This window comes from Cinclus cinclus, chromosome Z (genome assembly GCF_963662255.1).
Source record: "Cinclus cinclus chromosome Z, bCinCin1.1, whole genome shotgun sequence".
Taxonomy (NCBI): Eukaryota; Metazoa; Chordata; class Aves; order Passeriformes; family Cinclidae; genus Cinclus; species Cinclus cinclus.
In genome coordinates this window covers 3,809,646-3,874,877 of record NC_085084.1, presented here as the reverse complement: position 1 = coordinate 3,874,877, position 65,232 = coordinate 3,809,646, and the positions used below count along the sequence as shown (strand labels likewise).

The window sequence follows — 65,232 nt, the reverse complement described above, 5'->3', positions numbered from 1 at the left end:
GGCGGGCAGCCGGTCCCGCTGGCCCGGCCTCTGCAGCTTTTTGGGGCCAAAGCCCTCCTGCAGCGGGGGAAGACACGGGATCAGCACCCCTCTGCCCCCTCCCTGACCCCCAGGTCCCGCTGCCCCCTCATCCTCGGGCTCCGTCTGGCGCTGCTGCACTCTGTCCCTGCGCACCTGGAGCTGGGAGATGTCCTTCAGGACCGGTCTGGCTTCCAGCTGACACTTCTGTGGGACAGCCAGGGGGTGAGAGGTGCTGCACAGGTGCGGGATCCCTGCCCCCGCTGCTGGCTCCATCTTCCTCGTCCCTGCTCGTCCGGGGACTCGGCAGGATCCTGCACAGCCTCCAGCACCTACCGGCAAGGAGTGCATCCTCGGGCCAAGGAGCTTCCTGCTGCAAGAGGAGGGAAAGGAAAGGGTGGAATGAAAGCACTGTGTCCCACCCCTCTGCCACTGTCACCTCTGTCCCCTACGTCCTCAGGGTGGGGTAACAGCTCCCCGGGGCAGCCACAGCTCCCCAAAGGAACCTGGGGCTGGTACTGAACGAACACCAATGGCCTGAGTGGGTGGGACCCCAGCAGGGGCACGGGGACAGCCTGGCTCTTGGGTCTGGGACAGGGACAGCCTGAGCACGGGGACAGCCTAGCATTCGTGTCCTGCCGCAAGGACACAGCCCCTCCACTTACTCTTTGAGACGTCTCCCAGAGTTCGGGATCATTTTCTGGAAGCTGTGGGGAGAGCAGAGATGAGCTTTATGGGGGGATGGCATCCGCATCCCTGCCCAAGCAGCCCAGGTTGTCACCTCCCAGACACAGACTGGGGGACACAGCCAGGCTTAGACCGAGCCCTGCTGCTCGGGAGAGGCAGGGCCAGGGCCAGGGCCAGGGCCAGGGCCAGGGCCAGGAGGTGTCCCCGGGGGGACACGGGGATGGGGCCACTCACTTTTCCCTCACGGCTGCGGAGCTCTGCTGTGTGGGGGAGTCCGGTGCCAGTGCTGCGGGAACAAGGGACAGGGATAGCCGCGGTGTGGGGATCGGGGAGCTGGCCGCAGCCCAGGACAGCGGGCAGGATGGGTCCGGGCAGGGAGGCCCCCAGCAGGCGGGTGGCAGCGCCGTCGGGAGCAGCGGTCCCGCATGGAATGCTGCGCGTCACCCCGAGCAGGGTCGCCAGCGGAGCGGCTCCTGGCTGAGCCCCAGGGACCGCAGGCACGGGCTCCTGCCCATCACTCCCCAAAAAGCCTCGAGCCCCTCGGACCCCCCTCCCACACCTTCGGCACGACCCCAGAGCCAGCAGCGGTTGGGGACGGCTGTGGGGCGGAGCAGCCGCAGTCCCTCACCTGGATCCGTGGGCTGCGAGGACACCGAGTCCCCGGGGCAGTCCGAGGCCAGCGGCTCCGGGGACAGCGTGTGCCACAGCCGCGGGAGGGGCAGCGCCCCGCGTCCCCTCTGAGGGGTGTCCTGGTACCTGCGGGCGGACAAGTGTCGGTGACACGGGGCAGTGTCCGTGGCCCGGGTGCCCCTTCTTGCCCCGGCGAGGCGGGGGCAGGAGCTGAAGGAGGGATCCCAAAAAGCGTCCTTTGGCACGAGCCCCGGACAAAGGCACCCCGGCCACCCCCGTCACCTGTCCGGGACCGCGGGGTCAGCCCTATCCAGTGACAGCGGCGTGAGCGCGGCTGTGCCCGGGGAGGGCAGAGGGGAGATGGCCGCCAGCCCGCGGCCACCGCGCAGTGACATGGCCCGGGCAGGGACCGAGAGAGCGAGCTGCGGCAAGTAACCGGGGACGGGGGACAAGAGACGGCAAGAAGTAAGAGGTGCAAAGAGATGGCAGTGAGAGGCGGGAGTTGATAAAAGGCGATAAGAGGCGATAAAAGGTGACAAAAAGTGATAAAAGGTGGCCGGAGGCGACAGGAGGCGAGCAGAGGTGACAGGTGCCACCCGCGCCGCTCCCGCTTAGAGCAGTAACAGGAATAACAACACCAGCGGCAGCCGCAGCCAATGGGAGGCCGCGGCGCGCACGAGGCGACTCCCCCAGCCAATGGGAGGTCGCAGTGGGCGCGAGGGCCAAAGAGAGGCGCGCGAGGCGCTTGGGGGCGGAGCCGCAGACGAGGGGGCGGTTTCAGAGGCGAAAGGGGGCGTGTCCAGCAAAAATAGGGCGTGGCCAGCAGAAAAAGGGCGCGGCCAGCGCTGCCCTCACGACGGGCGGGGCCGCGCCCTGTCAGTGCAGGGGACACTCGGTCCCTCCCGTGTCTCCTGCAGCGCGACAAACTTGTGCCCTAATGCCACCCTCACAACCCCGACTGCCACATGCAGCCACAAGAACGCAAGCTTGAAATCTTGGACCTTCTTAATAGCGGACTTTCTTTTTTTAAAGGCGGCTGTGAATGGCCTGCTCTGTGTACCAGCCAGAAAACTCTTACTTCTGTATTAAACGTAACCAAAATCAGTTAATTGTGCTTCAAGCTGCTTGATTCCTTTGCTCTTGCAAGCACGCCCTTGAGTCCCTAGTGTTTATTTCCCCTGTGCTTCCAGCCTGCCTCAGTTTCCTCATGGATGCGCCAGAAGTGTTGGAATTTTAAGAGAGCTAAGTAGAGACCTGGGTGGGGGGGGGGGGCGGAAATCACAGTCTGGAACTAATCTCGCTTTTCTCCCACTTGGAGATCAAACGTGCTGAAGGAGCCCAGCCCCACGGGTGTTTGGAGTCCAAACTTCACGGGTGTTTGGAAGGCGCTGTTCCACTGCTGAGAGCCAGCGGCTCTGACACAGCCCTGCAAAAAGCACCAGTTCCTCCTGCTAACAGCAAATTCTATGTATTTTTACGTGTGTATATATATATATATATATATATATACACACATTTATATATAGAACAGGAATTCTGAGAAAGCTCTGTGCCACTCTAGTGACATTTTATGCTGTTCAAGTCTTGTCAACTGCTGCCTTAAAACATTTGAAGAGCTGAAAGGGGATTTGACACAGAATGAAGTTGCAGATGATTTTAGCAAAGATCCTCAGTTTAGCCATTTTGTGTAGTCATTTCTTCTGCTCTTCTGAGTGGTGATTTGCATTGCTGTTTTCTGCTTTATCTGCTCAGTTTTGGGGCAGGTTAAGTGGCCTTCCTTGTATGCCACAGCCCCTTTATTGCTGACCTCCACAACCTTTTCTTTAATTGAGGGCACACACCTCTTGGCCCATGTGTGTGTGCAGATGCCCCTTCCAACAGCTTGAAAATAGGATTATTGATGGGCAGCTTGGGAGGGAGCAGGACACGGGTGTGGGGACCAGGAGGCACAAACGGGGAGCCAGGAGGATTTGGGGGATATTTTTTGGGTTCTCTCGCGGGGCCAAACCAAAGCAAAGGCAAGGCCCAACACAAATATCCAGGCCGCTGTCACCTGGCTGGGGAAGGGGGCGCATAGAAAAGCCCCTCTAGGGAGCGGATCAGGAATGTGGGAAGGTGGAGGGGAGGATGGAAGGATGACTGAAGCACTTGGCACTGGGTGGCCACTTGCCAGGGTCAGAATGGGGGACCCTTGTGTTAAGGACACCCACCCCTTCCAGACCCCACAGCCATGGGGATCCCACAGAGCTCTGTCCCCCAGAAAATTATTGCCACAGCCCTGGGGGTCCTGCAAAGACCAGAAGCGCCCCCCTCTCATGAGGGTGACATGGCTTTGGGGGTCCCAGGCAGAGGGATGAGGTGTTACTGGCCTGGGGGTCCTGATGAGCACAGCCACACTCACAAGGGGCGTCAATACCTTGGGGATCCCATGGACATGGGGGCTTAATCACTACAGGAGGGTCTCAGAACATGAGGGATTAATGCTCCTGAGTGTCTTGATGAACCCTAACCCCCAAATGGGGGCTGCCACACTTTCTGGGAGTCCTGCTGGGAGGAATGAGTGTCCCAGCTCAGAGGGGAATGCTGCAAAGTTCAGGAGACCTCCTGAGAAAAGAGAGTGTCCTGGCTGCGGGGGTCCCACAGCAGCCCCAAGTTTCCCAGGGGTCCTGCCAAGCCCAGCATGTCCAGGAAAGAGGGTCCCATGCGGGTCCAGGGCCATACTGCTGCCGCCCCACCCTGCAGGAGTAGCAGCCAAGGGGCCAACACTTGCCCCTTCCCCACCCACCTTGTCTGTGGGGAAGCCACCACAGCCCAGGGAAACCCTATCCCTGTCCTCTGCCAGCAGCTGTCCCTGTCCCCAGAGCCCCAGAGTCCTCCATCCCAGCCTGCCCGTCCCCCCACCCCTCCGTTCCTATTGCAGAGCCCTGGTGTGGGCAGGGACAGCTCAGGAGCCAGGTTTGTTCTCCTACAATAGGAGTTTATTAACAGACATTGTAATTAACAAACCATCCTAGCAACAGACAAACACAAAAATATTAATAACAATAAACTATTTACAATAAACAAAAAATATGGAAGACCATAAATAAAAAATACTTATAGCAAAAAACAAAACAAAACCATTTGTAACAATAAACAAACGCAAAACCAATCTTAACTCTAAATACCTTCCCAAACACATCCTAACAAACAAGAGCAAGCCGAGGCGCATCCCTGGCCAAGGGAACTCTTCCTACAGTTGTTCCCCGGTGGGATGCATGGATGGATGGAAGGATGGATGGATGGATGGATGGATGGATGGATGGATGGATGGATGGTCACAGGTCCCGCCCGCGGACCAAGAGCTCCCGCCGGCCGCGCCGGCTCTGCCCACGGAATTTGCGCAGCTCCTCCTTGAACGCCGGGTGCGCCATGGGCCGATAGTCCCGGGGCTCGCAGTGGCTCTGCAACGCACGGCTCCGTCAGCCCCATTGCAGGGAAGGGGCTCAGAGCCAGAACTGCCCCTCCCCACTGCCGTGCGCCCCCCTCAGCTCCTGCCAGCGAGGGGACACCGGGAGGGGACTCACCGGGAACTGGAAGAAGAACTCGCGGTACCCCCCGTTCAAGACGTAGAGCTCAGGGTACTGCAGCTGCGGGTACTCGTGGCAGGACCGATCCCTCTCCCGCAGGAACTTGCACCTGTGACTCAGGGAAAGGCCACGGGATCAGCCCCGTGCGGGCATCCAGGCGTGCCTGGGGGACGGGCAGACCCCAAAGTGCCCTCCCCCCACCGAGGCATCGCTCACATTTTGGGGCCCCTTTCAACAGAGAACTCGCAGTGGAAGATGACGATCACCCTCTTGCTGCTGTCCAGCGCCACACTGGGCTGCTCCAGCAGGAATTCCTCCACATCCCGCTGCAGCGGCAGGTTGACAGCACCCTGGGGACGGACACACGAGGCACCTTTCTCCACTCTGCCTCCCATTTCATTTTCTGCAGGGACCCACGGACGCTGCCCCACAGCCTCCCCCACTGTCATGCTCCTCTTTCCAGCTGGGAATCAACCTTTTAGGGAGTGTCTTGACACTCCCCTTGGGGCTGCTCTGTCCCTCTGGGCAGCTCTGTACCCTTCCTGAGGGGCTGCTCAAGCTCTCTGGAGGCTCAGAGTACCTCTGGTGAGGCTGCTTTACTCCTCTCTGGGAGCTCTATATCTTTGCTTCATCTCTCAGAGGGTACTCAACAAATCCCGGGCGATCCTGAACCCCTTGCTGGCGTTATGCTCAACCCCTCGTGGCGGTTCCTCCCGTTCCTCCCAGTCCCAGGAGCACAGAGGGCGGGGGGAGCGTGGAGTTCTGACCGTGATGTGGCCCCCCTCGTATTCGTAGGGGTACCGGCAGTCCACCACGATGCTGCTCTCGAGGAAGCTGCTGAAGTGCCCCGTCAGCACTGCCACCAGCTGCGGGGGGAACAAGTCACCAAGGGGGGACACACGGGGGCAGGTGGGGGGTGGAATAGGCAGGCAGCCCCTTGGGGGGCCTGGCAAAGGGTGACTGTCCCCTTACCGTGCCAGGGGAGATGTACTTCAGGCTTGGGTCCTTCCCTTCCACCGTCGGCAGGAGGTGAGGCTGGAGGAGAGAGGATGCGGGGTCATCCCTGTCCTAGGGACACGTCCTGGGGGTGGCACCTGTCCCCCCAGCCCAGGAGCTCCCAGTGGTCAGTTCTGCACCCACAGGAGGGGAAAGGGCAGATACATGTGGCCGTGGCATTGGCATGGACCCAGAGGAGCAGTGATGGGGCTCTTTATCCAGTGCAGGGACTGCATGCTGGGCAGTCACAGCCCTGTGTCCCCAGCCAAGGGCCACCAGCTGGCTTTGGGCTCTTGCAGGGCTCCAGTGATGGTCCCTGTTCCCAATAATGCAGCCCTGCCCCATCCTCGTGGCTCTACCATGGAGAAGTCCCCAATGAGCTCCTGCTCATCGCTGGCCAGCACTTTCTCCATCTCCTCAAGCTGGGCGGATCTGGAAGGCTCCAGCCCCACTCCCTGTGGAGACACACACAGCCCCAGATGACATCAGAGGCTCTGGAACAGCAGGGACGTGGCCCAGTGCTGCTGGACAGGCTGGTCCCACTCCTCCCCTTCCCCATCACCCACCAACTGCACCGACGCCTCCTGGTCAGGACTGCCAGACACCCTCTTCTGCTTCTTAGCCTTGACAGGGGTGCCCCTGTGCGAGGGCTGTCCCCGCTTCAGGACGGGCCTGGGGACACTGCCGGGCAGCCAGGACGAGCGGAAGAGCTGCCGGCACTGGCTGCGCTTCCCCGCACGCTGTGGGGAGAGCCCGTGCTGCTGCCTGGGGTGTTGGGAGCCCCCAGCAGCAGGGCTGGTGCTGCTCACCAACCAGCCCCCACCTCAGGGACCTTGGGCCCCTTTGGAGACCCCGAGAGGGGACTGTGGGGCTCCATCCTATGCCAAAGGCTGCCACATACCAGCTTTGCCTCCTCCTTCTTCATCACTGGCGTGGTCAGCCCGTTCTCCATCCCCTGGCACATGGTGGCATCGCTCTGCCAGAGCACCAGCTGGGGGGACTTGGGGGAGAAGCAGAGGAGATGGTGAAGGGGACAAGTCCTGTCAGCTGCTTTCCACCTCCAGGCAGGGATGGATCCCGTACCCAAGCTCCATCCACCTCCCAGTGCATTCCAGGCTTGCAGTCAGGGTGTCCCAATGACCTCCCAGCCCGCCCATCTCCCACATCCACGGGGCCCCACCCATGGGGAGGTTGTGGCAGCAGCTCCAACGCGTCCAGCCGCAGGATCAGCCATTCTTGGTGCCCTCCCGAACCCTCCAGTCTCTCACCAGCACTTCTGGTGTGCGGGAAGGGCTCTGGGCAAGAAGGTTCCTCCTGGCAGCCCCATGGCCGGCGGGCAGCCGGTCCCGCTGGCCCGGCCTCTGCAGCTTTTTGGGGCCAAAGCCCTCCTGCAGCGGGGGAAGACACGGGATCAGCACCCCTCTGCCCCCTCCCTGACCCCCAGGTCCCGCTGCCCCCTCATCCTCGGGCTCCGTCTGGCGCTGCTGCACTCTGTCCCTGCGCACCTGGAGCTGGGAGATGTCCTTCAGGACCGGTCTGGCTTCCAGCTGACACTTCTGTGGGACAGCCAGGGGGTGAGAGGTGCTGCACAGGTGCGGGATCCCTGCCCCCGCTGCTGGCTCCATCTTCCTCGTCCCTGCTCGTCCGGGGACTCGGCAGGATCCTGCACAGCCTCCAGCACCTACCGGCAAGGAGTGCATCCTCTGGCCAAGGAGCTTCCTACTGCAAGAGGAGGGAAAGGAAAGGGTGGAATGAAAGCGCTGTGTCCCAGCCCTCTGCCACTGTCACCTCTGTCCCCTACGTCCTCATGGTGGGGTAACAGCTCCCCGGGGCAGCCACAGCTCCCCAAAGGAACCTGGGGCAGGTACTGAACGAACACCAATGGCCTGAGTGGGTGGGACCCCAGGAGGGGCACGGGGACAGCCTGGCTCTTGGGTCTGGGACAGGGACAGCCTGAGCACGGGGACAGCCTAGCATTCGTGTCCTGCCGCAAGGACACAGCCCCTCCACTTACTCTTTGAGACGTCTCCCAGAGTTCGGCATCATTTTCTGGAAGCTGTGGGGAGAGCAGAGATGAGCTTTATGGGGGGATGGCATCCGCATCCCTGCCCAAGCAGCCCAGGTTGTCACCTCCCAGACACAGACTGGGGGACACAGCCGGGCTTAGACCGAGCCCTGCTGCTCGGGAGAGGCAGGGCCAGGGCCAGGGCCAGGGCCAGGGCCAGGGCCAGGAGGTGTCGCCGGGGGGACACGGGGATGGGGCCACTCACTTTTCCCTCACGGCTGCGGAGCTCTGCTGTGTGGGGGAGTCCGGTGCCAGTGCTGCGGGAACAAGGGACAGGGATAGCCGCGGTGTGGGGATCGGGGAGCTGGCCGCAGCCCAGGACAGCGGGCAGGATGGGTCAGGGCAGAGAGGCCCCCAGCAGGCGGGTGGCAGCGCCGTCGGGAGCAGCAGTCCCTCACCTGTATCCGTGGGCTGCGAGGACACCGAGTCCCCGGGGCAGTCCGAGGCCTGCGGCTCCGGGGACAGCGTGTGCCACAGCCGCGGGAGGGGCAGCGCCCCGCGTCCCCTCTGAGGGGTGTCCTGGTACCTGCGGGCGGACAAGTGTCGGTGACACGGGGCAGTGTCCGTGGCCCGGGTGCCCCTTCTTGCCCCGGCGAGGCGGGGGCAGGAGCTGAAGGAGGGATCCCAAAAAGCGTCCTTTGGCACGAGCCCCGGACAAAGGCACCCCGGCCACCCCCGTCACCTGTCCGGGACCGCCGGGTCAGCCCTATCCAGTGACAGCGGCGTGAGCGCGGCTGTGCCCGGGGAGGGCAGAGGGGAGATGGCCGCCAGCCCGCGGCCACCGCGCAGTGACATGGCCCGGGCAGGGACCGAGAGAGCGAGCTCCGGCAAGTAACCGGGGACGGGGGACAAGAGACGGCAAGAAGTAAGAGGTGCAAAGAGATGGCAGTGAGAGGCGGGAGTTGATAAAAGGCGATAAGAGGCGATAAAAGGTGACAAAAAGTGATAAAAGGTGGCCGGAGGCGACAGGAGGCGAGCAGAGGTGACAGGTGCCACCCGCGCCGCTCCCGCTTAGAGCAGTAACAGGAATAACAACACCAGCGGCAGCCGCAGCCAATGGGAGGCCGCGGCGCGCACGAGGCGACTCCCCCAGCCAATGGGAGGTCGCAGTGGGCGCGAGGGCCAAAGAGAGGCGCGCGAGGCGCTTGGGGGCGGAGCCGCAGACGAGGGGGCGGTTTCAGAGGCGGAAGGGGGCGTGTCCAGCAGAAAAAGGGCGTGTTCAGCAGAAAAAGGGCGTGTCCAGCGCTGCCCTCACGACGGGCGGGGCCGCGCCCTGTCAGTGCAGGGGACACTCGGTCCCTCCCGTGTCTCCTGCAGCGCGACAAACTTGTGCCCTAATGCCACCCTCACAACCCCGACTGCCACATGCAGCCACAAGAACGCAAGCTTGAAATCTTGGACCTTCTTAATAGCGGACTTTCTTTTTTTAAAGGCGGCTGTGAATGGCCTGCTCTGTGTACCAGCCAGAAAACTCTTACTTCTGTATTAAACGTAACCAAAATCAGTTAATTGTGCTTAAAGCTGCTTGATTCCTTTGCTCTTGCAAGCACGCCCTTGAGTCCCTAGTGTTTATTTCCCCTGTGCTTCCAGCCTGCCTCAGTTTCCTCATGGATGCGCCAGAAGTGTTGGAATTTTAAGAGAGCTAAGTAGAGACCTGGGTGGGGGGGGGGGGGCGGAAATCACAGTCTGGAACTAATCTCGCTTTTCTCCCACTTGGAGATCAAACGTGCTGAAGGAGCCCAGCCCCACGGGTGTTTGGAGTCCAAACTTCACGGGTGTTTGGAAGGCGCTGTTCCACTGCTGAGAGCCAGCGGCTCTGACACAGCCCTGCAAAAAGCACCAGTTCCTCCTGCTAACAGCAAATTCTATGTATTTTTACGTGTGTATATATATATATATATATATATATACACACATTTATATATAGAACAGGAATTCTGAGAAAGCTCTGTGCCACTCTAGTGACATTTTATGCTGTTCAAGTCTTGTCAACTGCTGCCTTAAAACATTTGAAGAGCTGAAAGGGGATTTGACACAGAATGAAGTTGCAGATGATTTTAGCAAAGATCCTCAGTTTAGCCATTTTGTGTAGTCATTTCTTCTGCTCTTCTGAGTGGTGATTTGCATTGCTGTTTTCTGCTTTATCTGCTCAGTTTTGGGGCAGGTTAAGTGGCCTTCCTTGTATGCCACAGCCCCTTTATTGCTGACCTCCACAACCTTTTCTTTAATTGAGGGCACACACCTCTTGGCCCATGTGTGTGTGCAGATGCCCCTTCCAACAGCTTGAAAATAGGATTATTGATGGGCAGCTTGGGAGGGAGCAGGACACGGGTGTGGGGACCAGGAGGCACAAACGGGGAGCCAGGAGGATTTGGGGGATATTTTTTGGGTTCTCTCGCGGGGCCAAACCAAAGCAAAGGCAAGGCCCAACACAAATATCCAGGCCGCTGTCACCTGGCTGGGGAAGGGGGCGCATAGAAAAGCCCCTCTAGGGAGCGGATCAGGAATGTGGGAAGGTGGAGGGGAGGATGGAAGGATGACTGAAGCACTTGGCACTGGGTGGCCACTTGCCAGGGTCAGAATGGGGGACCCTTGTGTTAAGGACACCCACCCCTTCCAGACCCCACAGCCATGGGGATCCCACAGAGCTCTGTCCCCCAGAAAATTATTGCCACAGCCCTGGGGGTCCTGCAAAGACCAGAAGCGCCCCCCTCTCATGAGGGTGACATGGCTTTGGGGGTCCCAGGCAGAGGGATGAGGTGTTACTGGCCTGGGGGTCCTGATGAGCACAGCCACACTCACAAGGGGCGTCAATACCTTGGGGATCCCATGGACATGGGGGCTTAATCACTACAGGAGGGTCTCAGAACATGAGGGATTAATGCTCCTGAGTGTCTTGATGAACCCTAACCCCCAAATGGGGGCTGCCACACTTTCTGGGAGTCCTGCTGGGAGGAATGAGTGTCCCAGCTCAGAGGGGAATGCTGCAAAGTTCAGGAGACCTCCTGAGAAAAGAGAGTGTCCTGGCTGCGGGGGTCCCACAGCAGCCCCAAGTTTCCCAGGGGTCCTGCCAAGCCCAGCATGTCCAGGAAAGAGGGTCCCATGCGGGTCCAGGGCCATACTGCTGCCGCCCCACCCTGCAGGAGTAGCAGCCAAGGGGCCAACACTTGCCCCTTCCCCACCCACCTTGTCTGTGGGGAAGCCACCACAGCCCAGGGAAACCCTATCCCTGTCCTCTGCCAGCAGCTGTCCCTGTCCCCAGAGCCCCAGAGTCCTCCATCCCAGCCTGCCCGTCCCCCCACCCCTCCGTTCCTATTGCAGAGCCCTGGTGTGGGCAGGGACAGCTCAGGAGCCAGGTTTGTTCTCCTACAATAGGAGTTTATTAACAGACATTGTAATTAACAAACCATCCTAGCAACAGACAAACACAAAAATATTAATAACAATAAACTATTTACAATAAACAAAAAATATGGAAGACCATAAATAAAAAATACTTATAGCAAAAAACAAAACAAAACCATTTGTAACAATAAACAAACGCAAAACCAATCTTAACTCTAAATACCTTCCCAAACACATCCTAACAAACAAGAGCAAGCCGAGGCGCATCCCTGGCCAAGGGAACTCTTCCTACAGTTGTTCCCCGGTGGGATGCATGGATGGATGGAAGGATGGATGGATGGATGGATGGATGGATGGATGGATGGATGGATGGATGGTCACAGGTCCCGCCCGCGGACCAAGAGCTCCCGCCGGCCGCGCCGGCTCTGCCCACGGAATTTGCGCAGCTCCTCCTTGAACGCCGGGTGCGCCATGGGCCGATAGTCCCGGGGCTCGCAGTGGCTCTGCAACGCACGGCTCCGTCAGCCCCATTGCAGGGAAGGGGCTCAGAGCCAGAACTGCCCCTCCCCACTGCCGTGCGCCCCCCTCAGCTCCTGCCAGCGAGGGGACACCGGGAGGGGACTCACCGGGAACTGGAAGAAGAACTCGCGGTACCCCCCGTTCAAGACGTAGAGCTCAGGGTACTGCAGCTGCGGGTACTCGTGGCAGGACCGATCCCTCTCGCGCAGGAACTTGCACCTGTGACTCAGGGAAAGGCCACGGGATCAGCCCCGTGCGGGGATCCAGGCGTGCCTGGGGGACGGGCAGACCCCAAAGTGCCCTCCCCCCACCGAGGCATCGCTCACATTTTGGGGCCCCTTTCAACAGAGAACTCGCAGTGGAAGATGACGATCACCCTCTTGCTGCTGTCCAGCGCCACACTGGGCTGCTCCAGCAGGAATTCCTCCACATCCCGCTGCAGCGGCAGGTTGACAGCACCCTGGGGACGGACACACGAGGCACCTTTCTCCACTCTGCCTCCCATTTCATTTTCTGCAGGGACCCACGGACGCTGCCCCACAGCCTCCCCCACTGTCATACTCCTCTTTCCAGCTGGGAATCAACCTTTTAGGGAGTGTCTTGACACTCCCCTTGGGGCTGCTCTGTCCCTCTGGGCAGCTCTGTACCCTTCCTGAGGGGCTGCTCAAGCTCTCTGGAGGCTCAGAGTACCTCTGGTGAGGCTGCTTTACTCCTCTCTGGGAGCTCTATATCTTTGCTTCATCTCTCAGAGGGTACTCAACAAATCCCAGGCGATCCTGAACCCCTTGCTGGCGTTATGCTCAACCCCTCGTGGCGGTTCCTCCCGTTCCTCCCAGTCCCAGGAGCACAGAGGGCGGGGGGAGCGTGGAGTTCTGACCGTGATGTGGCCCCCCTCGTATTCGTAGGGGTACCGGCAGTCCACCACGATGCTGCTCTCGAGGAAGCTGCTGAAGTGCCCCGTCAGCACTGCCACCAGCTGCGGGGGGAACAAGTCACCAAGGGGGGACACACGGGGGCAGGTGGGGGGTGGAATAGGCAGGCAGCCCCTTGGGGGGCCTGGCAAAGGGTCACTGTCCCCTTACCGTGCCAGGGGAGATGTACTTCAGGCTTGGGTCCTTCCCTTCCACCGTCGGCAGGAGGTGAGGCTGGAGGAGAGAGGATGCGGGGTCATCCCTGTCCTAGGGACACGTCCTGGGGGTGGCACCTGTCCCCCCAGCCCAGGAGCTCCCAGTGGTCAGTTCTGCACCCGCAGGAGGGGAAAGGGCAGATACATGTGGCCGTGGCATTGGCATGGACCCAGAGGAGCAGTGATGGGGCTCTTTATCCAGTGCAGGGACTGCATGCTGGGAAGTCACAGCCCTGTGTCCCCAGCCAAGGGCCACCAGCTGGCTTTGGGCTCTTGCAGGGCTCCAGTGATGGTCCCTGTTCCCAATAATGCAGCCCTGCCCCATCCTCGTGGCTCTACCATGGAGAAGTCCCCAATGAGCTCCTGCTCATCGCTGGCCAGCACTTTCTCCATCTCCTCAAGCTGGGCGGATCTGGAAGGCTCCAGCCCCACTCCCTGTGGAGACACACACAGCCCCAGATGACATCAGAGGCTCTGGAACAGCAGGGACGTGGCCCAGTGCTGCTGGACAGGCTGGTCCCACTCCTCCCCTTCCCCATCACCCACCAACTGCACCGACGCCTCCTGGTCAGGACTGCCAGACACCCTCTTCTGCTTCTTAGCCTTGACAGGGGTGCCCCTGTGCGAGGGCTGTCCCCGCTTCAGGACGGGCCTGGGGACACTGCCGGGCAGCCAGGACGAGCGGAAGAGCTGCCGGCACTGGCTGCGCTTCCCCGCACGCTGTGGGGAGAGCCCGTGCTGCTGCCTGGGCTGTTGGGAGCCCCCAGCAGCAGGGCTGGTGCTGCTCACCAACCAGCCCCCACCTCAGGGACCTTGGGCCCCTTTGGAGACCCCGAGAGGGGACTGTGGGGCTCCATCCTATGCCAAAGGCTGCCACATACCAGCTTTGCCTCCTCCTTCTTCATCACTGGCGTGGTCAGCCCGTTCTCCATCCCCTGGCACATGGTGGCATCGCTCTGCCAGAGCACCAGCTGGGGGGACTTGGGGGAGAAGCAGAGGAGATGGTGAAGGGGACAAGTCCTGTCAGCTGCTTTCCACCCCCAGGCAGGGATGGATCCCGTACCCAAGCTCCATCCACCTCCCAGTGCATTCCAGGCTTGCAGTCAGGGTGTCCCAATGACCTCCCAGCCCGCCCATCTCCCACATCCGCAGGCCCCCACCCATGGGGAGGTTGTGGAGGCAGCTCCAACGCGTCCAGCCGCAGGATCAGCCATTCTTGGTGCCCTCCCGAGCCCTCCAGTCTCTCACCAGCAGTTCTGGTGTGCGGGAAGGGCTCTTGGCAAGAAGGTTCCTCCTGGCAGCCCCATGGCCGGCGGGCAGCCGGTCCCGCTGGCCCGGCCTCTGCAGCTTTTTGGGGCCAAAGCCCTCCTGCAGTGGGGGAAGACACAGGATCAGCACCCCTCTGCCCCCTCCCTGACCCCCAGGTCCCGCTGCCCCCTCATCCTCGGGCTCCGTCTGGCGCTGCTGCACTCTGTCCCTGCGCACCTGGAGCTGGGAGATGTCCTTCAGGACCGGTCTGGCTTCCAGCTGACACTTCTGTGGGACAGCCAGGGGGTGAGAGGTGCTGCACAGGTGGGGGATCCCTGCCCCCGCTGCTGGCTCCATCTTCCTCGTCCCTGCTCGTCCCGGGACTCGGCAGGATCCTGCACAGCCTCCAGCACCTACCGGCAAGGAGTGCATCCTCTGGCCAAGGAGCTTCCTGCTGCAAGAGGAGGGAAAGGAAAGGGTGGAATGAAAGCGCTGTGTCCCAGCCCTCTGCCACTGTCACCTCTGTCCTCTACGTCCTCAGGGTGGGGTAACAGCTCCCCGGGGCAGCCACAGCTCCCCAAAGGAACCTGGGGCAGGTACTGAACGAACACCAATGGCCTGAGTGGGTGGGACCCCAGCAGGGGCACGGGGACAGCCTGGCTCTTGGGTCTGGGACAGGGACAGCCTGAGCACGGGGACAGCCTAGCATTCGTGTCCTGCCGCAAGGACACAGCCCCTCCACTTACTCTTTGAGACGTCTCCCAGAGTTCGGCATCATTTTCTGGAAGCTGTGGGGAGAGCAGAGATGAGCTTTATGGGGGGATGGCATCCGCATCCCTGCCCAAGCAGCCCAGGTTGTCACCTCCCAGACACAGACTGGGGGACACAGCCGGGCTTAGACCGAGCCCTGCTGCTCAGGAGAGGCAGGGCCAGGGCCAGGGCCAGGGCCAGGAGGTGTCCCCGGGGGACACGGGGATGGGGCCACTCACTTTTCCCTCACGGCTGCGGAGCTCTGCTGTGTGGGGGAGTCCGGTGCCAGTGCTGCGGGAACAAGGGACAGGGATAGCCGCGGTGTGGGGATCGGGGAGCTGGCCGCAGCCCAGGACACCGGGCAGGATGGGTCCGTGCAGGGAGGCCCCCAGCAGGCGGGTGGCAGCGCCGTCGGGAGCAGCGGTCCCGCATGGAATGCTGCGCGTCACCCCGAGCAGGGTCCCCAGCGGAGCGGCTCCTGGCCGAGCCCCAGGGACCGCAGGCACGGGCTCCTGCCCATCACTCCCCAAAAAGCCTCGAGCCCCTCGGACCCCCCTCCCACACCTTCGGCACGACCCCAGAGCCAGCAGCGGTTGGGGACGGCTGTGGGGCGGAGCAGCCGCAGTCCCTCACCTGGATCCGTGGGCTGCGAGGACACCGAGTCCCCGGGGCAGTCCGAGGCCAGCGGCTCCGGGGACAGCGTGTGCCACAGCCGTGGGAGGGGCAGCGCCCCGCGTCCCCTCTGAGGGGTGTCCTGGTACCTGCGGGCGGACAAGTGTCGGTGACACGGGGCAGTGTCCGTGGCCCGGGTGCCCCTTCTTGGCCCGGCGAGGCGGGGGCAGGAGCTGAAGAAGGGATCCCAAAAATCGTCCTTTGGCACGAGCCCCGGACAAAGGCACCCCGGCCACCCCCGTCACCTGTCCGGGACCGCCGGGTCAGCCCTATCCAGTGACAGCGGCGTGAGCGCGGCTGTGCCCGGGGAGGGCAGAGGGGAGATGGCCGCCAGCCCGCGGCCACCGCGCAGTGACATGGCCCGGGCAGGGACCGAGAGAGCGAGCTCCGGCAAGTAACCGGGGACGGGGGACAAGAGACGGCAAGAAGTAAGAGGTGCAAAGAGATGGCAGTGAGAGGCGGGAGTTGATAAAAGGCGATAAGAGGTGATAAAAGGTGACAAAAAGTGATAAAAGGTGGCCGGAGGCGACAGGAGGCGAGCAGAGGTGACAGGTGCCACCCGCGCCGCTCCCGCTTAGAGCAGTAACAGGAATAACAACACCAGCGGCAGCCGCAGCCAATGGGAGGCCGCGGCGCGCACGAGGCGACTCCCCCAGCCAATGGGAGGTCGCAGTGGGCGCGAGGGCCAAAGAGAGGCGCGCGAGGCGCTTGGGGGCGGAGCCGCAGACGAGGGGGCGGTTTCAGAGGCGGAAGGGGGCGTGTCCAGCAGAAATAGGGCGTGGCCAGCGCTGCCCTCACGACGGGCGGGGCCGCGCCCTGTCAGTGCAGGGGACACTCGGTCCCTCCCGTGTCTCCTGCAGCGCGACAAACTTGTGCCCTAATGCCACCCTCACAACCCCGACTGCCACATGCAGCCACAAGAACGCAAGCTTGAAATCTTGGACCTTCTTAATAGCGGACTTTCTTTTTTTAAAGGCGGCTGTGAATGGCCTGCTCTGTGTACCAGCCAGAAAACTCTTATTTCTGTATTAAACGTAACCAAAATCAGTTAATTGTGCTTAAAGCTGCTTGATTCCTTTGCTCTTGCAAGCACGCCCTTGAGTCCCTAGTGTTTATTTCCCCTGTGCTTCCAGCCTGCCTCAGTTTCCTCATGGATGCGCCAGAAGTGTTGGAATTTTAAGAGAGCTAAGTAGAGACCTGGGGGGGGGGGGCGGGGGGGGCGGAAATCACAGTCTGGAACTAATCTCGCTTTTCTCCCACTTGGAGATCAAACGTGCCGAAGGAGCCCAGCCCCACGGGTGTTTGGAGTCCAAACTTCACGGGTGTTTGGAAGGCGCTGTTCCACTGCTGAGAGCCAGCAGCTCTGACACAGCCCTGCAAAAAGCACCAGTTCCTCCTGCTAACAGCAAATTCTATGTATTTTTATCTGTGTGTGTATATATATATATATATATATATATATATATATATACACACATTTATATATAGAACAGGAATTCTGAGAAAGCTCTGTGCCACTCTAGTGACATTTTATGCTGTTCAAGTATTGTCAACTGCTGCCTTAAAGCATTTGAAGAGCTGAAAGGGGATTTGACACAGAATGAAGTTGCAGATGATTTTAGCAAAGATCCTCAGTTTAGCCATTTTGTGGAGTCATTTCTTCTGCTCTTCTGAGTGGTGATTTGCATTGCTGTTTTCTGCTTTATCTGCTCAGTTTTGGGGCAGGTTAAGTGGCCTTCCTTGTATGCCACAGCCCCTTTATTGCTGACCTCCACAACCTTTTCTTTAATTGAGGGCACACACCTCTTGGCCCATGTGTGTGTGCAGATGCCCCTTCCAACAGCTTGAAAATAGGATTATTGATGGGCAGCTTGGGAGGGAGCAGGACACGGGTGTGGGGACCAGGAGGCACAAATGGGGAGCCAGGAGGATTTGGGGGATATTTTTTGGGTTCTCTCGCGGGGCCAAACCAAAGCAAAGGCAAGGCCCAACACAAATATCCAGGCCACTGTCACCTGCCTGGGGAAGGGGGCGCATAGAAAAGCCCCTCTAGGGAGCGGATCAGGAATGTGGGAAGGTGGAGGGGAGGATGGAAGGATGACTGAAGCACTTGGCACTGGGTGGCCACTTGCCAGGGTCAGAATGGGGGACCCTTGTGTTAAGGACACCCACCCCTTCCAGACCCCACAGCCATGGGGATCCCACAGAGCTCTGTCCCCCAGAAAATTATTGCCACAGCCCTGGGGGTCCTGCAAAGACCAGAAGCGCCCCCCTCTCATGAGGGTGACATGGCTTTGGGGGTCCCAGGCAGAGGGATGAGGTGTTACTGGCCTGGGGGTCCTGATGAGCACAGCCACACTCACAAGGGGCGTCAATACCTTGGGGATCCCATGGACAGGGGGCTTAATCACTACAGGAGGGTCTCAGAACATGAGGGATTAATGCTCCTGAGTGTCTTGATGAACCCTAACCCCCAAATGGGGGCTGCCACACTTTCTGGGAGTCCTGCTGGGAGGAATGAGTGTCCCAGCTCAGAGGGGAATGCTGCAAAGTTCAGGGGACCTCCTGAGAAAAGAGAGTGTCCTGGTTGCGGGGGTCCCACAGCAGCCCCAAGTTTCCCAGGGGTCCTGCCAAGCCCAGCATGTCCAGGAAAGAAGGTCCCATGCGGGTCCAGGGCCATACTGCTGCCGCCCCACCCTGCAGGAGCAGCAGCCAAGGGGCCAACACTTGCCTCTTCCCCACCCACCTTGTCTGCGGGGAAGCCACCACAGCCCAGGGAAACCCTATCCCTGTCCTCTGCCAGCAGCTGTCCCTGTCCCCAGAGCCCCAGAGTCCTCCATCCCAGCCTGCCCGTCCCCCCACCCCTCCGTTCCTATTGCAGAGCCCTGGTGTGGGCAGGGACAGCTCAGGAGCCAGGTTTGTTCTCCTACAATAGGAGTTTATTAACAGACATTGTAATTAACAAACGATCCTAGCAACAGACAAACACAAAAATATTAATAACAATAAAGTATTTACAATAAACAAAAGATATGGAAGACCATAAATAAAAAATACTTATAGCAAAAAACAAAACAAAACCATTTGTAACAATAAACAAACGCAAAACCAATCTTAACTCTAAATACCTTCCCAAACACATCCTAACAAACGAGCAAGCCGAGGCGCATCCCTGGCCAAGGGAACTCTTCCTACAGTTGTTCCCCGGTGGGATGCATGGATGGATGGAAGGATGGATGGATGGATGGATGGATGGATGGATGGATGGATGGATGGTCACAGGTCCCGCCCGCGGACCAAGAGCTCCCGCCGGCCGCGCCGGCTCTGCCCGCGGAATTTGCGCAGCTCCTCCTTGAACGCCGGGTGCGCCATGGGCCGATAGTCCCGGGGCTCGCAGTGGCTCTGCAACGCACGGCTCCGTCAGCCCCATTGCAGGGAAGGGGCTCAGAGCCAGAACTGCCCCTCCCCACTGCCGTGCGCCCCCCTCAGCTCCTGCCAGCGAGGGGACACCGGGAGGGGACTCACCGGGAACTGGAAGAAGAACTCGCGGTACCCCCCGTTCAAGACGTAGAGCTCAGGGTACTGCAGCTGCGGGTACTCGTGGCAGGACCGATCCCTCTCCCGCAGGAACTTGCACCTGTGACTCAGGGAAAGGCCACGGGATCAGCCCCGTGCGGGCATCCAGGCGTGCCTGGGGGACGGGCAGACCCCAAAGTGCCCTCCCCCCACCGAGGCATCGCTCACATTTTGGGGCCCCTTTCAACAGAGAACTCGCAGTGGAAGATGACGATCACCCTCTTGCTGCTGTCCAGCGCCACACTGGGCTGCTCCAGCAGGAATTCCTCCACATCCCGCTGCAGCGGCAGGTTGACAGCACCCTGGGGACGGACACACGAGGCACCTTTCTCCACTCTGCCTCCCATTTCATTTTCTGCAGGGACCCACGGACGCTGCCCCACAGCCTCCCCCACTGTCATACTCCTCTTTCCAGCTGGGAATCAACCTTTTAGGGAGTGTCTTGACACTCCCCTTGGGGCTGCTCTGTCCCTCTGGGCAGCTCTGTACCCTTCCTGAGGGGCTGCTCAAGCTCTCTGGAGGCTCAGAGTACCTCTGGTGAGGCTGCTTTACTCCTCTCTGGGAGCTCTATATCTTTGCTTCATCTCTCAGAGGGTACTCAACAAATCCCGGGCGATCCTGAACCCCTTGCTGGCGTTATGCTCAACCCCTCGTGGCGGTTCCTCCCGTTCCTCCCAGTCCCAGGAGCACAGAGGGCGGGGGGAGCGTGGAGTTCTGACCGTGATGTGGCCCCCCTCGTATTCGTAGGGGTACCGGCAGTCCACCACGATGCTGCTCTCGAGGAAGCTGCTGAAGTGCCCCGTCAGCCCTGCCACCAGCTGCGGGGGGAACAAGTCACCAAGGGGGGACACACGGGGGCAGGTGGGGGGTGGAATAGGCAGGCAGCCCCTTGGGGGGCCTGGCAAAGGGTCACTGTCCCCTTACCGTGCCAGGGGAGATGTACTTCAGGCTTGGGTCCTTCCCTTCCACCGTCGGCAGGAGGTGAGGCTGGAGGAGAGAGGATGCGGGGTCATCCCTGTCCTAGGGACACGTCCTGGGGGTGGCACCTGTCCCCCCAGCCCAGGAGCTCCCAGTGGTCAGTTCTGCACCCGCAGGAGGGGAAAGGGCAGATACATGTGGCCGTGGCATTGGCATGGACCCAGAGGAGCAGTGATGGGGCTCTTTATCCAGTGCAGGGACTGCATGCTGGGAAGTCACAGCCCTGTGTCCCCAGCCAAGGGCCACCAGCTGGCTTTGGGCTCTTGCAGGGCTCCAGTGATGGTCCCTGTTCCCAATAATGCAGCCCTGCCCCATCCTCGTGGCTCTACCATGGAGAAGTCCCCAATGAGCTCCTGCTCATCGCTGGCCAGCACTTTCTCCATCTCCTCAAGCTGGGCGGATCTGGAAGGCTCCAGCCCCACTCCCTGTGGAGACACACACAGCCCCAGATGACATCAGAGGCTCTGGAACAGCAGGGACGTGGCCCAGTGCTGCTGGACAGGCTGGTCCCACTCCTCCCCTTCCCCATCACCCACCAACTGCACCGACGCCTCCTGGTCAGGACTGCCAGACACCCTCTTCTGCTTCTTAGCCTTGACAGGGGTGCCCCTGTGCGAGGGCTGTCCCCGCTTCAGGACGGGCCTGGGGACACTGCCGGGCAGCCAGGACGAGCGGAAGAGCTGCCGGCACTGGCTGCGCTTCCCCGCACGCTGTGGGGAGAGCCCGTGCTGCTGCCTGGGGTGTTGGGAGCCCCCAGCAGCAGGGCTGGTGCTGCTCACCAACCAGCCCCCACCTCAGGGACCTTGGGCCCCTTTGGAGACCCCGAGAGGGGACTGTGGGGCTCCATCCTATGCCAAAGGCTGCCACATACCAGCTTTGCCTCCTCCTTCTTCATCACTGGCGTGGTCAGCCCGTTCTCCATCCCCTGGCACATGGTGGCATCGCTCTGCCAGAGCACCAGCTGGGGGGACTTGGGGGAGAAGCAGAGGAGATGGTGAAGGGGACAAGTCCTGTCAGCTGCTTTCCACCCCCAGGCAGGGATGGATCCCGTACCCAAGCTCCATCCACCTCCCAGTGCATTCCAGGCTTGCAGTCAGGGTGTCCCAATGACCTCCCAGCCCGCCCATCTCCCACATCCGCAGGCCCCCACCCATGGGGAGGTTGTGGAGGCAGCTCCAACGCGTCCAGCCGCAGGATCAGCCATTCTTGGTGCCCTCCCGAGCCCTCCAGTCTCTCACCAGCAGTTCTGGTGTGCGGGAAGGGCTCTTGGCAAGAAGGTTCCTCCTGGCAGCCCCATGGCCGGCGGGCAGCCGGTCCCGCTGGCCCGGCCTCTGCAGCTTTTTGGGGCCAAAGCCCTCCTGCAGCGGGGGAAGACACGGGATCAGCACCCCTCTGCCCCCTCCCTGACCCCCAGGTCCCGCTGCCCCCTCATCCTCGGGCTCCGTCTGGCGCTGCTGCACTCTGTCCCTGCGCACCTGGAGCTGGGAGATGTCCTTCAGGACCGGTCTGGCTTCCAGCTGACACTTCTGTGGGACAGCCAGGGGGTGAGAGGTGCTGCACAGGTGGGGGATCCCTGCCCCCGCTGCTGGCTCCATCTTCCTCGTCCCTGCTCGTCCCGGGACTCGGCAGGATCCTGCACAGCCTCCAGCACCTACCGGCAAGGAGTGCATCCTCGGGCCAAGGAGCTTCCTGCTGCAAGAGGAGGGAAAGGAAAGGGTGGAATGAAAGCGCTGTGTCCCAGCCCTCTGCCACTGTCACCTCTGTCCTCTACGTCCTCAGGGTGGGGTAACAGCTCCCCGGGGCAGCCACAGCTCCCCAAAGGAACCTGGGGCAGGTACTGAACGAACACCAATGGCCTGAGTGGGTGGGACCCCAGCAGGGGCACGGGGACAGCCTGGCTCTTGGGTCTGGGACAGGGACAGCCTGAGCACGGGGACAGCCTAGCATTCGTGTCCTGCCGCAAGGACACAGCCCCTCCACTTACTCTTTGAGACGTCTCCCAGAGTTCGGCATCATTTTCTGGAAGCTGTGGGGAGAGCAGAGATGAGCTTTATGGGGGGATGGCATCCGCATCCCTGCCCAAGCAGCCCAGGTTGTCACCTCCCAGACACAGACTGGGGGACACAGCCGGGCTTAGACCGAGCCCTGCTGCTCAGGAGAGGCAGGGCCAGGGCCAGGGCCAGGGCCAGGAGGTGTCCCCGGGGGACACGGGGATGGGGCCACTCACTTTTCCCTCACGGCTGCGGAGCTCTGCTGTGTGGGGGAGTCCGGTGCCAGTGCTGCGGGAACAAGGGACAGGGATAGCCGCGGTGTGGGGATCGGGGAGCTGGCCGCAGCCCAGGACACCGGGCAGGATGGGTCCGTGCAGGGAGGCCCCCAGCAGGCGGGTGGCAGCGCCGTCGGGAGCAGCGGTCCCGCATGGAATGCTGCGCGTCACCCCGAGCAGGGTCCCCAGCGGAGCGGCTCCTGGCCGAGCCCCAGGGACCGCAGGCACGGGCTCCTGCCCATCACTCCCCAAAAAGCCTCGAGCCCCTCGGACCCCCCTCCCACACCTTCGGCACGACCCCAGAGCCAGCAGCGGTTGGGGACGGCTGTGGGGCGGAGCAGCCGCAGTCCCTCACCTGGATCCGTGGGCTGCGAGGACACCGAGTCCCCGGGGCAGTCCGAGGCCAGCGGCTCCGGGGACAGCGTGTGCCACAGCCGTGGGAGGGGCAGCGCCCCGCGTCCCCTCTGAGGGGTGTCCTGGTACCTGCGGGCGGACAAGTGTCGGTGACACGGGGCAGTGTCCGTGGCCCGGGTGCCCCTTCTTGGCCCGGCGAGGCGGGGGCAGGAGCTGAAGAAGGGATCCCAAAAATCGTCCTTTGGCACGAGCCCCGGACAAAGGCACCCCGGCCACCCCCGTCACCTGTCCGGGACCGCCGGGTCAGCCCTATCCAGTGACAGCGGCGTGAGCGCGGCTGTGCCCGGGGAGGGCAGAGGGGAGATGGCCGCCAGCCCGCGGCCACCGCGCAGTGACATGGCCCGGGCAGGGACCGAGAGAGCGAGCTCCGGCAAGTAACCGGGGACGGGGGACAAGAGACGGCAAGAAGTAAGAGGTGCAAAGAGATGGCAGTGAGAGGCGGGAGTTGATAAAAGGCGATAAGAGGCGATAAAAGGTGACAAAAAGTGATAAAAGGTGGCCGGAGGCGACAGGAGGCGAGCAGAGGTGACAGGTGCCACCCGCGCCGCTCCCGCTTAGAGCAGTAACAGGAATAACAACACCAGCGGCAGCCGCAGCCAATGGGAGGCCGCGGCGCGCACGAGGCGACTCCCCCAGCCAATGGGAGGTCGCAGTGGGCGCGAGGGCCAAAGAGAGGCGCGCGAGGCGCTTGGGGGCGGAGCCGCAGACGAGGGGGCGGTTTCAGAGGCGGAAGGGGGCGTGTCCAGCAGAAATAGGGCGTGGCCAGCGCTGCCCTCACGACGGGCGGGGCCGCGCCCTGTCAGTGCAGGGGACACTCGGTCCCTCCCGTGTCTCCTGCAGCGCGACAAACTTGTGCCCTAATGCCACCCTCACAACCCCGACTGCCACATGCAGCCACAAGAACGCAAGCTTGAAATCTTGGACCTTCTTAATAGCGGACTTTCTTTTTTTAAAGGCGGCTGTGAATGGCCTGCTCTGTGTACCAGCCAGAAAACTCTTATTTCTGTATTAAACGTAACCAAAATCAGTTAATTGTGCTTAAAGCTGCTTGATTCCTTTGCTCTTGCAAGCACGCCCTTGAGTCCCTAGTGTTTATTTCCCCTGTGCTTCCAGCCTGCCTCAGTTTCCTCATGGATGCGCCAGAAGTGTTGGAATTTTAAGAGAGCTAAGTAGAGACCTGGGTGGGGGGGGGCGGGGGGGGCGGAAATCACAGTCTGGAACTAATCTCGCTTTTCTCCCACTTGGAGATCAAACGTGCCGAAGGAGCCCAGCCCCACGGGTGTTTGGAGTCCAAACTTCACGGGTGTTTGGAAGGCGCTGTTCCACTGCTGAGAGCCAGCAGCTCTGACACAGCCCTGCAAAAAGCACCAGTTCCTCCTGCTAACAGCAAATTCTATGTATTTTTATCTGTGTGTGTATATATATATATATATATATATACATATACACACATTTATATATAGAACAGGAATTCTGAGAAAGCTCTGTGCCACTCTAGTGACATTTTATGCTGTTCAAGTATTGTCAACTGCTGCCTTAAAGCATTTGAAGAGCTGAAAGGGGATTTGACACAGAATGAAGTTGCAGATGATTTTAGCAAAGATCCTCAGTTTAGCCATTTTGTGGAGTCATTTCTTCTGCTCTTCTGAGTGGTGATTTGCATTGCTGTTTTCTGCTTTATCTGCTCAGTTTTGGGGCAGGTTAAGTGGCCTTCCTTGTATGCCACAGCCCCTTTATTGCTGACCTCCACAACCTTTTCTTTAATTGAGGGCACACCTCTTGGCCCATGTGTGTGTGCAGATGCCCCTTCCAACAGCTTGAAAATAGGATTATTGATGGGCAGCTTGGGAGGGAGCAGGACACGGGTGTGGGGACCAGGAGGCACAAACGGGGAGCCAGGAGGATTTGGGGGATATTTTTTGGGTTCTCTCGCGGGGCCAAACCAAAGCAAAGGCAAGGCCCAACACAAATATCCAGGCCACTGTCACCTGCCTGGGGAAGGGGGCGCATAGAAAAGCCCCTCTAGGGAGCGGATCAGGAATGTGGGAAGGTGGAGGGGAGGATGGAAGGATGACTGAAGCACTTGGCACTGGGTGGCCACTTGCCAGGGTCAGAATGGGGGACCCTTGTGTTAAGGACACCCACCCCTTCCAGACCCCACAGCCATGGGGATCCCACAGAGCTCTGTCCCCCAGAAAATTATTGCCACAGCCCTGGGGGTCCTGCAAAGACCAGAAGCGCCCCCCTCTCATGAGGGTGACATGGCTTTGGGGGTCCCAGGCAGAGGGATGAGGTGTTACTGGCCTGGGGGTCCTGATGAGCACAGCCACACTCACAAGGGGCGTCAATACCTTGGGGATCCCATGGACAGGGGGCTTAATCACTACAGGAGGGTCTCAGAACATGAGGGATTAATGCTCCTGAGTGTCTTGATGAACCCTAACCCCCAAATGGGGGCTGCCACACTTTCTGGGAGTCCTGCTGGGAGGAATGAGTGTCCCAGCTCAGAGGGGAATGCTGCAAAGTTCAGGGGACCTCCTGAGAAAAGAGAGTGTCCTGGTTGCGGGGGTCCCACAGCAGCCCCAAGTTTCCCAGGGGTCCTGCCAAGCCCAGCATGTCCAGGAAAGAAGGTCCCATGCGGGTCCAGGGCCATACTGCTGCCGCCCCACCCTGCAGGAGCAGCAGCCAAGGGGCCAACACTTGCCTCTTCCCCACCCACCTTGTCTGCGGGGAAGCCACCACAGCCCAGGGAAACCCTATCCCTGTCCTCTGCCAGCAGCTGTCCCTGTCCCCAGAGCCCCAGAGTCCTCCATCCCAGCCTGCCCGTCCCCCCACCCCTCCGTTCCTATTGCAGAGCCCTGGTGTGGGCAGGGACAGCTCAGGAGCCAGGTTTGTTCTCCTACAATAGGAGTTTATTAACAGACATTGTAATTAACAAACGATCCTAGCAACAGACAAACACAAAAATATTAATAACAATAAAGTATTTACAATAAACAAAAGATATGGAAGACCATAAATAAAAAATACTTATAGCAAAAAACAAAACAAAACCATTTGTAACAATAAACAAACGCAAAACCAATCTTAACTCTAAATACCTTCCCAAACACATCCTAACAAACGAGCAAGCCGAGGCGCATCCCTGGCCAAGGGAACTCTTCCTACAGTTGTTCCCCGGTGGGATGCATGGATGGATGGAAGGATGGATGGATGGATGGATGGATGGATGGATGGATGGATGGATGGATGGATGGTCACAGGTCCCGCCCGCGGACCAAGAGCTCCCGCCGGCCGCGCCGGCTCTGCCCGCGGAATTTGCGCAGCTCCTCCTTGAACGCCGGGTGCGCCATGGGCCGATAGTCCCGGGGCTCGCAGTGGCTCTGCAACGCACGGCTCCATCAGCCCCATTGCAGGGAAGGGGCTCAGAGCCAGAACTGCCCCTCCCCACTGCCGTGCGCCCCCCTCAGCTCCTGCCAGCGAGGGGACACCGGGAGGGGACTCACCGGGAACTGGAAGAAGAACTCGCGGTACCCCCCGTTCAAGACGTAGAGCTCAGGGTACTGCAGCTGCGGGTACTCGTGGCAGGACCGATCCCTCTCCCGCAGGAACTTGCACCTGTGACTCAGGGAAAGGCCACGGGATCAGCCCCGTGCGGGGATCCAGGCGTGCCTGGGGGACGGGCAGACCCCAAAGTGCCCTCCCCCCACCGAGGCATCGCTCACATTTTGGGGCCCCTTTCAACAGAGAACTCGCAGTGGAAGATGACGATCACCCTCTTGCTGCTGTCCAGCGCCACACTGGGCTGCTCCAGCAGGAATTCCTCCACATCCCGCTGCAGCGGCAGGTTGACAGCACCCTGGGGACGGACACACGAGGCACCTTTCTCCACTCTGCCTCCCATTTCATTTTCTGCAGGGACCCACGGACGCTGCCCCACAGCCTCCCCCACTGTCATACTCCTCTTTCCAGCTGGGAATCAACCTTTTAGGGAGTGTCTTGACACTCCCCTTGGGGCTGCTCTGTCCCTCTGGGCAGCTCTGTACCCTTCCTGAGGGGCTGCTCAAGCTCTCTGGAGGCTCAGAGTACCTCTGGTGAGGCTGCTTTACTCCTCTCTGGGAGCTCTATATCTTTGCTTCATCTCTCAGAGGGTACTCAACAAATCCCGGGCGATCCTGAACCCCTTGCTGGCGTTATGCTCAACCCCTCGTGGCGGTTCCTCCCGTTCCTCCCAGTCCCAGGAGCACAGAGGGCGGGGGGAGCGTGGAGTTCTGACCGTGATGTGGCCCCCCTCGTATTCGTAGGGGTACCGGCAGTCCACCACGATGCTGCTCTCGAGGAAGCTGCTGAAGTGCCCCGTCAGCACTGCCACCAGCTGCGGGGGGAACAAGTCACCAAGGGGGGACACACGGGGGCAGGTGGGGGGTGGAATAGGCAGGCAGCCCCTTGGGGGGCCTGGCAAAGGGTCACTGTCCCCTTACCGTGCCAGGGGAGATGTACTTCAGGCTTGGGTCCTTCCCTTCCACCGTCGGCAGGAGGTGAGGCTGGAGGAGAGAGGATGCGGGGTCATCCCTGTCCTAGGGACACGTCCTGGGGGTGGCACCTGTCCCCCCAGCCCAGGAGCTCCCAGTGGTCAGTTCTGCACCCGCAGGAGGGGAAAGGGCAGATACATGTGGCCGTGGCATTGGCATGGACCCAGAGGAGCAGTGATGGGGCTCTTTATCCAGTGCAGGGACTGCATGCTGGGAAGTCACAGCCCTGTGTCCCCAGCCAAGGGCCACCAGCTGGCTTTGGGCTCTTGCAGGGCTCCAGTGATGGTCCCTGTTCCCAATAATGCAGCCCTGCCCCATCCTCGTGGCTCTACCATGGAGAAGTCCCCAATGAGCTCCTGCTCATCGCTGGCCAGCACTTTCTCCATCTCCTCAAGCTCGGCGGATCTGGAAGGCTCCAGCCCCACTCCCTGTGGAGACACACACAGCCCCAGATGACATCAGAGGCTCTGGAACAGCAGGGACGTGGCCCAGTGCTGCTGGACAGGCTGGTCCCACTCCTCCCCTTCCCCATCACCCACCAACTGCACCGACGCCTCCTGGTCAGGACTGCCAGACACCCTCTTCTGCTTCTTAGCCTTGACAGGGGTGCCCCTGTGCGAGGGCTGTCCCCGCTTCAGGACGGGCCTGGGGACACTGCCGGGCAGCCAGGACGAGCGGAAGAGCTGCCGGCACTGGCTGCGCTTCCCCGCACGCTGTGGGGAGAGCCCGTGCTGCTGCCTGGGGTGTTGGGAGCCCCCAGCAGCAGGGCTGGTGCTGCTCACCAACCAGCCCCCACCTCAGGGACCTTGGGCCCCTTTGGAGACCCCGAGAGGGGACTGTGGGGCTCCATCCTATGCCAAAGGCTGCCACATACCAGCTTTGCCTCCTCCTTCTTCATCACTGGCGTGGTCAGCCCGTTCTCCATCCCCTGGCACATGGTGGCATCGCTCTGCCAGAGCACCAGCTGGGGGGACTTGGGGGAGAAGCAGAGGAGATGGTGAAGGGGACAAGTCCTGTCAGCTGCTTTCCACCCCCAGGCAGGGATGGATCCCGTACCCAAGCTCCATCCACCTCCCAGTGCATTCCAGGCTTGCAGTCAGGGTGTCCCAATGACCTCCCAGCCCGCCCATCTCCCACATCCGCAGGCCCCCACCCATGGGGAGGTTGTGGCAGCAGCTCCAACGCGTCCAGCCGCAGGATCAGCCATTCTTGGTGCCCTCCCGAACCCTCCAGTCTCTCACCAGCAGTTCTGGTGTGCGGGAAGGGCTCTGGGCAAGAAGGTTCCTCCTGGCAGCCCCATGGCCGGCGGGCAGCCGGTCCCGCTGGCCCGGCCTCTGCAGCTTTTTGGGGCCAAAGCCCTCCTGCAGCGGGGGAAGACACGGGATCAGCACCCCTCTGCCCCCTCCCTGACCCCCAGGTCCCGCTGCCCCCTCATCCTCGGGCTCCGTCTGGCGCTGCTGCACTCTGTCCCTGCGCACCTGGAGCTGGGAGATGTCCTTCAGGACCGGTCTGGCTTCCAGCTGACACTTCTGTGGGACAGCCAGGGGGTGAGAGGTGCTGCACAGGTGCGGGATCCCTGCCCCCGCTGCTGGCTCCATCTTCCTCGTCCCTGCTCGTCCGGGGACTCGGCAGGATCCTGCACAGCCTCCAGCACCTACCGGCAAGGAGTGCATCCTCTGGCCAAGGAGCTTCCAGCTGCAAGAGGAGGGAAAGGAAAGGATGGAATGAAAGCGCTGTGTCCCACCCCTCAGCCACTGTCACCTCTGTCCCCTACGTCCTCAGGGTGGGGGAACAGCTCCCCGGGGCAGCCACAGCTCCCCAAAGGAACCTGGGGCAGGTACTGAACGAACACCAATGGCCTGAGTGGGACCCCAGCAGGGGCACGGGGACAGCCTGGCTGTTGGGTCTGGGACAGGGACAGCCTGAGCACGGGGACAGCCTAGCATTCGTGTCCTGCCGCAAGGACACAGCCCCTCCACTTACTCTTTGAGACGTCTCCCAGAGTTCGGCATCATTTTCTGGAAGCTGTGGGGAGAGCAGAGATGAGCTTTATGGGGGGATGGCATCCGCATCCCTGCCCAAGCAGCCCAGGTTGTCACCTCCCAGACACAGACTGGGGGACACAGCCGGGCTTAGACCGAGCCCTGCTGCTCGGGAGAGGCAGGGCCAGGGCCAGGGCCAGGGCCAGGAGGTATCCCCGGGGGGACACGGGGATGGGGCCACTCACTTTTCCCTCACGGCTGCGGAGCTCTGCTGTGTGGGGGAGTCCGGTGCCAGTGCTGCGGGAACAAGGGACAGGGATAGCCGCGGTGTGGGGATCGGGGAGCTGGCCGCAGCCCAGGACAGCGGGCAGGATGGGTCCGGGCAGGGAGGCCCCCAGCAGGCGGGTGGCAGCGCCGTCGGGAGCAGCGGTCCCGCATGGAATGCTGCGCGTCACCCCGAGCAGGGTCCCCAGCGGAGCGGCTCCTGGCTGAGCCCCAGGGACCGCAGGCACGGGCTCCTGCCCATCACTCCCCAAAAAGCCTCGAGCCCCTCGGACCCCCCTCCCACACCTTCGGCACGACCCCAGAGCCAGCAGCGGTTGGGGACGGCTGTGGGGCGGAGCAGCCGCAGTCCCTCACCTGGATCCGTGGGCTGCGAGGACACCGAGTCCCCGGGGCAGTCCGAGGCCAGCGGCTCCGGGGACAGCGTGTGCCACAGCCGTGGGAGGGGCAGCGCCCCGCGTCCCCTCTGAGGGGTGTCCTGGTACCTGCGGGCGGACAAGTGTCGGTGACACGGGGCAGTGTCCGTGGCCCGGGTGCCCCTTCTTGGCCCGGCGAGGCGGGGGCAGGAGCTGAAGGAGGGATCCCAAAAAGCGTCCTTTGGCACGAGCCCCGGACAAAGGCACCCCGGCCACCCCCGTCACCTGTCCGGGACCGCCGGGTCAGCCCTATCCAGTGACAGCGGCGTGAGCGCGGCTGTGCCCGGGGAGGGCAGAGGGGAGATGGCCGCCAGCCCGCGGCCACCGCGCAGTGACATGGCCCGGGCAGGGACCGAGAGAGCGAGCTCCGGCAAGTAACCGGGGACGGGGAACAAGAGACGGCAAGAAGTAAGAGGTGCAAAGAGATGGCAGTGAGAGGCGGGAGTTGATAAAAGGCGATAAGAGGCGATAAAACGTGACAAAAAGTGATAAAAGGTGGCCGGAGGCGACAGGAGGCGAGCAGAGGTGACAGGTGCCACCCGCGCCGCTCCCGCTTAGAGCAGTAACAGGAATAACAACACCAGCGGCAGCCGCAGCCAATGGGAGGCCGCGGCGCGCACGAGGCGACTCCCCCAGCCAATGGGAGGTCGCAGTGGGCGCGAGGGCCAAAGAGAGGCGCGCGAGGCGCTTGGGGGCGGAGCCGCAGACGAGGGGGCGGTTTCAGAGGCGAAAGGGGGCGTGTCCAGCAGGAAAAGGGCGTGTTCAGCAGAAAAAGGGCGTGGCCAGCGCTGCCCTCACGACGGGCGGGGCCGCGCCCTGTCAGTGCAGGGGACACTCGGTCCCTCCCGTGTCTCCTGCAGCGCGACAAACTTGTGCCCTAATGCCACCCTCACAACCCCGACTGCCACATGCAGCCACAAGAACGCAAGCTTGAAATCTTGGACCTTCTTAATAGCGGACTTTCTTTTTTTAAAGGCGGCTGTGAATGGCCTGCTCTGTGTACCAGCCAGAAAACTCTTACTTCTGTATTAAACGTAACCAAAATCAGTTAATTGTGCTTCAAGCTGCTTGATTCCTTTGCTCTTGCAAGCACGCCCTTGAGTCCCTAGTGTTTATTTCCCCTGTGCTTCCAGCCTGCCTCAGTTTCCTCATGGATGCGCCAGAAGTGTTGGAATTTTAAGAGAGCTAAGTAGAGACCTGGGTGGGGGAGGGGGGCGGAAATCACAGTCTGGAACGAATCTCGCTTTTCTCCCACTTGGAGATCAAACGTGCTGAAGGAGCCCAGCCCCACGGGTGTTTGGAGTCCAAACTTCACGGGTGTTTGGAAGGCGCTGTTCCACTGCTGAGAGCCAGCAGCTCTGACACAGCCCTGCAAAAAGCACCAGTTCCTCCTGCTAACAGCAAATTCTATGTATTTTTACGTGTGTGTATATATATATATACACACATTTATATATAGAACAGGAATTCTGAGAAATCTCTGTGCCACTCTAGTGACATTTTATGCTGTTCAAGTCTTGTCAACTGCTGCCTTAAAACATTTGAAGAGCTGAAAGGGGATTTGACACAGAATGAAGTTGCAGATGATTTTAGCAAAGATCCTCAGTTTAGCCATTTTGTGGAGTCATTTCTTCTGCTCTTCTGAGTGGCGATTTGCATTGCTGTTTTCTGCTTTATCTGCTCAGTTTTGGGGCAGGTTAAGTGGCCTTCCTTGTACGCCACAGCCCCTTTATTGCTGACCTCCACAACCTTTTCTTTAATTGAGGGCACACACCTCTTGGCCCATGTGTGTGTGCAGATGCCCCTTCCAAGAGCTTGAAAATAGGATTATTGATGGGCAGCTTGGGAGGGAGCAGGACACGGGTGTGGGAACCAGGAGGCACAAATGGGGAGCCAGGAGGATTTGGGGGATATTTTTTGGGTTCTCTCGCAGGGCCAAACCAAAGCAAAGGCAAGGCCCAACACAAATATCCAGGCCGCTGTCACCTGGCTGGGGAAGGGGGCGCATAGAAAAGCCCCTCTAGGGAGCGGATCAGGAATGTGGGAAAGTGGAGGGGAGGATGAAAGGATGACTGAAGCACTTGGCACTGGGTGGCCACTTGCCAGGGTCAGAATGGGGGACCCTTGTGTTAAGGACACCCACCCCTTCCAGACCCCACAGCCATGGGGATCCCACAGAGCTCTGTCCCCCAGAAAATTATTGCCACAGCCCTGGGGGTCCTGCAAAGACCAGAAGCGCCCCCCTCTCATGAGGGTGACATGGCTTTGGGGGTCCCAGGCAGAGGGATGAGGTGTTACTGGCCTGGGGGTCCTGATGAGCACAGCCACACTCACAAGGGGCGTCAATACCTTGGGGATCCCATGGACATGGGGGCTTAATCACTACAGGAGGGTCTCAGAACATGAGGGATTAATGCTCCTGAGTGTCTTGATGAACCCTAACCCCCAAATGGGGGCTGCCACACTTTCTGGGAGTCCTGCTGGGAGGAATGAGTGTCCCAGCTCAGAGGGGAATGCTGCAAAGTTCAGGAGACCTCCTGAGAAAAGAGAGTGTCCTGGCTGCGGGGGTCCCACAGCAGCCCCAAGTTTCCCAGGGGTCCTGCCAAGCCCAGCATGTCCAGGAAAGAGGGTCCCATGCGGGTCCAGGGCCATACTGCTGCCGCCCCACCCTGCAGGAGCAGCAGCCAAGGGGCCAACACTTGCCCCTTCCCCACCCACCTTGTCTGTGGGGAAGCCACCACAGCCCAGGGAAACCCTATCCCTGTCCTCTGCCAGCAGCTGTCCCTGTCCCCAGAGCCCCAGAGTCCTCCATCCCAGCCTGCCCGTCCCCCCACCCCTCCGTTCCTACTGCAGAGCCCTGGAGTGGGCAGGGACAGCTCAGGAGCCAGGTTTGTTCTCCTACAATAGGAGTTTATTAACAGACATTGTAATTAAAAAAACATCCTAGCAACAGACAAACACAAAAATATTAATAACAATAAAGTATTTACAATAAACAAAAAATACGGAAGACCATAAATAAAAAATACTTATAGCAAAAAACAAAACAAAACCATTTGTAACAATAAACAAACGCAAAACCAATCTTAACTCTAAATACCTTCCCAAACACATCCTAACAAACAAGAGCAAGCCGAGGCACATCCCTGGCCAAGGGAACTCTTCCTACAGTTGTTCCCCGGTGGGATGCATGGATGGATGGAAGGATGGATGGATGGATGGATGGATGGATGGATGGATGGATGGATGGATGGATGGATGGTCACAGGTCCCGCCCGCGGACCAAGAGCTCCCGCCGGCCGCGCCGGCTCTGCCCGCGGAATTTGCGCAGCTCCTCCTTGAACGCCGGGTGCGCCATGGGCCGATAGTCCCGGGGCTCGCAGTGGCTCTGCAACGCACGGCTCCGTCAGCCCCATTGCAGGGAAGGGGCTCAGAGCCAGAACTGCCCCTCCCCACTGCCGTGCGCCCCCCTCAGCTCCTGCCAGCGAGGGGACACCGGGAGGGGACTCACCGGGAACTGGAAGAAGAACTCGCGGTACCCCCCGTTCAAGACGTAGAGCTCAGGGTACTGCAGCTGCGGGTACTCGTGGCAGGACCGATCCCTCTCCCGCAGGAACTTGCACCTGTGACTCAGGGAAAGGCCACGGGATCAGCCCCGTGCGGGGATCCAGGCGTGCCTGGGGGACGGGCAGACCCCAAAGTGCCCTCCCCCCACCGAGGCATCGCTCACATTTTGGGGCCCCTTTCAACAGAGAACTCGCAGTGGAAGATGACGATCACCCTCTTGCTGCTGTCCAGCGCCACACTGGGCTGCTCCAGCAGGAATTCCTCCACATCCCGCTGCAGCGGCAGGTTGACAGCACCCTGGGGACGGACACACGAGGCACCTTTCTCCACTCTGCCTCCCATTTCATTTTCTGCAGGGACCCACGGACGCTGCCCCACAGCCTCCCCCACTGTCATGCTCCTCTTTCCAGCTGGGAATCAACCTTTTAGGGAGTGTCTTGACACTCCCCTTGGGGCTGCTCTGTCCCTCTGGGCAGCTCTGTACCCTTCCTGAGGGGCTGCTCAAGCTCTCTGGAGGCTCAGAGTACCTCTGGTGAGGCTGCTTTACTCCTCTCTGGGAGCTCTATATCTTTGCTTCATCTCTCAGAGGGTACTCAACAAATCCCGGGCGATCCTGAACCCCTTGCTGGCGTTATGCTCAACCCCTCGTGGCGGTTCCTCCCGTTCCTCCCAGTCCCAGGAGCACAGAGGGCGGGGGGAGCGTGGAGTTCTGACCGTGATGTGGCCCCCCTCGTATTCGTAGGGGTACCGGCAGTCCACCACGATGCTGCTCTCGAGGAAGCTGCTGAAGTGCCCCGTCAGCACTGCCACCAGCTGCGGGGGGAACAAGTCACCAAGGGGGGACACACGGGGGCAGGTGGGGGGTGGAGTAGGCAGGCAGCCCCTTGGGGGGCCTGGCAAAGGGTCACTGTCCCCTTACCGTGCCAGGGGAGATGTACTTCAGGCTTGGGTCCTTCCCTTCCACCGTCGGCAGGAGGTGAGGCTGGAGGAGAGAGGATGCGGGGTCATCCCTGTCCTAGGGACACGTCCTGGGGGTGGCACCTGTCCCCCCAGCCCAGGAGCTCCCAGTGGTCAGTTCTGCACCCGCAGGAGGGGAAAGGGCAGATACATGTGGCCGTGGCATTGGCATGGACCCAGAGGAGCAGTGATGGGGCTCTTTATCCAGTGCAGGGACTGCATGCTGGGCAGTCACAGCCCTGTGTCCCCAGCCAAGGGCCACCAGCTGGCTTTGGGCTCTTGCAGGGCTCCAGTGATGGTCCCTGTTCCCAATAATGCAGCCCTGAACCATCCTCGTGGCTCTACCATGGAGAAGTCCCCAATGAGCTCCTGCTCATCGCTGGCCAGCACTTTCTCCATCTCCTCAAGCTGGGCGGATCTGGAAGGCTCCAGCCCCACTCCCTGTGGAGATACACACAGCCCCAGATGACATCAGAGGCTCTGGAACAGCAGGGACGTGGCCCAGTGCTGCTGGACAGGCTGGTCCCACTCCTCCCCTTCCCCATCACCCACCAACTGCACCGACGCCTCCTGGTCAGGACTGCCAGACACCCTCTTCTGCTTCTTAGCCTTGACAGGGGTGCCCCTGTGCGAGGGCTGTCCCCGCTTCAGGACGGGCCTGGGGACACTGCCGGGCAGCCAGGACGAGCGGAAGAGCTGCCGGCACTGGCTGCGCTTCCCCGCACGCTGTGGGGAGAGCCCGTGCTGCTGCCTGGGGTGTTGGGAGCCCCCAGCAGCAGGGCTGGTGCTGCTCACCAACCAGCCCCCACCTCAGGGACCTTGGGCCCCTTTGGAGACCCCGAGAGGGGACTGTGGGGCTCCATCCTATGCCAAAGGCTGCCACATACCAGCTTTGCCTCCTCCTTCTTCATCACTGGCGTGGTCAGCCCATTCTCCATCCCCTGGCACATGGTGGCATCGCTCTGCCAGAGCACCAGCTGGGGGGACTTGGGGGAGAAGCAGAGGAGATGGTGAAGGGGACAAGTCCTGTCAGCTGCTTTCCACCCCCACGCAGGGATGGATCCCGTACCCAAGCTCCATCCACCTCCCAGTGCATTCCAGGCTTGCAGTCAGGGTGTCCCAATGACCTCCCAGCCCGCCCATCTCCCACATCCGCAGGCCCCCACCCATGGGGAGGTTGTGGCAGCAGCTCCAACGCGTCCAGCCGCAGGATCAGCCATTCTTGGTGCCCTCCCGAACCCTCCAGTCTCTCACCAGCAGTTCTGGTGTGCGGGAAGGGCTCTGGGCAAGAAGGTTCCTCCTGGCAGCCCCATGGCCGGCGGGCAGCCGGTCCCGCCGGCCCGGCCTCTGCAGCTTTTTGGGGCCAAAGCCCTCCTGCAGCGGGGGAAGACACGGGATCAGCACCCCTCTGCCCCCTCCCTGACCCCCAGGTCCCGCTGCCCCCTCATCCTCGGGCTCCGTCTGGCGCTGCTGCACTCTGTCCCTGCGCACCTGGAGCTGGGAGATGTCCTTCAGGACCGGTCTGGCTTCCAGCTGACACTTCTGTGGGACAGCCAGGGGGTGAGAGGTGCTGCACAGGTGCGGGATCCCTGCCCCCGCTGCTGGCTCCATCTTCCTCGTCCCTGCTCGTCCGGGGACTCGGCAGGATCCTGCACAGCCTCCAGCACCTACCGGCAAGGAGTGCATCCTCTGGCCAAGGAGCTTCCTGCTGCAAGAGGAGGGAAAGGAAAGGGTGGAATGAAAGCGCTGTGTCCCACCCCTCTGCCACTGTCACCTCTGTCCCCTACGTCCTCAGGGTGGGGTAACAGCTCCCCGGGGCAGCCACAGCTCCCCAGAGGAACCTGGGGCAGGTACTGAACGAACACCAATGGCCTGAGTGGGACCCCAGCAGGGGCACGGGGACAGCCTGGCTCTTGGGTCTGGGACAGGGACAGCCTGAGCACGGGGACAGCCTAGCATTCGTGTCCTGCCGCAAGGACACAGCCCCTCCACTTACTCTTTGAGACGTCTCCCAGAGTTCGGCATCATTTTCTGGAAGCTGTGGGGAGAGCAGAGATGAGCTTTATGGGGGGATGGCATCCGCATCCCTGCCCAAGCAGCCCAGGTTGTCACCTCCCAGACACAGACTGGGGGACACAGCCGGGCTTAGACCGAGCCCTGCTGCTCGGGAGAGGCAGGGCCAGGGCCAGGGCCAGGGCCAGGGCCAGGGCCAGGAGGTGTCCCCGGGGGGACACGGGGATGGGGCCACTCACTTTTCCCTCACGGCTGCGGAGCTCTGCTGTGTGGGGGAGTCCGGTGCCAGTGCTGCGGGAACAAGGGACAGGGATAGCCGCGGTGTGGGGATCGGGGAGCTGGCCGCAGCCCAGGACAGCGGGCAGGATGGGTCCGGGCAGGGAGGCCCCCAGCAGGCGGGTGGCAGCGCCGTCGGGAGCAGCGGTCCCGCATGGAATGCTGCGCGTCACCCCGAGCAGGGTCCCCAGCGGAGCGGCTCCTGGCTGAGCCCCAGGGACCGCAGGCACGGGCTCCTGCCCATCACTCCCCAAAAAGCCTCGAGCCCCTCGGACCCCCCTCCCACACCTTCGGCACGACCCCAGAGCCAGCAGCGGTTGGGGACGGCTGTGGGGCGGAGCAGCCGCAGTCCCTCACCTGGATCCGTGGGCTGCGAGGACACCGAGTCCCCGGGGCAGTCCGAGGCCAGCGGCTCCGGGGACAGCGTGTGCCACAGCCGCGGGAGGGGCAGCGCCCCGCGTCCCCTCTGAGGGGTGTCCTGGTACCTGCGGGCGGACAAGTGTCGGTGACACGGGGCAGTGTCCGTGGCCCGGGTGCCCCTTCTTGCCCCGGCGAGGCGGGGGCAGGAGCTGAAGGAGGGATCCCAAAAAGCGTCCTTTGGCACGAGCCCCGGACAAAGGCACCCCGGCCACCCCCGTCACCTGTCCGGGACCGCCGGGTCAGCCCTATCCAGTGACAGCGGCGTGAGCGCGGCTGTGCCCGGGGAGGGCAGAGGGGAGATGGCCGCCAGCCCGCGGCCACCGCGCAGTGACATGGCCCGGGCAGGGACCCAGAGAGCGAGCTCCGGCAAGTAACCGGGGACGGGGGACAAGAGACGGCAAGAAGTAAGAGGTGCAAAGAGATGGCAGTGAGAGGCGGGAGTTGATAAAAGGCGATAAGAGGCGATAAAAGGTGACAAAAAGTGATAAAAGGTGGCCGGAGGCGACAGGAGGCGAGCAGAGGTGACAGGTGCCACCCGCGCCGCTCCCGCTTAGAGCAGTAACAGGAATAACAACACCAGCGGCAGCCGCAGCCAATGGGAGGCCGCGGCGCGCACGAGGCGACTCCCCCAGCCAATGGGAGGTCGCAGTGGGCGCGAGGGCCAAAGAGAGGCGCGCGAGGCGCTTGGGGGCGGAGCCGCAGACGAGGGGGCGGTTTCAGAGGCGAAAGGGGGCGTGTCCAGCAGGAAAAGGGCGTGTCCAGCAGAAAAAGGGCGTGGCCAGCGCTGCCCTCACGACGGGCGGGGCCGCGCCCTGTCAGTGCAGGGGACACTCGGTCCCTCCCGTGTCTCCTGCAGCGCGACAAACTTGTGCCCTAATGCCACCCTCACAACCCCGACTGCCACATGCAGCCACAAGAACGCAAGCTTGAAATCTTGGACCTTCTTAATAGCGGACTTTCTTTTTTTAAAGGCGGCTGTGAATGGCCTGCTCTGTGTACCAGCCAGAAAACTCTTACTTCTGTATTAAACGTAACCAAAATCAGTTAATTGTGCTTCAAGCTGCTTGATTCCTTTGCTCTTGCAAGCACGCCCTTGAGTCCCTAGTGTTTATTTCCCCTGTGCTTCCAGCCTGCCTCAGTTTCCTCATGGATGCGCCAGAAGTGTTGGAATTTTAAGAGAGCTAAGTAGAGACCTGGGTGGGGGAGGGGGGCGGAAATCACAGTCTGGAACGAATCTCGCTTTTCTCCCACTTGGAGATCAAACGTGCTGAAGGAGCCCAGCCCCACGGGTGTTTGGAGTCCAAACTTCACGGGTGTTTGGAAGGCGCTGTTCCACTGCTGAGAGCCAGCAGCTCTGACACAGCCCTGCAAAAAGCACCAGTTCCTCCTGCTAACAGCAAATTCTATGTATTTTTACGTGTGTGTATATATATATATACACACATTTATATATAGAACAGGAATTCTGAGAAATCTCTGTGCCACTCTAGTGACATTTTATGCTGTTCAAGTCTTGTCAACTGCTGCCTTAAAACATTTGAAGAGCTGAAAGGGGATTTGACACAGAATGAAGTTGCAGATGATTTTAGCAAAGATCCTCAGTTTAGCCATTTTGTGGAGTCATTTCTTCTGCTCTTCTGAGTGGCGATTTGCATTGCTGTTTTCTGCTTTATCTGCTCAGTTTTGGGGCAGGTTAAGTGGCCTTCCTTGTACGCCACAGCCCCTTTATTGCTGACCTCCACAACCTTTTCTTTAATTGAGGGCACACACCTCTTGGCCCATGTGTGTGTGCAGATGCCCCTTCCAAGAGCTTGAAAATAGGATTATTGATGGGCAGCTTGGGAGGGAGCAGGACACGGGTGTGGGAACCAGGAGGCACAAATGGGGAGCCAGGAGGATTTGGGGGATATTTTTTGGGTTCTCTCGCAGGGCCAAACCAAAGCAAAGGCAAGGCCCAACACAAATATCCAGGCCGCTGTCACCTGGCTGGGGAAGGGGGCGCATAGAAAAGCCCCTCTAGGGAGCGGATCAGGAATGTGGGAAAGTGGAGGGGAGGATGAAAGGATGACTGAAGCACTTGGCACTGGGTGGCCACTTGCCAGGGTCAGAATGGGGGACCCTTGTGTTAAGGACACCCACCCCTTCCAGACCCCACAGCCATGGGGATCCCACAGAGCTCTGTCCCCCAGAAAATTATTGCCACAGCCCTGGGGGTCCTGCAAAGACCAGAAGTGCCCCCCTCTCATGAGGGTGACATGGCTTTGGGGGTCCCAGGCAGAGGGATGAGGTGTTACTGGCCTGGGGGTCCTGATGAGCACAGCCACACTCACAAGGGGCGTCAATACCTTGGGGATCCCATGGACATGGGGGCTTAATCACTACAGGAGGGTCTCAGAACATGAGGGATTAATGCTCCTGAGTGTCTTGATGAACCCTAACCCCCAAATGGGGGCTGCCACACTTTCTGGGAGTCCTGCTGGGAGGAATGAGTGTCCCAGCTCAGAGGGGAATGCTGCAAAGTTCAGGAGACCTCCTGAGAAAAGAGAGTGTCCTGGCTGCGGGGGTCCCACAGCAGCCCCAAGTTTCCCAGGGGTCCTGCCAAGCCCAGCATGTCCAGGAAAGAGGGTCCCATGCGGGTCCAGGGCCATACTGCTGCCGCCCCACCCTGCAGGAGCAGCAGCCAAGGGGCCAACACTTGCCCCTTCCCCACCCACCTTGTCTGTGGGGAAGCCACCACAGCCCAGGGAAACCCTATCCCTGTCCTCTGCCAGCAGCTGTCCCTGTCCCCAGAGCCCCAGAGTCCTCCATCCCAGCCTGCCCGTCCCCCCACCCCTCCGTTCCTACTGCAGAGCCCTGGAGTGGGCAGGGACAGCTCAGGAGCCAGGTTTGTTCTCCTACAATAGGAGTTTATTAACAGACATTGTAATTAAAAAAACATCCTAGCAACAGACAAACACAAAAATATTAATAACAATAAAGTATTTACAATAAACAAAAAATACGGAAGACCATAAATAAAAAATACTTATAGCAAAAAACAAAACAAAACCATTTGTAACAATAAACAAACGCAAAACCAATCTTAACTCTAAATACCTTCCCAAACACATCCTAACAAACAAGAGCAAGCCGAGGCACATCCCTGGCCAAGGGAACTCTTCCTACAGTTGTTCCCCGGTGGGATGCATGGATGGATGGAAGGATGGATGGATGGATGGATGGATGGATGGATGGTCACAGGTCCCGCCCGCGGACCAAGAGCTCCCGCCGGCCGCGCCGGCTCTGCCCGCGGAATTTGCGCAGCTCCTCCTTGAACGCCGGGTGCGCCATGGGCCGATAGTCCCGGGGCTCGCAGTGGCTCTGCAACGCACGGCTCCGTCAGCCCCATTGCAGGGAAGGGGCTCAGAGCCAGAACTGCCCCTCCCCACTGCCGTGCGCCCCCCTCAGCTCCTGCCAGCGAGGGGACACCGGGAGGGGACTCACCGGGAACTGGAAGAAGAACTCGCGGTACCCCCCGTTCAAGACGTAGAGCTCAGGGTACTGCAGCTGCGGGTACTCGTGGCAGGACCGATCCCTCTCCCGCAGGAACTTGCACCTGTGACTCAGGGAAAGGCCACGGGATCAGCCCCGTGCGGGGATCCAGGCGTGCCTGGGGGACGGGCAGACCCCAAAGTGCCCTCCCCCCACCGAGGCATCGCTCACATTTTGGGGCCCCTTTCAACAGAGAACTCGCAGTGGAAGATGACGATCACCCTCTTGCTGCTGTCCAGCGCCACACTGGGCTGCTCCAGCAGGAATTCCTCCACATCCCGCTGCAGCGGCAGGTTGACAGCACCCTGGGGACGGACACACGAGGCACCTTTCTCCACTCTGCCTCCCATTTCATTTTCTGCAGGGACCCACGGACGCTGCCCCACAGCCTCCCCCACTGTCATGCTCCTCTTTCCAGCTGGGAATCAACCTTTTAGGGAGTGTCTTGACACTCCCCTTGGGGCTGCTCTGTCCCTCTGGGCAGCTCTGTACCCTTCCTGAGGGGCTGCTCAAGCTCTCTGGAGGCTCAGAGTACCTCTGGTGAGGCTGCTTTACTCCTCTCTGGGAGCTCTATATCTTTGCTTCATCTCTCAGAGGGTACTCAACAAATCCCGGGCGATCCTGAACCCCTTGCTGGCGTTATGCTCAACCCCTCGTGGCGGTTCCTCCCGTTCCTCCCAGTCCCAGGAGCACAGAGGGCGGGGGGAGCGTGGAGTTCTGACCGTGATGTGGCCCCCCTCGTATTCGTAGGGGTACCGGCAGTCCACCACGATGCTGCTCTCGAGGAAGCTGCTGAAGTGCCCCGTCAGCACTGCCACCAGCTGCGGGGGGAACAAGTCACCAAGGGGGGACACACGGGGGCAGGTGGGGGGTGGAGTAGGCAGGCAGCCCCTTGGGGGGCCTGGCAAAGGGTCACTGTCCCCTTACCGTGCCAGGGGAGATGTACTTCAGGCTTGGGTCCTTCCCTTCCACCGTCGGCAGGAGGTGAGGCTGGAGGAGAGAGGATGCGGGGTCATCCCTGTCCTAGGGACACGTCCTGGGGGTGGCACCTGTCCCCCCAGCCCAGGAGCTCCCAGTGGTCAGTTCTGCACCCGCAGGAGGGGAAAGGGCAGATACATGTGGCCGTGGCATTGGCATGGACCCAGAGGAGCAGTGATGGGGCTCTTTATCCAGTGCAGGGACTGCATGCTGGGCAGTCACAGCCCTGTGTCCCCAGCCAAGGGCCACCAGCTGGCTTTGGGCTCTTGCAGGGCTCCAGTGATGGTCCCTGTTCCCAATAATGCAGCCCTGAACCATCCTCGTGGCTCTACCATGGAGAAGTCCCCAATGAGCTCCTGCTCATCGCTGGCCAGCACTTTCTCCATCTCCTCAAGCTGGGCGGATCTGGAAGGCTCCAGCCCCAATCCCTGTGGAGATACACACAGCCCCAGATGACATCAGAGGCTCTGGAACAGCAGGGACGTGGCCCAGTGCTGCTGGACAGGCTGGTCCCACTCCTCCCCTTCCCCATCACCCACCAACTGCACCGACGCCTCCTGGTCAGGACTGCCAGACACCCTCTTCTGCTTCTTAGCCTTGACAGGGGTGCCCCTGTGCGAGGGCTGTCCCCGCTTCAGGACGGGCCTGGGGACACTGCCGGGCAGCCAGGACGAGCGGAAGAGCTGCCGGCACTGGCTGCGCTTCCCCGCACGCTGTGGGGAGAGCCCGTGCTGCTGCCTGGGGTGTTGGGAGCCCCCAGCAGCAGGGCTGGTGCTGCTCACCAACCAGCCCCCACCTCAGGGACCTTGGGCCCCTTTGGAGACCCCGAGAGGGGACTGTGGGGCTCCATCCTATGCCAAAGGCTGCCACATACCAGCTTTGCCTCCTCCTTCTTCATCACTGGCGTGGTCAGCCCATTCTCCATCCCCTGGCACATGGTGGCATCGCTCTGCCAGAGCACCAGCTGGGGGGACTTGGGGGAGAAGCAGAGGAGATGGTGAAGGGGACAAGTCCTGTCAGCTGCTTTCCACCCCCACGCAGGGATGGATCCCGTACCCAAGCTCCATCCACCTCCCAGTGCATTCCAGGCTTGCAGTCAGGGTGTCCCAATGACCTCCCAGCCCGCCCATCTCCCACATCCGCAGGCCCCCACCCATGGGGAGGTTGTGGCAGCAGCTCCAACGCGTCCAGCCGCAGGATCAGCCATTCTTGGTGCCCTCCCGAACCCTCCAGTCTGTCACCAGCAGTTCTGGTGTGCGGGAAGGGCTCTGGGCAAGAAGGTTCCTCCTGGCAGCCCCATGGCCGGCGGGCAGCCGGTCCCGCCGGCCCGGCCTCTGCAGCTTTTTGGGGCCAAAGCCCTCCTGCAGCGGGGGAAGACACGGGATCAGCACCCCTCTGCCCCCTCCCTGACCCCCAGGTCCCGCTGCCCCCTCATCCTCGGGCTCCGTCTGGCGCTGCTGCACTCTGTCCCTGCGCACCTGGAGCTGGGAGATGTCCTTCAGGACCGGTCTGGCTTCCAGCTGACACTTCTGTGGGACAGCCAGGGGGTGAGAGGTGCTGCACAGGTGCGGGATCCCTGCCCCCGCTGCTGGCTCCATCTTCCTCGTCCCTGCTCGTCCGGGGACTCGGCAGGATCCTGCACAGCCTCCAGCACCTACCGGCAAGGAGTGCATCCTCTGGCCAAGGAGCTTCCTGCTGCAAGAGGAGGGAAAGGAAAGGGTGGAATGAAAGCGCTGTGTCCCACCCCTCTGCCACTGTCACCTCTGTCCCCTACGTCCTCAGGGTGGGGTAACAGCTCCCCGGGGCAGCCACAGCTCCCCAGAGGAACCTGGGGCAGGTACTGAACGAACACCAATGGCCTGAGTGGGACCCCAGCAGGGGCACGGGGACAGCCTGGCTCTTGGGTCTGGGACAGGGACAGCCTGAGCACGGGGACAGCCTAGCATTCGTGTCCTGCCGCAAGGACACAGCCCCTCCACTTACTCTTTGAGACGTCTCCCAGAGTTCGGGATCATTTTCTGGAAGCTGTGGGGAGAGCAGAGATGAGCTTTATGGGGGGATGGCATCCGCATCCCTGCCCAAGCAGCCCAGGTTGTCACCTCCCAGACACAGACTGGGGGACACAGCCGGGCTTAGACCGAGCCCTGCTGCTCGGGAGAGGCAGGGCCAGGGCCAGGGCCAGGGCCAGGAGGTGTCCCCGGGGGGACACGGGGATGGGGCCACTCACTTTTCCCTCACGGCTGCGGAGCTCTGCTGTGTGGGGGAGTCCGGTGCCAGTGCTGCGGGAACAAGGGACAGGGATAGCCGCGGTGTGGGGATCGGGGAGCTGGCCGCAGCCCAGGACAGCGGGCAGGATGGGTCCGGGCAGGGAGGCCCCCAGCAGGCGGGTGGCAGCGCCGTCGGGAGCAGCGGTCCCGCATGGAATGCTGCGCGTCACCCCGAGCAGGGTCCCCAGCGGAGCGGCTCCTGGCTGAGCCCCAGGGACCGCAGGCACGGGCTCCTGCCCATCACTCCCCAAAAAGCCTCGAGCCCCTCGGACCCCCCTCCCACACCTTCGGCACGACCCCAGAGCCAGCAGCGGTTGGGGACGGCTGTGGGGCGGAGCAGCCGCAGTCCCTCACCTGGATCCGTGGGCTGCGAGGACACCGAGTCCCCGGGGCAGTCCGAGGCCAGCGGCTCCGGGGACAGCGTGTGCCACAGCCGCGGGAGGGGCAGCGCCCCGCGTCCCCTCTGAGGGGTGTCCTGGTACCTGCGGGCGGACAAGTGTCGGTGACACGGGGCAGTGTCCGTGGCCCGGGTGCCCCTTCTTGCCCCGGCGAGGCGGGGGCAGGAGCTGAAGGAGGGATCCCAAAAAGCGTCCTTTGGCACGAGCCCCGGACAAAGGCACCCCGGCCACCCCCGTCACCTGTCCGGGACCGCCGGGTCAGCCCTATCCAGTGACAGCGGCGTGAGCGCGGCTGTGCCCGGGAAGGGCAGAGGGGAGATGGCCGCCAGCCCGCGGCCACCGCGCAGTGACATGGCCCGGGCAGGGACCGAGAGAGCGAGCTCCGGCAAGTAACCGGGGACGGGGGACAAGAGACGGCAAGAAGTAAGAGGTGCAAAGAGATGGCAGTGAGAGGCGGGAGTTGATAAAAGGCGATAAGAGGCGATAAAGCGTGACAAAAAGTGATAAAAGGTGGCCGGAGGCGACAGGAGGCGAGCAGAGGTGACAGGTGCCACCCGCGCCGCTCCCGCTTAGAGCAGTAACAGGAATAACAACACCAGCGGCAGCCGCAGCCAATGGGAGGCCGCGGCGCGCACGAGGCGACTCCCCCAGCCAATGGGAGGTCGCAGTGGGCGCGAGGGCCAATGAGAGGCGCGCGAGGCGCTTGGGGGCGGAGCCGCAGACGAGGGGGCGGTTTCAGAGGCGAAAGGGGGCGTGTCCAGCAGAAAAAAGGGGGCGTGTTCAGCAGAAAAAGGGCGTGTCCAGCGCTGCCCTCACGACGGGCGGGGCCGCGCCCTGTCAGTGCAGGGGACACTCGGTCCCTCCCGTGTCTCCTGCAGCGCGACAAACTTGTGCCCTAATGCCACCCTCACAACCCCGACTGCCACATGCAGCCACAAGAACGCAAGCTTGAAATCTTGGACCTTCTTAACAGCGGACTTTCTTTTTTTAAAGGCGGCTGTGAATGGCCTGCTCTGTGTACCAGCCAGAAAACTCTTACTTCTGTATTAAACGTAACCAAAATCAGTTAATTGTGCTTCAAGCTGCTTGATTCCTTTGCTCTTGCAAGCACGCCCTTGAGTCCCTAGTGTTTATTTCCCCTGTGCTTCCAGCCTGCCTCAGTTTCCTCATGGATGCGCCAGAAGTGTTGGAATTTTAAGAGAGCTAAGTAGAGATCTGGGTGGGGGTGGGGGGGGGGGGCGAAAATCACAGTCTGGAACTAATCTCGCTTTTCTCCCACTTGGAGATCAAACGTGCCGAAGGAGCCCAGCCCCACGGGTGTTTGGAGTCCAAACTTCACGGGTGTTTGGAAGGCGCTGTTCCACTGCTGAGAGCCAGCAGCTCTGACACAGCCCTGCAAAAAGCACCAGTTCCTCCTGCTAACAGCAAATTCTATGTATTTTTATGTGTTTATATATATATATATATATATATATACACATTTATATATAGAACAGGAATTCTGAGAAAGCTCTGTGCCACTCTAGTGACATTTTATGCTGTTCAAGTCTTGTCAACTGCTGCCTTAAAACATTTGAAGAGCTGAAAGGGGATTTGACACAGAATGAAGTTGCAGATGATTTTAGCAAAGATCCTCAGTTTAGCCATTTTGTGTAGTCATTTCTTCTGCTCTTCTGAGTGGTGATTTGCATTGCTGTTTTCTGCTTTATCTGCTCAGTTTTGGGGCAGGTTAAGTGGCCTTCCTTGTATGCCACAGCCCCTTTATTGCTGACCTCCACAACCTTTTCTTTAATTGAGGGCACACACCTCTTGGCCCATGTGTGTGTGCAGATGCCCCTTCCAACAGCTTGAAAATAGGATTATTGATGGGCAGCTTGGGAGGGAGCAGGACACGGGTGTGGGGACCAGGAGGCACAAATGGGGAGCCAGGAGGATTTGGGGGATATTTTTTGGGTTCTCTCGCGGGGCCAAACCAAAGCAAAGGCAAGGCCCAACACAAATATCCAGGCCGCTGTCACCTGGCTGGGGAAGGGGGCGCATAGAAAAGCCCCTCTAGGGAGCGGATCAGGAATGTGGGAAGGTGGAGGGGAGGATGGAAGGATGACTGAAGCACTTGGCACTGGGTGGCCACTTGCCAGGGTCAGAATGGGGGACCCTTGTGTTAAGGACACCCACCCCTTCCAGACCCCACAGCCATGGGGATCCCACAGAGCTCTGTCCCCCAGAAAATTATTGCCACAGCCCTGGGGGTCCTGCAAAGACCAGAAGCGCCCCCCTCTCATGAGGGTGACATGGCTTTGGGGGTCCCAGGCAGAGGGATGAGGTGTTACTGGCCTGGGGGTCCTGATGAGCACAGCCACACTCACAAGGGGCGTCAATACCTTGGGGATCCCATGGACATGGGGGCTTAATCACTACAGGAGGGTCTCAGAACATGAGGGATTAATGCTCCTGAGTGTCTTGATGAACCCTAACCCCCAAATGGGGGCTGCCACACTTTCTGGGAGTCCTGCTGGGAGGAATGAGTGTCCCAGCTCAGAGGGGAATGCTGCAAAGTTCAGGAGACCTCCTGAGAAAAGAGAGTGTCCTGGCTGCGGGGGTCCCACAGCAGCCCCAAGTTTCCCAGGGGTCCTGCCAAGCCCAGCATGTCCAGGAAAGAGGGTCCCATGCGGGTCCAGGGCCATACTGCTGCCGCCCCACCCTGCAGGAGCAGCAGCCAAGGGGCCAACACTTGCCCCTTCCCCACCCACCTTGTCTGTGGGGAAGCCACCACAGCCCAGGGAAACCCTATCCCTGTCCTCTGCCAGCAGCTGTCCCTGTCCCCAGAGCCCCAGAGTCCTCCATCCCAGCCTGCCCGTCCCCCCACCCCTCCGTTCCTATTGCAGAGCCCTGGTGTGGGCAGGGACAGCTCAGGAGCCAGGTTTGTTCTCCTACAATAGGAGTTTATTAACAGACATTGTAATTAACAAACCATCCTAGCAACAGACAAACACAAAAATATTAATAACAATAAAGTATTTACAATAAACAAAAGATATGGAAGACCATAAATAAAAAATACTTATAGCAAAAAACAAAACAAAACCATTTGTAACAATAAACAAACGCAAAACCAATCTTAACTCTAAATACCTTCCCAAACACATCCTAACAAACAAGAGCAAGCCGAGGCGCATCCCTGGCCAAGGGAACTCTTCCTACAGTTGTTCCCCGGTGGGATGCATGGATGGATGGATGGATGGATGGATGGATGGATGGATGGATGGATGGATGGTCACAGGTCCCGCCCGCGGACCAAGAGCTCCCGCCGGCCGCGCCGGCTCTGCCCGCGGAATTTGCGCAGCTCCTCCTTGAACGCCGGGTGCGCCATGGGCCGATAGTCCCGGGGCTCGCAGTGGCTCTGCAACGCACGGCTCCGTCAGCCCCATTGCAGGGAAGGGGCTCAGAGCCAGAACTGCCCCTCCCCACTGCCGTGCGCCCCCCTCAGCTCCTGCCAGCGAGGGGACACCGGGAGGGGACTCACCGGGAACTGGAAGAAGAACTCGCGGTACCCCCCGTTCAAGACGTAGAGCTCAGGGTACTGCAGCTGCGGGTACTCGTGGCAGGACCGATCCCTCTCCCGCAGGAACTTGCACCTGTGACTCAGGGAAAGGCCACGGGATCAGCCCCGTGCGGGGATCCAGGCGTGCCTGGGGGACGGGCAGACCCCAAAGTGCCCTCCCCCCACCGAGGCATCGCTCACATTTTGGGGCCCCTTTCAACAGAGAACTCGCAGTGGAAGATGACGATCACCCTCTTGCTGCTGTCCAGCGCCACACTGGGCTGCTCCAGCAGGAATTCCTCCACATCCCGCTGCAGCGGCAGGTTGACAGCACCCTGGGGACGGACACACGAGGCACCTTTCTCCACTCTGCCTCCCATTTCATTTTCTGCAGGGACCCACGGACGCTGCCCCACAGCCTCCCCCACTGTCATACTCCTCTTTCCAGCTGGGAATCAACCTTTTAGGGAGTGTCTTGACACTCCCCTTGGGGCTGCTCTGTCCCTCTGGGCAGCTCTGTACCCTTCCTGAGGGGCTGCTCAAGCTCTCTGGAGGCTCAGAGTACCTCTGGTGAGGCTGCTTTACTCCTCTCTGGGAGCTCTATATCTTTGCTTCATCTCTCAGAGGGTACTCAACAAATCCCGGGCGATCCTGAACCCCTTGCTGGCGTTATGCTCAACCCCTCGTGGCGGTTCCTCCCGTTCCTCCCAGTCCCAGGAGCACAGAGGGCGGGGGGAGCGTGGAGTTCTGACCGTGATGTGGCCCCCCTCGTATTCGTAGGGGTACCGGCAGTCCACCACGATGCTGCTCTCGAGGAAGCTGCTGAAGTGCCCCGTCAGCACTGCCACCAGCTGCGGGGGGAACAAGTCACCAAGGGGGGACACACGGGGGCAGGTGGGGGGTGGAATAGGCAGGCAGCCCCTTGGGGGGCCTGGCAAAGGGTCACTGTCCCCTTACCGTGCCAGGGGAGATGTACTTCAGGCTTGGGTCCTTCCCTTCCACCGTCGGCAGGAGGTGAGGCTGGAGGAGAGAGGATGCGGGGTCATCCCTGTCCTAGGGACACGTCCTGGGGGTGGCACCTGTCCCCCCAGCCCAGGAGCTCCCAGTGGTCAGTTCTGCACCCGCAGGAGGGGAAAGGGCAGATACATGTGGCCGTGGCATTGGCATGGACCCAGAGGAGCAGTGATGGGGCTCTTTATCCAGTGCAGGGACTGCATGCTGGGCAGTCACAGCCCTGTGTCCCCAGCCAAGGGCCACCAGCTGGCTTTGGGCTCTTGCAGGGCTCCAGTGATGGTCCCTGTTCCCAATAATGCAGCCCTGCCCCATCCTCGTGGCTCTACCATGGAGAAGTCCCCAAGGAGCTCCTGCTCATCGCTGGCCAGCACTTTCTCCATCTCCTCAAGCTGGGCGGATCTGGAAGGCTCCAGCCCCACTCCCTGTGGAGACACACACAGCCCCAGATGACATCAGAGGCTCTGGAACAGCAGGGACGTGGCCCAGTGCTGCTGGACAGGCTGGTCCCACTCCTCCCCTTCCCCATCACCCACCAACTGCACCGACGCCTCCTGGTCAGGACTGCCAGACACCCTCTTCTGCTTCTTAGCCTTGACAGGGGTGCCCCTGTGCGAGGGCTGTCCCCGCTTCAGGACGGGCCTGGGGACACTGCCGGGCAGCCAGGACGAGCGGAAGAGCTGCCGGCACTGGCTGCGCTTCCCCGCACGCTGTGGGGAGAGCCCGTGCTGCTGCCTGGGCTGTTGGGAGCCCCCAGCAGCAGGGCTGGTGCTGCTCACCAACCAGCCCCCACCTCAGGGACCTTGGGCCCCTTTGGAGACCCCGAGAGGGGACTGTGGGGCTCCATCCTATGCCAAAGGCTGCCACATACCAGCTTTGCCTCCTCCTTCTTCATCACTGGCGTGGTCAGCCCGTTCTCCATCCCCTGGCACATGGTGGCATCGCTCTGCCAGAGCACCAGCTGGGGGGACTTGGGGGAGAAGCAGAGGAGATGGTGAAGGGGACAAGTCCTGTCAGCTGCTTTCCACCCCCACGCAGGGATGGATCCCGTACCCAAGCTCCATCCACCTCCCAGTGCATTCCAGGCTTGCAGTCAGGGTGTCCCAATGACCTCCCAGCCCGCCCATCTCCCACATCCGCAGGCCCCCACCCATGGGGAGGTTGTGGCGGCAGCTCCAACGCGTCCAGCCGCAGGATCAGCCATTCTTGGTGCCCTCCCGAGCCCTCCAGTCTCTCACCAGCAGTTCTGGTGTGCGGGAAGGGCTCTGGGCAAGAAGGTTGCTCCTGGCAGCCCCATGGCCGGCGGGCAGCCGGTCCCGCTGGCCCGGCCTCTGCAGCTTTTTGGGGCCAAAGCCCTCCTGCAGCGGGGGAAGACACGGGATCAGCACCCCTCTGCCCCCTCCCTGACCCCCAGGTCCCGCTGCCCCCTCATCCTCGGGCTCCGTCTGGCGCTGCTGCACTCTGTCCCTGCGCACCTGGAGCTGGGAGATGTCCTTCAGGACCGGTCTGGCTTCCAGCTGACACTTCTGTGGGACAGCCAGGGGGTGAGAGGTGCTGCACAGGTGCGGGATCCCTGCCCCCGCTGCTGGCTCCATCTTCCTCGTCCCTGCTCGTCCGGGGACTCGGCAGGATCCTGCACAGCCTCCAGCACCTACCGGCAAGGAGTGCATCCTCTGGCCAAGGAGCTTCCTGCTGCAAGAGGAGGGAAAGGAAAGGATGGAATGAAAGTGCTGTGTCCCACCCCTCTGCCACTGTCACCTCTGTCCCCTACGTCCTCAGGGTGGGGTAACAGCTCCCCGGGGCAGCCACAGCTCCCCAAAGGAACCTGGGGCAGGTACTGAACGAACACCAATGGCCTGAGTGGGACCCCAGCAGGGGCACGGGGACAGCCTGGCTCTTGGGTCTGGGACAGGGACAGCCTGAGCACGGGGACAGCCTAGCATTCGTGTCCTGCCGCAAGGACACAGCCCCTCCACTTACTCTTTGAGACGTCTCCCAGAGTTCGGCATCATTTTCTGGAAGCTGTGGGGAGAGCAGAGATGAGCTTTATGGGGGGATGGCATCCGCATCCCTGCCCAAGCAGCCCAGGTTGTCACCTCCCAGACACAGACTGGGGGACACAGCCGGGCTTAGACCGAGCCCTGCTGCTCGGGAGAGGCAGGGCCAGGGCCAGGGCCAGGGCCAGGAGGTATCCCCGGGGGGACACGGGGATGGGGCCACTCACTTTTCCCTCACGGCTGCGGAGCTCTGCTGTGTGGGGGAGTCCGGTGCCAGTGCTGCGGGAACAAGGGACAGGGATAGCCGCGGTGTGGGGATCGGGGAGCTGGCCGCAGCCCAGGACAGCGGGCAGGATGGGTCAGGGCAGGGAGGCCCCCAGCAGGCGGGTGGCAGCGCCGTCGGGAGCAGCGGTCCCGCATGGAATGCTGCGCGTCACCCCGAGCAGGGTCCCCAGCGGAGCGGCTCCTGGCTGAGCCCCAGGGACCGCAGGCACGGGCTCCTGCCCATCACTCCCCAAAAAGCCTCGAGCCCCTCGGACCCCCCTCCCACACCTTCGGCACGACCCCAGAGCCAGCAGCGGTTGGGGACGGCTGTGGGGCGGAGCAGCCGCAGTCCCTCACCTGTATCCGTGGGCTGCGAGGACACCGAGTCCCCGGGGCAGTCCGAGGCCAGCGGCTCCGGGGACAGCGTGTGCCACAGCCGCGGGAGGGGCAGCGCCCCGCGTCCCCTCTGAGGGGTGTCCTGGTACCTGCGGGCGGACAAGTGTCGGTGACACGGGGCAGTGTCCGTGGCCCGGGTGCCCCTTCTTGCCCCGGCGAGGCGGGGGCAGGAGCTGAAGGAGGGATCCCAAAAAGCGTCCTTTGGCACGAGCCCCGGACAAAGGCACCCCGGCCACCCCCGTCACCTGTCCGGGACCGCCGGGTCAGCCCTATCCAGTGACAGCGGCGTGAGCGCGGCTGTGCCCGGGGAGGGCAGAGGGGAGATGGCCGCCAGCCCGCGGCCACCGCGCAGTGACATGGCCCGGGCAGGGACCGAGAGAGCGAGCTCCGGCAAGTAACCGGGGACGGGGGACAAGAGACGGCAAGAAGTAAGAGGTGCAAAGAGATGGCAGTGAGAGGCGGGAGTTGATAAAAGGCGATAAGAGGCGATAAAAGGTGACAAAAAGTAATAAAAGGTGGCCGGAGGCGACAGGAGGCGAGCAGAGGTGACAGGTGCCACCCGCGCCGCTCCCGCTTAGAGCAGTAACAGGAATAACAACACCAGCGGCAGCCGCAGCCAATGGGAGGCCGCGGCGCGCACGAGGCGACTCCCCCAGCCAATGGGAGGTCGCAGTGGGCGCGAGGGCCAAAGAGAGGCGCGCGAGGCGCTTGGGGGCGGAGCCGCAGACGAGGGGGCGGTTTCAGAGGCGAAAGGGGGCGTGTCCAGCAGAAAAAGGGGGCGTGTTCAGGAGAAAAAGGGCGTGGCCAGCGCTGCCCTCACGACGGGCGGGGCCGCGCCCTGTCAGTGCAGGGGACACTCGGTCCCTCCCGTGTCTCCTGCAGCGCGACAAACTTGTGCCCTAATGCCACCCTCACAACCCCGACTGCCACATGCAGCCACAAGAACGCAAGCTTGAAATCTTGGACCTTCTTAATAGCGGACTTTCTTTTTTTAAAGGCGGCTGTGAATGGCCTGCTCTGTGTACCAGCCAGAAAACTCTTACTTCTGTATTAAACGTAACCAAAATCAGTTAATTGTGCTTAAAGCTGCTTGATTCCTTTGCTCTTGCAAGCACGCCCTTGAGTCCCTAGTGTTTATTTCCCCTGTGCTTCCAGCCTGCCTCAGTTTCCTCATGGATGCGCCAGAAGTGTTGGAATTTTAAGAGAGCTAAGTAGAGACCTGGGGGGGGGGGGGGTGCGGAAATCACAGTCTGGAACTAATCTCGCTTTTCTCCCACTTGGAGATCAAACGTGCTGAAGGAGCCCAGCCCCACGGGTGTTTGGAGTCCAAACTTCACGGGTGTTTGGAAGGCGCTGTTCCACTGCTGAGAGCCAGCAGCTCTGACACAGCCCTGCAAAAAGCACCAGTTCCTCCTGCTAACAGCAAATTCTATGTATTTTTACGTGTGTGTATATATACATATACACACATTTATATATAGAACAGGAATTCTGAGAAAGCTCTGTGCCACTCTAGTGACATTTTATGCTGTTCAAGTCTTGTCAACTGCTGCCTTAAAACATTTGAAGAGCTGAAAGGGGATTTGACACAGAATGAAGTTGCAGATGATTTTAGCAAAGATCCTCAGTTTAGCCATTTTGTGGAGTCATTTCTTCTGCTCTTCTGAGTGGCGATTTGCATTGCTGTTTTCTGCTTTATCTGCTCAGTTTTGGGGCAGGTTAAGTGGCCTTCCTTGTATGCCACAGCCCCTTTATTGCTGACCTCCACAACCTTTTCTTTAATTGAGGGCACACACCTCTTGGCCCATGTGTGTGTGCAGATGCCCCTTCCAACAGCTTGAAAATAGGATTATTGATGGGCAGCTTGGGAGGGAGCAGGACACGGGTGTGGGGACCAGGAGGCACAAACGGGGAGCCAGGAGGATTTGGGGGATATTTTTTGGGTTCTCTCGCGGGGCCAAACTAAAGCAAAGGCAAGGCCCAACACAAATATCCAGGCCGCTGTCACCTGGCTGGGGAAGGGGGCGCATAGAAAAGCCCCTCTAGGGAGCGGATCAGGAATGTGGGAAGGTGGAGGGGAGGATGGAAGGATGACTGAAGCACTTGGCACTGGGTGGCCACTTGCCAGGGTCAGAATGGGGGACCCTTGTGTTAAGGACACCCACCCCTTCCAGACCCCACAGCCATGGGGATCCCACAGAGCTCTGTCCCCCACAGCCCTGGGGGTCCTGCAAAGACCAGAAGCGCCCCCCTCTCATGAGGGTGACATGGCTTTGGGGGTCCCAGGCAGAGGGATGAGGTGTTACTGGCCTGGGGGTCCTGATGAGCACAGCCACACTCACAAGGGGCGTCAATACCTTGGGGATCCCATGGACATGGGGGCTTAATCACTACAGGAGGGTCTCAGAACATGAGGGATTAATGCTCCTGAGTGTCTTGATGAACCCTAACCCCCAAATGGGGGCTGCCACACTTTCTGGGAGTCCTGCTGGGAGGAATGAGTGTCCCAGCTCAGAGGGGAATGCTGCAAAGTTCAGGAGACCTCCTGAGAAAAGAGAGTGTCCTGGCTGCGGGGGTCCCACAGCAGCCCCAAGTTTCCCAGGGGTCCTGCCAAGCCCAGCATGTCCAGGAAAGAGGGTCCCATGCGGGTCCAGGGCCATACTGCTGCCGCCCCACCCTGCAGGAGCAGCAGCCAAGGGGCCAACACTTGCCCCTTCCCCACCCACCTTGTCTGTGGGGAAGCCACCACAGCCCAGGGAAACCCTATCCCTGTCCTCTGCCAGCAGCTGTCCCTGTCCCCAGAGCCCCAGAGTCCTCCATCCCAGCCTGCCCGTCCCCCCACCCCTCCGTTCCTATTGCAGAGCCCTGGTGTGGGCAGGGACAGCTCAGGAGCCAGGTTTGTTCTCCTACAATAGGAGTTTATTAACAGACATTGTAATTAACAAACCATCCTAGCAACAGACAAACACAAAAATATTAATAACAATAAACTATTTACAATAAACAAAAGATATGGAAGACCATAAATAAAAAATACTTATAGCAAAAAACAAAACAAAACCATTTGTAACAATAAACAAACGCAAAACCAATCTTAACTCTAAATACCTTCCCAAACACATCCTAACAAACAAGAGCAAGCCGAGGCGCATCCCTGGCCAAGGGAACTCTTCCTACAGTTGTTCCCCGGTGGGATGCATGGATGGATGGATGGATGGATGGATGGATGGATGGATGGATGGATGGTCACAGGTCCCGCCCGCGGACCAAGAGCTCCCGCCGGCCGCGCCGGCTCTGCCCGCGGAATTTGCGCAGCTCCTCCTTGAACGCCGGGTGCGCCATGGGCCGATAGTCCCGGGGCTCGCAGTGGCTCTGCAACGCACGGCTCCGTCAGCCCCATTGCAGGGAAGGGGCTCAGAGCCAGAACTGCCCCTCCCCACTGCCGTGCGCCCCCCTCAGCTCCTGCCAGCGAGGGGACACCGGGAGGGGACTCACCGGGAACTGGAAGAAGAACTCGCGGTACCCCCCGTTCAAGACGTAGAGCTCAGGGTACTGCAGCTGCGGGTACTCGTGGCAGGACCGATCCCTCTCCCGCAGGAACTTGCACCTGTGACTCAGGGAAAGGCCACGGGATCAGCCCCGTGCGGGGATCCAGGCGTGCCTGGGGGACGGGCAGACCCCAAAGTGCCCTCCCCCCACCGAGGCATCGCTCACATTTTGGGGCCCCTTTCAACAGAGAACTCGCAGTGGAAGATGACGATCACCCTCTTGCTGCTGTCCAGCGCCACACTGGGCTGCTCCAGCAGGAATTCCTCCACATCCCGCTGCAGCGGCAGGTTGACAGCACCCTGGGGACGGACACACGAGGCACCTTTCTCCACTCTGCCTCCCATTTCATTTTCTGCAGGGACCCACGGACGCTGCCCCACAGCCTCCCCCACTGTCATACTCCTCTTTCCAGCTGGGAATCAACCTTTTAGGGAGTGTCTTGACACACCCCTTGGGGCTGCTCTGTCCCTCTGGGCAGCTCTGTACCCTTCCTGAGGGGCTGCTCAAGCTCTCTGGAGGCTCAGAGTACCTCTGGTGAGGCTGCTTTACTCCTCTCTGGGAGCTCTATATCTTTGCTTCATCTCTCAGAGGGTACTCAACAAATCCCGGGCGATCCTGAACCCCTTGCTGGCGTTATGCTCAACCCCTCGTGGCGGTTCCTCCCGTTCCTCCCAGTCCCAGGAGCACAGAGGGCGGGGGGAGCGTGGAGTTCTGACCGTGATGTGGCCCCCCTCGTATTCGTAGGGGTACCGGCAGTCCACCACGATGCTGCTCTCGAGGAAGCTGCTGAAGTGCCCCGTCAGCACTGCCACCAGCTGCGGGGGGAACAAGTCACCAAGGGGGGACACACGGGGCAGGTGGGGGGTGGAGTAGGCAGGCAGCCCCTTGGGGGGCCTGGCAAAGGGTCACTGTCCCCTTACCGTGCCAGGGGAGATGTACTTCAGGCTTGGGTCCTTCCCTTCCACCGTCGGCAGGAGGTGAGGCTGGAGGAGAGAGGATGCGGGGTCATCCCTGTCCTAGGGACACGTCCTGGGGGTGGCACCTGTCCCCCGAGCCCAGGAGCTCCCAGTGGTCAGTTCTGCACCCGCAGGAGGGGAAAGGGCAGATACATGTGGCCGTGGCATTGGCATGGACCCAGAGGAGCAGTGATGGGGCTCTTTATCCAGTGCAGGGACTGCATGCTGGGCAGTCACAGCCCTGTGTCCCCAGCCAAGGGCCACCAGCTGGCTTTGGGCTCTTGCAGGGCTCCAGTGATGGTCCCTGTTCCCAATAATGCAGCCCTGCCCCATCCTCGTGGCTCTACCATGGAGAAGTCCCCAAGGAGCTCCTGCTCATCGCTGGCCAGCACTTTCTCCATCTCCTCAAGCTGGGCGGATCTGGAAGGCTCCAGCCCCACTCCCTGTGGAGACACACACAGCCCCAGATGACATCAGAGGCTCTGGAACAGCAGGGACGTGGCCCAGTGCTGCTGGACAGGCTGGTCCCACTCCTCCCCTTCCCCATCACCCACCAACTGCACCGACGCCTCCTGGTCAGGACTGCCAGACACCCTCTTCTGCTTCTTAGCCTTGACAGGGGTGCCCCTGTGCGAGGGCTGTCCCCGCTTCAGGACGGGCCTGGGGACACTGCCGGGCAGCCAGGACGAGCGGAAGAGCTGCCGGCACTGGCTGCGCTTCCCCGCACGCTGTGGGGAGAGCCCGTGCTGCTGCCTGGGGTGTTGGGAGCCCCCAGCAGCAGGGCTGGTGCTGCTCACCAACCAGCCCCCACCTCAGGGACCTTGGGCCCCTTTGGAGACCCCGAGAGGGGACTGTGGGGCTCCATCCTATGCCAAAGGCTGCCACATACCAGCTTTGCCTCCTCCTTCTTCATCACCGGCGTGGTCAGCCCGTTCTCCATCCCCTGGCACATGGTGGCATCGCTCTGCCAGAGCACCAGCTGGGGGGACTTGGGGGAGAAGCAGAGGAGATGGTGAAGGGGACAAGTCCTGTCAGCTGCTTTCCACCCCCACGCAGGGATGGATCCCGTACCCAAGCTCCATCCACCTCCCAGTGCATTCCAGGCTTGCAGTCAGGGTGTCCCAATGACCTCCCAGCCCGCCCATCTCCCACATCCGCAGGCCCCCACCCATGGGGAGGTTGTGGCGGCAGCTCCAACGCGTCCAGCCGCAGGATCAGCCATTCTTGGTGCCCTCCCGAGCCCTCCAGTCTCTCACCAGCAGTTCTGGTGTGCGGGAAGGGCTCTTGGCAAGAAGGTTCCTCCTGGCAGCCCCATGGCCGGCGGGCAGCCGGTCCCGCTGGCCCGGCCTCTGCAGCTTTTTGGGGCCAAAGCCCTCCTGCAGCGGGGGAAGACACGGGATCAGCACCCCTCTGCCCCCTCCCTGACCCCCAGGTCCCGCTGCCCCCTCATCCTCGGGCTCCGTCTGGCGCTGCTGCACTCTGTCCCTGCGCACCTGGAGCTGGGAGATGTCCTTCAGGACCGGTCTGGCTTCCAGCTGACACTTCTGTGGGACAGCCAGGGGGTGAGAGGTGCTGCACAGGTGCGGGATCCCTGCCCCCGCTGCTGGCTCCATCTTCCTCCTCCCTGCTCGTCCGGGGACTCGGCAGGATCCTGCACAGCCTCCAGCACCTACCGGCAAGGAGTGCATCCTCTGGCCAAGGAGCTTCCTGCTGCAAGAGGAGGGAAAGGAAAGGGTGGAATGAAAGCGCTGTGTCCCACCCCTCTGCCACTGTCACCTCTGTCCCCTACGTCCTCAGGGTGGGGTAACAGCTCCCCGGGGCAGCCACAGCTCCCCAAAGGAACCTGGGGCAGGTACTGAACGAACACCAATGGCCTGAGTGGGTGGGACCCCAGCAGGGGCACGGGGACAGCCTGGCTCTTGGGTCTGGGACAGGGACAGCCTGAGCACGGGGACAGCCTAGCATTCGTGTCCTGCCGCAAGGACACAGCCCCTCCACTTACTCTTTGAGACGTCTCCCAGAGTTCGGCATCATTTTCTGGAAGCTGTGGGGAGAGCAGAGATGAGCTTTATGGGGGGATGGCATCCGCATCCCTGCCCAGGCAGCCCAGGTTGTCACCTCCCAGACACAGACTGGGGGACACAGCCGGGCTTAGACCGAGCCCTGCTGCTCGGGAGAGGCAGGGCCAGGGCCAGGGCCAGGGCCAGGGCCAGGGCCAGGGCCAGGGCCAGGGCCAGGAGGTGTCCCCGGGGGGACACGGGGATGGGGCCACTCACTTTTCCCTCACGGCTGCGGAGCTCTGCTGTGTGGGGGAGTCCGGTGCCAGTGCTGCGGGAACAAGGGACAGGGATAGCCGCGGTGTGGGGATCGGGGAGCTGGCCGCAGCCCAGGACAGCGGGCAGGATGGGTCAGGGCAGGGAGGCCCCCAGCAGGCGGGTGGCAGCGCCGTCGGGAGCAGCGGTCCCGCATGGAATGCTGCGCGTCACCCCGAGCAGGGTCCCCAGCGGAGCGGCTCCTGGCTGAGCCCCAGGGACCGCAGGCACGGGCTCCTGCCCATCACTCCCCAAAAAGCCTCGAGCCCCTCGGACCCCCCTCCCACACCTTCGGCACGACCCCAGAGCCAGCAGCGGTTGGGGACGGCTGTGGGGCGGAGCAGCCGCAGTCCCTCACCTGGATCCGTGGGCTGCGAGGACACCGAGTCCCCGGGGCAGTCCGAGGCCAGCGGCTCCGGGGACAGCGTGTGCCACAGCCGCGGGAGGGGCAGCGCCCCGCGTCCCCTCTGAGGGGTGTCCTGGTACCTGCAGGCGGACAAGTGTCGGTGACACGGGGCAGTGTCCGTGGCCCGGGTGCCCCTTCTTGCCCCGGCGAGGCGGGGGCAGGAGCTGAAGGAGGGATCCCAAAAAGCGTCCTTTGGCACGAGCCCCGGACAAAGGCACCCCGGCCACCCCCGTCACCTGTCCGGGACCGCCGGGTCAGCCCTATCCAGTGACAGCGGCGTGAGCGCGGCTGTGCCCGGGGAGGGCAGAGGGGAGATGGCCGCCAGCCCGCGGCCACCGCGCAGTGACATGGCCCGGGCAGGGACCGAGAGAGCGAGCTCCGGCAAGTAACCGGGGACGGGGGACAAGAGACGGCAAGAAGTAAGAGGTGCAAAGAGATGGCAGTGAGAGGCGGGAGTTGATAAAAGGCGATAAGAGGCGATAAAAGGTGACAAAAAGTGATAAAAGGTGGCCGGAGGCGACAGGAGGCGAGCAGAGGTGACAGGTGCCACCCGCGCCGCTCCCGCTTAGAGCAGTAACAGGAATAACAACACCAGCGGCAGCCGCAGCCAATGGGAGGCCGCGGCGCGCACGAGGCGACTCCCCCAGCCAATGGGAGGTCGCAGTGGGCGCGAGGGCCAAAGAGAGGCGCGCGAGGCGCTTGGGGGCGGAGCCGCAGACGAGGGGGCGGTTTCAGAGGCGAAAGGGGGCGTGTCCAGCAGGAAAAGGGCGTGGCCAGCGCTGCCTTCACGACGGGCGGGGCCGCGCCCTGTCAGTGCAGGGGACACTCGGTCCCTCCCGTGTCTCCTGCAGCGCGACAAACTTGTGCCCTAATGCCACCCTCACAACCCCGACTGCCACATGCAGCCACAAGAACGCAAGCTTGAAATCTTGGACCTTCTTAATAGCGGACTTTCTTTTTTTAAAGGCGGCTGTGAATGGCCTGCTCTGTGTACCAGCCAGAAAACTCTTACTTCTGTATTAAACGTAACCAAAATCAGTTAATTGTGCTTAAAGCTGCTTGATTCCTTTGCTCTTGCAAGCACGCCCTTGAGTCCCTAGTGTTTACTTCCCCTGTGCTTCCAGCCTGCCTCAGTTTCCTCATGGATGCGCCAGAAGTGTTGGAATTTTAAGAGAGCTAAGTAGAGACCTGGGGGGGGGGGGGGGGGGGGGTGTGCGGAAATCACAGTCTGGAACTAATCTCGCTTTTCTCCCACTTGGAGATCAAACGTGCCGAAGGAGCCCAGCCCCACGGGTGTTTGGAGTCCAAACTTCACGGGTGTTTGGAAGGCGCTGTTCCACTGCTGAGAGCCAGCAGCTCTGACACAGCCCTGCAAAAAGCACCAGTTCCTCCTGCTAACAGCAAATTCTATGTATTTTTATGTGTTTATATATATATATATATATATATATATATATATATATATATACACATTTATATATAGAACAGGAATTCTGAGAAAGCTCTGTGCCACTCTAGTGACATTTTATGCTGTTCAAGTCTTGTCAACTGCTGCCTTAAAACATTTGAAGAGCTGAAAGGGGATTTGACACAGAATGAAGTTGCAGATGATTTTAGCAAAGATCCTCAGTTTAGCCATTTTGTGGAGTCATTTCTTCTGCTCTTCTGAGTGGCGATTTGCATTGCTGTTTTCTGCTTTATCTGCTCAGTTTTGGGGCAGGTTAAGTGGCCTTCCTTGTATGCCACAGCCCCTTTATTGCTGACCTCCACAACCTTTTCTTTAATTGAGGGCACACACCTCTTGGCCCATGTGTGTGTGCAGATGCCCCTTCCAACAGCTTGAAAATAGGATTATTGATGGGCAGCTTGGGAGGGAGCAGGACACGGGTGTGGGGACCAGGAGGCACAAATGGGGAGCCAGGAGGATTTGGGGGATATTTTTTGGGTTCTCTCGCGGGGCCAAACCAAAGCAAAGGCAAGGCCCAACACAAATATCCAGGCCGCTGTCACCTGGCTGGGGAAGGGGGCGCATAGAAAAGCCCCTCTAGGGAGCGGATCAGGAATGTGGGAAGGTGGAGGGGAGGATGGAAGGATGACTGAAGCACTTGGCACTGGGTGGCCACTTGCCAGGGTCAGAATGGGGGACCCTTGTGTTAAGGACACCCACCCCTTCCAGACCCCACAGCCATGGGGATCCCACAGAGCTCTGTCCCCCAGAAAATTATTGCCACAGCCCTGGGGGTCCTGCAAAGACCAGAAGCGCCCCCCTCTCATGAGGGTGACATGGCTTTGGGGGTCCCAGGCAGAGGGATGAGGTGTTACTGGCCTGGGGGTCCTGATGAGCACAGCCACACTCACAAGGGGCGTCAATACCTTGGGGATCCCATGGACATGGGGGCTTAATCACTACAGGAGGGTCTCAGAACATGAGGGATTAATGCTCCTGAGTGTCTTGATGAACCCTAACCCCCAAATGGGGGCTGCCACACTTTCTGGGAGTCCTGCTGGGAGGAATGAGTGTCCCAGCTCAGAGGGGAATGCTGCAAAGTTCAGGAGACCTCCTGAGAAAAGAGAGTGTCCTGGCTGCGGGGGTCCCACAGCAGCCCCAAGTTTCCCAGGGGTCCTGCCAAGCCCAGCATGTCCAGGAAAGAGGGTCCCATGCGGGTCCAGGGCCATACTGCTGCCGCCCCACCCTGCAGGAGCAGCAGCCAAGGGGCCAACACTTGCCCCTTCCCCACCCACCTTGTCTGTGGGGAAGCCACCACAGCCCAGGGAAACCCTATCCCTGTCCTCTGCCAGCAGCTGTCCCTGTCCCCAGAGCCCCAGAGTCCTCCATCCCAGCCTGCCCGTCCCCCCACCCCTCCGTTCCTATTGCAGAGCCCTGGTGTGGGCAGGGACAGCTCAGGAGCCAGGTTTGTTCTCCTACAATAGGAGTTTATTAACAGACATTGTAATTAACAAACCATCCTAGCAACAGACAAACACAAAAATATTAATAACAATAAACTATTTACAATAAACAAAAGATATGGAAGACCATAAATAAAAAATACTTATAGCAAAAAACAAAACAAAACCATTTGTAACAATAAACAAACGCAAAACCAATCTTAACTCTAAATACCTTCCCAAACACATCCTAACAAACAAGAGCAAGCCGAGGCGCATCCCTGGCCAAGGGAACTCTTCCTACAGTTGTTCCCCGGTGGGATGCATGGATGGATGGATGGATGGATGGATGGATGGATGGATGGATGGATGGATGGATGGTCACAGGTCCCGCCCGCGGACCAAGAGCTCCCGCCGGCCGCGCCGGCTCTGCCCGCGGAATTTGCGCAGCTCCTCCTTGAACGCCGGGTGCGCCATGGGCCGATAGTCCCGGGGCTCGCAGTGGCTCTGCAACGCACGGCTCCGTCAGCCCCATTGCAGGGAAGGGGCTCAGAGCCAGAACTGCCCCTCCCCACTGCCGTGCGCCCCCCTCAGCTCCTGCCAGCGAGGGGACACCGGGAGGGGACTCACCGGGAACTGGAAGAAGAACTCGCGGTACCCCCCGTTCAAGACGTAGAGCTCAGGGTACTGCAGCTGCGGGTACTCGTGGCAGGACCGATCCCTCTCCCGCAGGAACTTGCACCTGTGACTCAGGGAAAGGCCACGGGATCAGCCCCGTGCGGGGATCCAGGCGTGCCTGGGGGACGGGCAGACCCCAAAGTGCCCTCCCCCCACCGAGGCATCGCTCACATTTTGGGGCCCCTTTCAACAGAGAACTCGCAGTGGAAGATGACGATCACCCTCTTGCTGCTGTCCAGCGCCACACTGGGCTGCTCCAGCAGGAATTCCTCCACATCCCGCTGCAGCGGCAGGTTGACAGCACCCTGGGGACGGACACACGAGGCACCTTTCTCCACTCTGCCTCCCATTTCATTTTCTGCAGGGACCCACGGACGCTGCCCCACAGCCTCCCCCACTGTCATGCTCCTCTTTCCAGCTGGGAATCAACCTTTTAGGGAGTGTCTTGACACTCCCCTTGGGGCTGCTCTGTCCCTCTGGGCAGCTCTGTACCCTTCCTGAGGGGCTGCTCAAGCTCTCTGGAGGCTCAGAGTACCTCTGGTGAGGCTGCTTTACTCCTCTCTGGGAGCTCTATATCTTTGCTTCATCTCTCAGAGGGTACTCAACAAATCCCGGGCGATCCTGAACCCCTTGCTGGCGTTATGCTCAACCCCTCGTGGCGGTTCCTCCCGTTCCTCCCAGTCCCAGGAGCACAGAGGGCGGGGGGAGCGTGGAGTTCTGACCGTGATGTGGCCCCCCTCGTATTCGTAGGGGTACCGGCAGTCCACCACGATGCTGCTCTCGAGGAAGCTGCTGAAGTGCCCCGTCAGCACTGCCACCAGCTGCGGGGGGAACAAGTCACCAAGGGGGGACACACGGGGGCAGGTGGGGGGTGGAATAGGCAGGCAGCCCCTTGGGGGGCCTGGCAAAGGGTGACTGTCCCCTTACCGTGCCAGGGGAGATGTACTTCAGGCTTGGGTCCTTCCCTTCCACCGTCGGCAGGAGGTGAGGCTGGAGGAGAGAGGATGCGGGGTCATCCCTGTCCTAGGGACACGTCCTGGGGGTGGCACCTGTCCCCCCAGCCCAGGAGCTCCCAGTGGTCAGTTCTGCACCCACAGGAGGGGAAAGGGCAGATACATGTGGCCGTGGCATTGGCATGGACCCAGAGGAGCAGTGATGGGGCTCTTTATCCAGTGCAGGGACTGCATGCTGGGCAGTCACAGCCCTGTGTCCCCAGCCTAGGGCCACCAGCTGGCTTTGGGCTCTTGCAGGGCTCCAGTGATGGTCCCTGTTCCCAATAATGCAGCCCTGCCCCATCCTCGTGGCTCTACCATGGAGAAGTCCCCAATGAGCTCCTTCTCATCGCTGGCCAGCACTTTCTCCATCTCCTCAAGCTGGGCGGATCTGGAAGGCTCCAGCCCCACTCCCTGTGGAGACACACACAGCCCCAGATGACATCAGAGGCTCTGGAACAGCAGGGACGTGGCCCAGTGCTGCTGGACAGGCTGGTCCCACTCCTCCCCTTCCCCATCACCCACCAACTGCACCGACGCCTCCTGGTCAGGACTGCCAGACACCCTCTTCTGCTTCTTAGCCTTGACAGGGGTGCCCCTGTGCGAGGGCTGTCCCCGCTTCAGGACGGGCCTGGGGACACTGCCGGGCAGCCAGGACGAGCGGAAGAGCTGCCGGCACTGGCTGCGCTTCCCCGCACGCTGTGGGGAGAGCCCGTGCTGCTGCCTGGGGTGTTGGGAGCCCCCAGCAGCAGGGCTGGTGCTGCTCACCAACCAGCCCCCACCTCAGGGACCTTGGGCCCCTTTGGAGACCCCGAGAGGGGACTGTGGGGCTCCATCCTATGCCAAAGGCTGCCACATACCAGCTTTGCCTCCTCCTTCTTCATCACTGGCGTGGTCAGCCCGTTCTCCATCCCCTGGCACATGGTGGCATCGCTCTGCCAGAGCACCAGCTGGGGGGACTTGGGGGAGAAGCAGAGGAGATGGTGAAGGGGACAAGTCCTGTCAGCTGCTTTCCACCCCCACGCAGGGATGGATCCCGTACCCAAGCTCCATCCACCTCCCAGTGCATTCCAGGCTTGCAGTCAGGGTGTCCCAATGACCTCCCAGCCCGCCCATCTCCCACATCCGCAGGCCCCCACCCATGGGGAGGTTGTGGCGGCAGCTCCAACGCGTCCAGCCGCAGGATCAGCCATTCTTGGTGCCCTCCCGAGCCCTCCAGTCTCTCACCAGCAGTTCTGGTGTGCGGGAAGGGCTCTTGGCAAGAAGGTTCCTCCTGGCAGCCCCATGGCCGGCGGGCAGCCGGTCCCGCTGGCCCGGCCTCTGCAGCTTTTTGGGGCCAAAGCCCTCCTGCAGCGGGGGAAGACACGGGATCAGCACCCCTCTGCCCCCTCCCTGACCCCCAGGTCCCGCTGCCCCCTCATCCTCGGGCTCCGTCTGGCGCTGCTGCACTCTGTCCCTGCGCACCTGGAGCTGGGAGATGTCCTTCAGGACCGGTCTGGCTTCCAGCTGACACTTCTGTGGGACAGCCAGGGGGTGAGAGGTGCTGCACAGGTGCGGGATCCCTGCCCCCGCTGCTGGCTCCATCTTCCTCCTCCCTGCTCGTCCGGGGACTCGGCAGGATCCTGCACAGCCTCCAGCACCTACCGGCAAGGAGTGCATCCTCTGGCCAAGGAGCTTCCTGCTGCAAGAGGAGGGAAAGGAAAGGGTGGAATGAAAGCGCTGTGTCCCACCCCTCTGCCACTGTCACCTCTGTCCCCTACGTC

The 65,232-nt window shown here is 60.9% G+C and overlaps 7 protein-coding genes and 3 pseudogenes across 7 annotated transcripts in view; all 10 read right to left on the bottom strand.

Annotated features, from left to right (window-relative positions):
- The window catches only part of LOC134056665 (M-phase inducer phosphatase 2-like), a 4,309-nt gene extending 2,579 nt beyond the window's left edge, over nucleotides 1-1,730 (bottom strand). Inside the window, exons 1-6 of the mRNA XM_062513523.1 lie at nucleotides 1,618-1,730; nucleotides 1,150-1,461; nucleotides 684-725; nucleotides 355-391; nucleotides 124-228; nucleotides 1-54 (exon numbers count right to left, since the gene is read on the bottom strand). The exon at nucleotides 1-54 is cut by the window's left edge and continues 55 nt beyond it. Coding sequence (XP_062369507.1) covers nucleotides 1-54; nucleotides 124-228; nucleotides 355-391; nucleotides 684-725; nucleotides 1,150-1,461; nucleotides 1,618-1,730 — 663 coding nt within the window. The remainder of the gene's footprint in view (nucleotides 55-123; nucleotides 229-354; nucleotides 392-683; nucleotides 726-1,149; nucleotides 1,462-1,617) is intronic.
- A 2,922-nt stretch (nucleotides 1,731-4,652) lies between these two features.
- Nucleotides 4,653-8,760, bottom strand: LOC134056664 (M-phase inducer phosphatase 2-like). The gene is made up of 14 exons (XM_062513522.1): nucleotides 8,648-8,760; nucleotides 8,364-8,491; nucleotides 7,915-8,005; nucleotides 7,586-7,622; nucleotides 7,355-7,459; nucleotides 7,177-7,285; nucleotides 6,802-6,932; nucleotides 6,467-6,640; nucleotides 6,260-6,355; nucleotides 5,877-5,939; nucleotides 5,672-5,770; nucleotides 5,121-5,254; nucleotides 4,902-5,013; nucleotides 4,653-4,778 (listed from the first exon to the last, which is right to left on the bottom strand). Exons 1-14 carry the CDS (start codon nucleotides 8,758-8,760, stop codon nucleotides 4,653-4,655), a joined length of 1,518 nt encoding a protein of 505 aa, XP_062369506.1.
- Nucleotides 8,761-11,687: 2,927 nt separating this feature from the next.
- Nucleotides 11,688-15,983, bottom strand: LOC134056768 (M-phase inducer phosphatase 2-like; annotated as a pseudogene).
- A 2,918-nt stretch (nucleotides 15,984-18,901) lies between these two features.
- Nucleotides 18,902-23,197, bottom strand: LOC134056674 (M-phase inducer phosphatase 2-like; annotated as a pseudogene).
- A 2,919-nt stretch (nucleotides 23,198-26,116) lies between these two features.
- LOC134056663 (M-phase inducer phosphatase 2-like) lies at nucleotides 26,117-28,328 on the bottom strand. The gene is made up of 8 exons (XM_062513521.1): nucleotides 28,275-28,328; nucleotides 27,931-28,104; nucleotides 27,724-27,819; nucleotides 27,341-27,403; nucleotides 27,136-27,234; nucleotides 26,585-26,718; nucleotides 26,366-26,477; nucleotides 26,117-26,242 (listed from the first exon to the last, which is right to left on the bottom strand). The coding sequence occupies exons 1-8, from the start codon at nucleotides 28,326-28,328 to the stop codon at nucleotides 26,117-26,119; spliced, it is 858 nt and encodes a 285-aa protein (XP_062369505.1).
- A 5,005-nt stretch (nucleotides 28,329-33,333) lies between these two features.
- LOC134056662 (M-phase inducer phosphatase 2-like) lies at nucleotides 33,334-37,638 on the bottom strand. The gene is made up of 13 exons (XM_062513520.1): nucleotides 37,526-37,638; nucleotides 37,058-37,369; nucleotides 36,592-36,633; nucleotides 36,267-36,303; nucleotides 35,850-35,969; nucleotides 35,483-35,554; nucleotides 35,112-35,321; nucleotides 34,941-35,036; nucleotides 34,558-34,620; nucleotides 34,353-34,451; nucleotides 33,802-33,935; nucleotides 33,583-33,694; nucleotides 33,334-33,459 (listed from the first exon to the last, which is right to left on the bottom strand). The coding sequence occupies exons 1-13, from the start codon at nucleotides 37,636-37,638 to the stop codon at nucleotides 33,334-33,336; spliced, it is 1,536 nt and encodes a 511-aa protein (XP_062369504.1).
- Nucleotides 37,639-40,538: 2,900 nt separating this feature from the next.
- LOC134056661 (M-phase inducer phosphatase 2-like) lies at nucleotides 40,539-42,750 on the bottom strand. Its single transcript, XM_062513519.1, has 8 exons — nucleotides 42,697-42,750; nucleotides 42,353-42,526; nucleotides 42,146-42,241; nucleotides 41,763-41,825; nucleotides 41,558-41,656; nucleotides 41,007-41,140; nucleotides 40,788-40,899; nucleotides 40,539-40,664 (listed from the first exon to the last, which is right to left on the bottom strand). Exons 1-8 carry the CDS (start codon nucleotides 42,748-42,750, stop codon nucleotides 40,539-40,541), a joined length of 858 nt encoding a protein of 285 aa, XP_062369503.1.
- Nucleotides 42,751-47,752: 5,002 nt separating this feature from the next.
- On the bottom strand, nucleotides 47,753-49,964 carry LOC134056659 (M-phase inducer phosphatase 2-like). The gene is made up of 8 exons (XM_062513517.1): nucleotides 49,911-49,964; nucleotides 49,567-49,770; nucleotides 49,360-49,455; nucleotides 48,977-49,039; nucleotides 48,772-48,870; nucleotides 48,221-48,354; nucleotides 48,002-48,113; nucleotides 47,753-47,878 (listed from the first exon to the last, which is right to left on the bottom strand). The coding sequence occupies exons 1-8, from the start codon at nucleotides 49,962-49,964 to the stop codon at nucleotides 47,753-47,755; spliced, it is 888 nt and encodes a 295-aa protein (XP_062369501.1).
- A 4,969-nt stretch (nucleotides 49,965-54,933) lies between these two features.
- LOC134056827 (M-phase inducer phosphatase 2-like) lies at nucleotides 54,934-59,259 on the bottom strand (annotated as a pseudogene).
- Nucleotides 59,260-62,180: 2,921 nt separating this feature from the next.
- LOC134056658 (M-phase inducer phosphatase 2-like) overlaps nucleotides 62,181-65,232 on the bottom strand; it is a 4,315-nt gene continuing 1,263 nt past the window's right edge. The window contains exons 4-14 of the mRNA XM_062513515.1: nucleotides 65,114-65,150; nucleotides 64,883-64,987; nucleotides 64,705-64,813; nucleotides 64,330-64,460; nucleotides 63,995-64,168; nucleotides 63,788-63,883; nucleotides 63,405-63,467; nucleotides 63,200-63,298; nucleotides 62,649-62,782; nucleotides 62,430-62,541; nucleotides 62,181-62,306 (exon numbers count right to left, since the gene is read on the bottom strand). Coding sequence (XP_062369499.1) covers nucleotides 62,181-62,306; nucleotides 62,430-62,541; nucleotides 62,649-62,782; nucleotides 63,200-63,298; nucleotides 63,405-63,467; nucleotides 63,788-63,883; nucleotides 63,995-64,168; nucleotides 64,330-64,460; nucleotides 64,705-64,813; nucleotides 64,883-64,987; nucleotides 65,114-65,150 — 1,186 coding nt within the window. The remainder of the gene's footprint in view (nucleotides 62,307-62,429; nucleotides 62,542-62,648; nucleotides 62,783-63,199; nucleotides 63,299-63,404; nucleotides 63,468-63,787; nucleotides 63,884-63,994; nucleotides 64,169-64,329; nucleotides 64,461-64,704; nucleotides 64,814-64,882; nucleotides 64,988-65,113; nucleotides 65,151-65,232) is intronic.

Excerpts from the sequence above, each read along its gene's own strand:
- LOC134056661 (XM_062513519.1), bottom strand. The coding sequence starts at position 42,750 with ATGTGCCAGGGGATGGAGAATGGGCTGACCACGCCAGTGATGAAGAAG. Across the intron at positions 41,826-42,145 it reads TCATTGGGGACTTCTCCATG|CCTCACCTCCTGCCGACGGT; the intron begins GTAGAGCCACGA and ends TCTCTCCTCCAG. Across the intron at positions 40,665-40,787 it reads AGTTCTTCTTCCAGTTCCCG|AGCCACTGCGAGCCCCGGGA; the intron begins GTGAGTCCCCTC and ends CGTGCGTTGCAG.
- LOC134056659 (XM_062513517.1), bottom strand. The coding sequence starts at position 49,964 with ATGTGCCAGGGGATGGAGAACGGGCTGACCACGCCAGTGATGAAGAAG. Across the intron at positions 49,456-49,566 it reads AGGAGGCGTCGGTGCAGTTG|GGAGTGGGGCTGGAGCCTTC; the intron begins GTGGGTGATGGG and ends GTGTCTCCACAG. Across the intron at positions 49,040-49,359 it reads TCCTTGGGGACTTCTCCATG|CCTCACCTCCTGCCGACGGT; the intron begins GTAGAGCCACGA and ends TCTCTCCTCCAG.
- LOC134056662 (XM_062513520.1), bottom strand. The coding sequence starts at position 37,638 with ATGTCACTGCGCGGTGGCCGCGGGCTGGCGGCCATCTCCCCTCTGCCC. Across the intron at positions 35,322-35,482 it reads AGAAGGAGGAGGCAAAGCTG|CGTGCGGGGAAGCGCAGCCA; the intron begins GTATGTGGCAGC and ends CTCTCCCCACAG. Across the intron at positions 34,621-34,940 it reads TCATTGGGGACTTCTCCATG|CCTCACCTCCTGCCGACGGT; the intron begins GTAGAGCCACGA and ends TCTCTCCTCCAG.
- LOC134056663 (XM_062513521.1), bottom strand. The coding sequence starts at position 28,328 with ATGTGCCAGGGGATGGAGAACGGGCTGACCACGCCAGTGATGAAGAAG. Across the intron at positions 27,404-27,723 it reads TCATTGGGGACTTCTCCATG|CCTCACCTCCTGCCGACGGT; the intron begins GTAGAGCCACGA and ends TCTCTCCTCCAG. Across the intron at positions 26,243-26,365 it reads AGTTCTTCTTCCAGTTCCCG|AGCCACTGCGAGCCCCGGGA; the intron begins GTGAGTCCCCTC and ends CGTGCGTTGCAG.
- LOC134056664 (XM_062513522.1), bottom strand. The coding sequence starts at position 8,760 with ATGTCACTGCGCGGTGGCCGCGGGCTGGCGGCCATCTCCCCTCTGCCC. Across the intron at positions 5,940-6,259 it reads TCATTGGGGACTTCTCCATG|CCTCACCTCCTGCCGACGGT; the intron begins GTAGAGCCACGA and ends TCTCTCCTCCAG. Across the intron at positions 4,779-4,901 it reads AGTTCTTCTTCCAGTTCCCG|AGCCACTGCGAGCCCCGGGA; the intron begins GTGAGTCCCCTC and ends CGTGCGTTGCAG.